The sequence below is a fragment of the Artemia sp. Qi Xiang Cuo genome, chromosome 18, assembly GCF_049724085.1.
Source record: "Artemia sp. Qi Xiang Cuo chromosome 18, ASM4972408v1, whole genome shotgun sequence".
NCBI classification, from domain to species: Eukaryota; Metazoa; Arthropoda; class Branchiopoda; order Anostraca; family Artemiidae; genus Artemia; species Artemia sp. Qi Xiang Cuo.
In genome coordinates, this window is record NC_142811.1 from 19,932,824 (window position 1) to 20,004,912 (window position 72,089).

At 33.8% G+C, this 72,089-nt stretch overlaps 1 protein-coding gene across 1 annotated transcript; it reads right to left on the bottom strand.

Moving 5' to 3' along the window:
• Positions 1 to 225: 225 nt before the first annotated feature.
• LOC148941301 (glycogenin-1-like) lies at positions 226 to 58,951 on the bottom strand. The gene is made up of 7 exons (XM_089104639.1): positions 58,775 to 58,951; positions 52,747 to 52,921; positions 48,571 to 48,733; positions 33,757 to 33,883; positions 31,089 to 31,242; positions 12,453 to 12,872; positions 226 to 2,689 (listed from the first exon to the last, which is right to left on the bottom strand). Exons 1-7 carry the CDS (start codon positions 58,912 to 58,914, stop codon positions 2,465 to 2,467), a joined length of 1,404 nt encoding a protein of 467 aa, XP_088960765.1. The 5' UTR covers positions 58,915 to 58,951; the 3' UTR covers positions 226 to 2,464.
• Positions 58,952 to 72,089: the final 13,138 nt, after the last annotated feature.

A 72,089-nucleotide genomic window follows, 5' to 3' on the forward strand; every position in this document is an offset into this window, starting at 1 on the left:
AAAAAAAAAAAAAAAAAAAAAAAAAAAAAAAAAAAAAAAAAAGCTATGCCATCTGGCATTTCTTTGCATATTTTTTTCCAATTTAATAATAAGAGTAATTAATTTAATTGGTGTAGCTGGTAAAATCAATGTAGCAACAAGTGTTTTATCTCAGTTCCTGACATAAAAATAATTCCAAAGCATGAAAAAATGCTCAGAGATGCCAAACGCTAGGTAGCGTTAGTGTTTTTCTTTTACTGACACTAGTGCCAGTTTCCACTCTTATAAGCTACCCATACTCCTTGGGCTAGCCTAAATTTCAAAGGCATTTGATAATCTAATAGAAAGTTCTACTGGGCAAGTGGTAAGAGCTTGCCGCCTTCACACGCGTTTAAATCACTAAACGTTTTCAAATTTTATTTCGTTTCCAAACTTCGGTTTATATTGTTCATACTGTTTCATAAATGTTCATTGTGTTTTCAAATTCAAAGCACAACAGCTTTTGATTCTTCTTCAAGATTAAAGTAATCTTGGTAAAGCTTACTACATTTTGGAATAAATAAATAAATGGAGATTAAAGTAAACTTTAAAGGCATTCAAGAATTAATGGAAAGCTCTATTCAATCTCGAAAAGCTCCCAGAGCTATCTAGCATATCACGGGAAAACAAGATGATAATAAAAGGCCATAGTATCACCATCACGTTGGTATAACGACGCTTATATTGTTAAAGTGGTGCATCAGAACAAGTATTTTCAGCACGTAATAATTTACAGAATACACCAGGCATTTTTTTTCTTTTTTATTAATTCAAATAGCTAAAATATACTGCAGCCAGCAATGTTTATTTTTATAGTATGATATATAGAGTTTCCTACGATCTCTTAATCCCTTTCAAAACACCTAAGTGCTGGTAAATATTCAGGCAGTCACAGATGGCAGCAACGTGTTCTACAATACTGATATATTCTTAACAATCAATATTCTTCCAACCTTAGAAACTTCTCACGGCACATCCGCGGTTGTATTTTTAAATAGAGGGAGAGAGCTAGAAACGCAAACAAATACAACAGTAATATAATACCTAATTGTGTTGTTAGACTTAAAATTTTCATACAAGATTGTTTTAGGTGAAACAGCTTATTGTTTAGGTAAAACAGGAAAAGGTTGAGAAATGAAAAAAAGCAAAATTAATAGTATCTAGGATCTTTATGCAAAGTATTTAACGGTTATCCGTTAAATAACCGTTAAAATATTGAACGGTTATCATTTAGTGTGTCAGTTACAAACATGGCAAAAAAACAACACAAGATTGTCGACACAACAACTTCGTAACCATAACTTCAATTACAGCTGAGTTGCCAGACCTTAATTTCCGGCGTACATTTCTCTTTTTTTCCGTCAAATGATTCTTGTCTTCTTAATAACAATGCATTATTTTTGTTTGTAAGAGTTAACTCCTATGTTTCATAAATTTTAATTTCTTTGATTATCAATTATATTAAAATAACAAACTTATATTTTAGTAGTTCACACGTAATTGATCCAATCAATCGACATTTTATTGATTTACCACCCTTAAGAGTATTTCTAAAACTGAATATCACAAAAAATTTTCCTCTTTTCTGGAAGAAAAACATGTACCTTCCTCTTCTTCTCAGAATAAAACCTGGCAATTCAAAAATTAAAGCAACAATGAAGCAAAAACCGAAGTCAGTAAGCAGCAATACAATACAATAAAAGGTACGTTCACAACTGGCAAGAATCTATCCGTACTTCGCACACGTTTTTCAAAAATGGAGATTAGGAAAAATGGTAGTTATGCCGTCACTATTGTAAAACAGAAGCTAAATGTTTAATTCTGATTAATATCAATAATTACAAGAATTCGACAAAAATCCTAGTTCTTTGACTAAAATCACAACGAACAAAACAACCAGAACTAGGAATTCTTAAGGGGAAATGACCTCTAAGGACCTCCACCAAGCTGTCCTCAGTGTTCAAAACAAAACAGACAAAAACTAAGCTTTTGAAGTGAATATTGACAAAGCAGAATACACATTGAAACAAACAAACAAAAAACCAAGCCGGAATAATCGGAAGACTATTCAAAAATTAGATTATTTAATTTTTTTGGCATTTTTTTTTTGTCAGATTCTTCTGCTTTATTTATGTTCAACTCAAAAGTTTTTTTTTGCACTGGAAACGGCTTGGCGGAGGTCCTTGCCGAAATATCTGCTTATTTTAGCTTCGTTTTTTTTTTTAACTGGCTGGAAATCCCTCTTGTTTTCTTGGTTATTTTTTAATTATATATATTTTTTTTTTATATATTTTCTCGTTTTTTGTCAAACGTCAAAAATGAGCTTGGTAGTATTTGGAAGTCACTTTCAGAGTAAAACTCACAATTGTAGCGCCCAAAGATTTTTCTTCTTTTTTTACTTTCCACTTTTGAAATACGTGTGCGATTTATAGACAACAGATTAAAGCTATTCTGCAGAATCCAAAGGGGCTTCAACTTCAGGAGTTTCTGGGGTCACTTCTTTCTCACCTAACTGAGACAACGTTTTGTTGATTTTTGCCAAAATACGCTCAAAATTAAACTCGTTGGTTTCATATGAAGGGACAGCTTCTGGTTGCTCCTCGGCCCCTGTGGGCGGAGATTCAAGCTCGGTAGGTACAGGGAGCTGCGAGAGGCAGCCAGCTAATCCTTTCTGCAAAATAGACCGAATATGTTAGCGCACAGAAATTTAGTTTTTCTTTTGAATAAAGATCATAGAATATCAGATTCTACAGCTAACCCTTTCAGCAATACAGACTGAATATAGTAGAGTAAATAAATTTAATTGTTCTGTAAAATATGATCAGTGGACGATTCATGTCCGATTTTGTTATGCTAATTACAATTCTGTTCTCAATATATTTCTACCCTTCTTATATCTTTTTTTAAAAACGAATTTTGTGTACTTTACTATTTTATACTGGGACTTTTGACATATACAATTACTTTTATACTATAAGTCATACTATTTACTATGACTATTATGCATTTTATACTATTTTAGATCATTTCTAAAGAAGAACTAAAAAAATATAAAGTGAAGGAAATTCAAAATTTGACACGGCTGACAATTATAATTTGGTCGGTCCTAAGCAGAAAGGGTTTAAAGCATAACCATTATTTCTAAAACTTAATATTCAGGGTCTGATAATTAATTCCAATTAATTTTTATAATTTTATATCCAGCACTTAAGAATTTTATTAAAAAAAAAAGTTTCTTATTGACGAGGCCCCTTAGATATTACTTAAGGAGATAAAATCTAAGGATAAAATTTAAGACAAAACTTAAGGGGAAAGAAACCTTTGTTTTATCTTAAGAAATTTCCCTCAAAAGTTTCTTATTGAGGAGGCCCCTTGGATATTACCTAAGGAGAAAGAAACTTCAGTTTTATCTTAAGAAATTTACCACAAAAGTGTCTAATTGAGGAGGCCCCTTAGATATTACTTAAGGAGCTAAAAGTTTCTCCCATCACCTTAACTTCAAATGGGGTTGTGCAAGTATATCCTTTCAGAATCGAAACAATATCATTCTTTTGTTAAGTTTTAAAGCAAAATAACTCCCCGCCATTCCTTCCTTAAGGCCATAAACAGAACAGTATTCATATATTGATATTACAAGATCGTTATCTTCCTATTACTGTCGGACTAGCAAACAACTCTAGCTCCTGAACTATTGTTGAAAAAATTTTAATAGAAGAACTATATACAAATTTAAATAACAATAATCTTGTCATTTAAAAAGACAATAATCTTGTCTTTAAACTAACAATAATCTTGTTAGTTTAAAATAAATCTTCTCCCTTTCAGAATGTTTCTTGTTGGATTCAAATAAACTTAAAACTTCAATTGAAATCCAAATTTTGACGAATTAAAATTATATTCTTCAGAATTTGTCTCAATCTAGTGGGTTATTACTGTCTAGCGAGTAGTATTTTTGATTCCAAATAATTTATGTCTTTAGCGCCAAAGTTTCTTCTCTTGTTACCCTTGCTCTTTTCTATAAATCAGTGGCATCAACTAGAGGGCGGGGCATCCCCCCATTAGATCTTGAAAATCCTTTTTTGGTATGTTCATTGGAAATGCATTTTTTGGTATTTTCCAAAACACATCATAAATTGAAAAAACCCTATATATGATTCATACCCCCCCCCCCGAAGTTTCGTGAACCGAACCCTACATAATATGTTTTGATTTTGGATGGTAAAGCTAAGCGCTAAAATAAGTCGATTTAATCTTCATTATCAGTTACATCATTATCGCTTCTGCTAATTGAAAAACTGATTTTATGGCTCAATTTTGTACATCTTGAACCCAGAAGACTTTTATAATACAAATAGTTTTTTTTTATAAATCTATAAATTAAGTCAACACCAATTCCTAAAATGTGCTGGTGTCAGAAAAAATAAACTCTAATTTAATCACTTAAACTACAAATTGCTATCGTGCGACCAAATAAATAAAACTTAAAACAGATGAAATTTTAATTTGTGCGCTGTGGGATAGGGAAATCTGAACAGAACATAAAAATATTTCTTCTAAAAATGTACACGGTGATGCTTATAATTTCGCACATAAACATTGGTATATTTAGCACCAAATGTATATTTCTACATTTAGTGCTAAAACTAAAAATTGCGATTTTTTTCTTCATTCTTCTAATTGCGACTACAAAATGGAGTTTTGTCAGCCATCTATATGCATATTTATATGTTTTAATAATACTGCACTAAAACAAACAAAATGAGTAGATTTTTAGCTGTTTCCAACATTTTAAGATGAACTTAGATTTTTATCTGCTCAACGATACATGCATTTATTTTCAGTTCATATTTGGCAACAAGATGTTACAGTTAGGTTTTACTGTGGTTGTATCATTTGAAGCTGTGTTTTGCTCTTTATGCTTTTTATAAATTTTGTGTGTTGCTATGGCCCACGGGCTTTTGCAATAAAATCGTATCTTCTCTATTCTTATATAATTTTAACCATTCAAATATTGTGATCACAAATTTAGATCACAGGATCACAAATTTAAAAACTTAAACTACAAATTACTATCGTGCGACCAAATAAATCAAACTTAAAACGGATGAAATTTTAATTTGTGCGCTGTGGGATAGGGAAATCTGAACAGAACATAAAAATACTTCTTCTACAAATGTACACGGCGATGCTTATAATTTGGCACACAAATATTGGTATATTTGGCACTAAATGTATATTTATAATCGCAAGTCTAAAACTTAGTACCACGGAAGGTGAAGGCCAACAAGATGTAATGGTGAAGTCAAAATGATTTTAAATATGTGTCAATTCTAATTATTACTTCCATGTTATCTTTTATTATCCTTCGATAAGCTGTATGTAGAGTGGGTAATATTGTGAGTAATATTGTGAGTCCTGACGATGGGTCAGGACTGATAACTGTGTTGGGAAGTGATCTTTTTTTTTGCAACAGCTAAAATCGACTATTGTATAAATGCTTCATTTGTGCTACATTGGTGTCTTGGTAAATATTTACCATATCGAGTTACCAATAAAGTTAATATACCACTTTATGCATTTTTTTATGTTCTTTACAAATATAATAATCATTTTTGTCGGAAATGAATTTTACCCCCACCCCTATTTATACAATTCAGGGTATATCTTTGCACATTAGGGGGGGGGAGGAGTGGGGGGTGGGGTGGGGGTAATGTTTTATTTCTGATGTAAATGAGAGGTAAGTTTAAACTTTTCCCCCACCCTTCTAATGTGGAAATATATACCATAAATTGGTATATATAGGGGTGGGGGCTAAAATTCCTTTCCAACAAAAATGATTATTATATTCGTAAAGAGCATAAAAAAAGCATCGAGTGGTGTATTCACTTTATTCCTAACTCAATAATATGATTTGGTAAATATTTACCGGTGTCTTTTTTTTCTACGTGCCGGGTTTTACACTACGTGCGGCACTTACACTGATCACTATTGTTGAACAGAAAGTTGTCGGTAATTTAATTTACTTTTTTGTTCTTTTATCATTCTATTTTTATTTTGACAATGGTTGATTTGAGCGAGGATAGGCTGAGGGAACTTGAGAGACTGATTAGTGATTTTTCTTTAGTTTTGGGGGAAATTCTTAATTAACGTGATTGGGTGCAAATGCAATAGACAATGTGAATTCAGAGTACTTTCACTATGTGAAAGGAGTTGCATGACTGAAAGTGTAAGAAAGAATATAGTAAGAAAGAGTGTAAAGTAAGTATAGTAAGTATAGTATAGTAAGTAAGCAAGTATAGTATAGTAAGTATAGTAAGTAAGTATAGTAAGTAAGTATAGTAAGTATAGTATAGTATAGTAAGTAAGTAAGTATAGTATAGTAAGAAAGAATATAGTAAGAAAAGAGTGTATAGTAAGAAAAAGTGTAAGAAGGAGTTGCATGACTGAAAGTGTAAGAAAGAATTGAAAATATTTAAACGAGTTTTCTAGCATTAAATAGCAGGTTTCAGTTTTGAACCTGAGCCCTATTTTAGTTGAATGATTGTTCAGCACTTTGAAATATTTCTGGTTAACGGTTACATATGTCATGCAGTGGCAACGTGGTGAATTGACAGTATATTTTCAAATATGTTATGGCATGAAAATCCGCCCGATATTGCACTATACCAAAAAATCACTTTCGAATCTAAGGTGTTGGAAATCCTTGGCCCTTCTTTAAAAATTTTGGTACTGGTTATACATATGCCAGGAAATGTTGATGTTTTTATTACTTTGATAGATGATTTACTTGAGATATTTCGAAATCACGTGAGATGTTTTATTAGTGAGGATTCTAACAATGATTTATAAAAAATGCATGATATTGGATCCTAGAGCTAAGATTGTTTTTCAATATTATGGCGAGTAATGGTTTTTCCTTCTTCTATTATAAGTAAGAGAGTTATCTAATCTTAAGCACCCCTCACTGACGATGTTTTTTTGAAACGGCGAATATTTTTGCATATTATGGCGAGCCCTGGTTTTTCCTCCCACTATTATAAGTACGAGAGTTATCTAATCCTAAGCGCCCCTTACTGACAACTAAAGCACCCCTTACTGACAAAGTTTTTAAAAACGGCGAATATTTTTGCATATTATGGTGAGCACTGTTTTCTTCCTCTCACTATTATAAGTACGAGAGTTATCTAATCCTAAGCACCCCTTACTGACAACTAAAGCACCCCTTACTAAGAAAGCTTTTAAAAACGGCGAATATTTTTGCATATTATGGTGAGCACTGTTTTCTTCCTTCCACTATTATAAGTACGAAAGTTATCTAATCCTAAGCACCCCTTACTGAGAAAGTTTTTAAAAACTGCGAATATTTTACATATTATGGCGAGCAATGGTTTTTTCTTTCACATATTATAAACGAGAGCTATTTAATCTTAAGCACCCCTTACTGACAACGTGTATACAAACGTCAAATATCACTCTCCTAAAGTTAATATAAATAATGTGTTTGACATGTTTGGGATGATGTTTACAGCAGATGATCTGGCAGCAGATTTGACCACAAAGTGACCAAAGAATCCGAAAGGCACATGTAAATGCAGATTGCCCAAGTTGATTTAGAAGAAAGCTTTCTGGGTAACAATTCAATGTCCTGGAGAATGTGCATATAAATAACACATTTTCAATAGATTAAGTGTCTATTAATAATAAGGAATCAGGGATGAGTTAGAGTAGGCCAAATAAGCCATGGATTTCAAATCTTTTTTTAAGATCCATGGAAAGACGTCAGGTATTTTTTACAGATCCTCCACGGACAAAGAGCGTCATGAAGACTATAACCGGACATTGAATTCACTTCTTGGTAAAAAGACGAAGTAGAATTTCAAGCAGAAATTTAAAGAAGTGCAAGGAGGTCCTGCAAAACATGGAAAATCATGGAGTCTTTGACTAATCCTGGTACATGAATAATGATTCCCGATATTGAACCATCTCATTCATTTAGTGCTAAGGAAATATGTTTGTATTTGACGGGAGGGGAGTGGAAGGGTTCCGCCATGTACTGACGAGTTATCAAGTAATGGTACCTTGGAGGATTTTTCCGGATGATTCTTTGTTGTTATTTTCCGATGATCTTGTTATTTTCTTGTTAGTTTTCGGTGATGTTTTCTTGTTATTGCGCCTTGTATTGAATTATCAAAACCTGTGAACAAAAGAACAATACTACAGCAGGGTCAGATTTTTCGGCTCATATCATGCATCATATCTAGTAAATTCTCGTGTTGGATTAACTTGTGCCTGCAAAATATTATATATTCAGAATGTTTGAAATTGGATTTAGTTGTTCCTCATTTTAAAACAGTTGACAAGAATGATCTGACGGGTTACCATTTGTCGCTATTAATCATAAATGACTTTAACCATTATGTTCTTTCATCGAAGCTTCGCCTTGTAATTTGATCTTTTCTTGGGAATAAATCTCAGTGCGGTAATACAGGGAAAGTTAAAATCTGAATTCGAACGTAGAGCGTGGAGTTCCACAAGGATCAGTTCTAGGAATACAATTATCTCTCTTCTCTGTCTCTGTATATATATGGCTTGAATAGCTCGTGAGTAAAACATTCTGGGAGCTAAAACATTATGCTGAACGATCTAAGATGGTTCTCCATAGTTTTTCAGATGAAACACGATTACTCTTGCCATAGCATCGCAAAAAAAATCCTAAGTTTATTCTCACAGTGGGAATACAGTACATTGAACGATGGATGCATGTAAATAGGCTGGCACTTAATCGTGGTAACAGGAAGTTTGTTTTGAATAGAATAATGGCCAACTGCTCCCCACGGACAAGGATAATTCAGCTTGAAAGTGGCAACTTCATAGAACTCACTGTGTGAAGCACCTCAGTGTTTTAGTTGTCAAGTTTCCGAGACCAGACCTTCTTTTTCTTTAAAAGCTTTAAGAATGCTTTATTTTTCGCTGGTTCATTTATATTTGCTCCTGGTTCGTTCACAGAGCTAATTTTAATAAACCTTTGGTGCTTCTTAAGGTTCTCCAGAGCAAAGCAACAAGACTGTTAAGCATGGTCTCCACCCCGAGTGATTTATCACTATTTCTTGTGATTTGATATTGCTTTTAAAAAAAACACTATATCAACCAAAGAATCACTAAAATCCATCCTAATTATAACACAGATAGTGCTACTCTTACGAGGATCTCAACCCCAGTAACCACAAGGTCTTTGCATTGTTCAAAATACAGGACCACAAGTTTAGAATAAACCGTCGCCTGATTTGAAAGAAACAAAGGAAATAAATGATGTTTGTCGAAAGTCAAGAACGTATTGCATGAATTAATAAAGGTCACGTAATAGAATAGGTCACAGAATGTGAACGAATGAAAATCGGGTCAGGTGGCTCTCAGTAGTTTCCGGTTGATTTGAGTTTTTAGCGTTTTTAGTTTTTATAGCGTAACTGGAAATATACATGTGTGAACTAGCATAATGATTATTGTCTGAACAAAGACCAAGATTGAAAGCTTGTATGAAAGTAGTAAAGTTTCCAGGTTTTATAGTTGATGCCTTTTCTTGTTCCCTCTTCTCTTACTTTAGGGCTTGGATCGGGTAACGGAAGACAATGGAGAGGAATTTGTAACGTCTTGAGGAGTTGTTGTTTGTGAAAGTGCAATAAACACAAAATATTAGTATGTTTGTTCTGTCTTTTTTTGGGTATCCAGCATGCAATTATGCACAGGATATTGTTTTGTATTCAAATATAATGTCAATTTTATAACTAAATTTGATAAAATCAACAATTAAATTCAATAGCTTTATGTTCGCGACAAATGGCTTTGCATCCTTATATTCAGGGAGTTTTTTTTTTCAATATAAAGGATTTTCTAAAATTGGATGTTCTAAAAAAGGATGTTCTAAAATTTTGCTATTAATTTATGTATGCTATCATATTCATTGTTTCTAAAACTGATCAAAAGAGAAGTTTCCCAAACAGCGTTTCTTTTTTTTTTATATAACTGTAAGTGATGATGTTGATGAAAAACAACCCAAGATATATCATAGGAACTATTGCACTAAAAGTCCAAACTTACAAAGCAAAAGAAAAATAAGTTAAATTGTTAGTACGTTTTTTCCGTAATGTAGTTATTTTTAGTATTTATTAATCTTTTAGCTTTTGAAACACATTCAATGCCAAAAGGGTGAAAGCATAATTTATAAAAGATTTTCTTAAACGCTAATTCAGAAATTCTATAATTTTACTGAGGGATTTAGAACTGTGAGGCAGAAAAATGATAAAAAACAAGAAAAACAAAGATAAAAAAGATCCAAAAAACAAAACAAAACCAAGCGAAAATTAGTAAAAGACCGAAACATAGGCAAAAAAAAATAAATACTAAATTGAGTTAATTTACGTTTTAGTAAAACTTAGTGCAAATAAACTAAATGTTAGTTTTTGTTAACCATGCGTAGGGCCTATCTACCAAGACTGAACATTGTGTCAGCTGAACTGAAATAGATAGGAGTATAAAAAGATATAATACAAAGTATCCCTAAAAGGTACCCCCCCCCCCCTTTCCCTCATCTATCCAATTTTGACCACTCAGTAACTGACAATTTAAGCGGGAAAGGATAATATCATTTTCCCCAACTATTGAAAGAGCCTTGTGTGGGAAGTCCCCTATGGTTCACAATACTAGTAGCAAGAAGTAGCAAATTTATCCCTGAAATGAATTAAATGTTCTTAAAATCGGGACTCGCAAGCAGTAATACTATATTTTGGAATAAAAAATAACATGAATGTAGTGACTTGTATTAAATTATTACTAGCAAACAATATATTTAACTGACAAGTAACTGGTTAGAAGCATTTTTTATAAAAATTTAATACGATTTAAGAGGAAATTTAAAAAAAAGAAGACAGTTTAATTCTCATAAAAAGTAAAAGCTCGACAACAGCAATAATAACAACGTTGTAAGATTCAAATCAAATTTTACAAAAACAATATTGCCGACAACCACATCGGCAATTTTCTTCGTACAAGTTTTTTCTGTGACTCCCAGTTTTTAGGGAAATTTACTAATAATATAACGAAAACGTAAAAACATTATCAATTAGAAAATTAAAAAAAAGTTGAGAAAACAAAGGAGCAAGGTTGGATATTTTTATTACAAAAATTAATTACATATAATTAATTTATAGCAACTGTGGAAATAAAATGATGCCTGCAAAATATAAGACCATTCAAAAGTTGAATTTTAAAAGGACGGTAAAACTGGGACTACGAAAGAATTTATAGTTTTTCAGTAAAATCAAGATTTTCATGTAACATAATAAACCTAAAAAAAAATTTATTTTTTACTACAAAAAAAGAGAGAAAGAAAAGAACACATGGCCTAAAATTGGTCATATTTTTATACATAATTAATTTAAATTTTATATATAATTAATTAGTATTTTGTAATTTAAATTATACATATTAATTTATAATTACATTTTTACAATCATTATGATTATATATAACTACACAATTTTTAGGGTCATTACATTAAGAGCTTGTGCGCTTTAAGAATTTTCAACCTTGTGATTGAAAACATGCACTTCAAGTTGACATCCAATTTTACTAGGCACTGCAAATAGCCCCTTTAAACCACACATCTAAAGTAGAACACTACAATTGTTGGCTAATTTCAAGTGAAATAGGACGAAACAAAATAAACAATTAGACAGCCAACAGTTAAACACATTGAGTCGTTGGGTGTGGAAAAGAGAAAAATTTATCGAATCTTATATCCCATATTTGAACTCCATTTACCTGTCTAAAATCATAAACTCACTATTTGATTTTTTTGAGTCGTTGGCTGTAGAAAAAAAAAAATAAAAAAATTCGAATCTTATATCCCATACTCGAACTCCATTTAGCTGTCTAAAATCATAAACGCACTATGATCTTTTTTTTTCAATATTTTGACTTGATAGACTATAAAATTGCTGACGGTTACATCGATTGATGACGACCAGTGAACCGGTCAATGTCCCTGTTCAATAAGAATGGATTACAAACTCAATGTCTGCCACCATTTTCCGCATATTCTGGGAACTTCATACTATTATAGCTCAAAACCCTGTTTTTTTTGTATATAATGCTAATCGATTTGGATACATCAAATATAATATAACAATACCAACACGGGGAGCAAACAATCTAATTTAAAAATTAAAGCTTCATCTGGGTAAATTTAGCCTTGACCATATTTACCGAGAGATTTATTTTCGGACCAATCATTCTTTCCACCAAGAAAAAACAACACTAAAACAATTCACACATTCGCCTATCTAAGTTACCACCAAAAGCATTATCTCACCAAAAGCCATAACCATATAGTTACTCAAAGCCAAGGCAGAAAAAAAGAAGAGAAAAGAAATGCCTACATCCTCAAACTCGTCTCCTTCTTCGTGAGCTTTCACCTCCTGGGCCTCAAAAATTACTTCGTGCATCTCAGGTACTGGATTTTCTACTTCGGTAAATGCACCGGGTAAAGTTTCAGGGATAACTTCGATTATATTTTCCTGAACTACTTCAGGTTGAGTATTATCAACTTGTAATACGAGAGTATTTTCTAGGGGTAATGTTACAGCCGGGGTATCTTGAGTCAACTCATGTAGTTTTTCAAACTGAGGCAGTGATTCAAGTGTGCGAGGTTGCTCCAAAATCACATAGTTTGTCATGTCAGTTATTGCGCTTGGTCGATCTAAGCTAGGATGATGGATATCAGGTAGAGGTCGCGGGGTTTGAGAAAGGGTATAAAGTGGCGTAAGACGAAGCCAATGGCGATTGCATATTACTTCTTCCTATAGTAAGCAAAGAGGAAAGTGATGGAAAAAAGAAGAGAAACGTGCAAAGTCTTCAGTTTCTAGAGCACCTAGAGAACCTTGCCCACCAGCATAATTTAGCTAGGTGGTAAAATAATTTTAATTTTGGATATATTAGCTCGCCTGCAGTTATGTCTGCAATTTAAATATAACACTCTACAGAACAAATCAAATAATTGAATAAATAAAGTAAAAACTACATTAAATTGTCCATGGCTCAGCCTCACGTGATATACATTTCGCCATTTTAGGATTCACTATCTAAAACTAAGCAGCTGAAGGTTCGTTCGGGAACTTGTCACTATTTGAGGTTCTGTTAAGTTTCCCGCTGTTTTGCAGCAATAGTTTTATTTTGCATAAATATTCTGTTCCCAACCTTTTAGATGAAGTGAGTTGTGTGAGGTTTAATGCATTTAATAATCACGAGTGCTGCTTGGGTTAATTTTATATTTTGCATTTTTTCTATTGTTAAGAAGTTAATTTTTCTTTATGTTATTTTTTCATGTCCTTCTTTCCTTTTCCTTAATCCACTTTTTTTATATGTTAGTAAACGGACGAGAAAAGACTTATTGTAAACTACTGAAAAAAATTCAGATATTTTTAGTTCATTAAAAAAACAACTAAAAAATTAATTCGATCACTACATATCAAAAGCCGTATCCAAGGAGGGGGTTAGAATTGAAACAGCGCTGAATTTTGTCACTTGCCATGGTGAGATCTTGTGTTTTAATTGGGAAAAAGAAGACACATATGTGCTTCTTTTGCAGAACTGTGTGTGTTTCCTTGTTGTTCAAGAAGGGGGCTGTGGAACTCCGGTCAAGGGTCTTCAACAGTGACAATTTCAATGAAACACTTTATTTCAATTTGGCGTCATTTTAAGAGGTTTCAGGGTTTTTCTCGACATTCACGACATTTTTCTTTCTTATGTTTTGTCATTCATTTCTCTTTTACTGCATGTGTTCTAACAAAAAGCAAAAAGTATCTAAAATCTATTTCAAATGAGAAGAAAGGGAGTTAGTTGTAGAAAGGTTATTTTTAAAGCAATTATTTAGCAGACAAAGCTTATGTATTTGTATGTTTCATATTTCAAGGAAAGGGCGACCCAAACCCTCCAAGCCTCCTATTGGCAGAATTAAAATTATTATTATTATTATTAAAATTTGCAAATTTTAATAATAATTTAATAATTGTATTACATAATTATTATTTTAATTAAAATTTAAATTATTATTATTATAAAAATTTGCAAATTTTAATAATAATTTAATAATTATATTATATACTAATAATAAAGATTAATATTAAAATTTTGAATGAATATTGAACCTTCACAGTGATTGTTTGAAACAACAGAATGATATTATAATCTTAGTATTTGTAAAACATTCCTATTTTTTACGCAAAACAAACTTTTAGCGCTTAGACTTACTTTTTTATTTTTCTTTCTTGTGTTTTGTCATTCATTTCTGTTTTACTGCATATGTTCTAACAAAAAGCAGGAAGTTATATGAAATTAGGACTTTTTTCAAAGACCCTGACTAAAATAAAATTTCAGAGATCATTTCGGCTATTTAACCAATAGCCGTTCTCAACAAAACAGAAGAAAGACAAAAGGTAAATGAAAATGAAACCAATAAAAGACCTGGCTCACGACAAAAACCTCCTTGGTCAAAAACAAACAAAAATCGAAAATTATAAACCAGAATTGAAATAACCTCATCTATTAGCAAATTATAGTTAAATGGCTGAGTTCCGTGAAGTGATGAAACCAAGTTTCTTTTTATTTTGTTTTAGCATTTATTCTATTTCACTGAAGTTTGTTTAAGTTTATCGTTAAGTTATTAGCTTAAGTATAATTCACTTTTTATTAGTTTTTATCAGTTTGGTTGTTATAACGTTTCTTCTATTTCGGTGAAGACTGCTATAAGTCATATAGCCAAAATATTTGCTTAAGCTTTATGTTAAGTATTTAATTTATTTTACTTACTTAAAATTTTTATTAATTTGATTGTTTTAACCTTTCTTCTATTTCGCTGAGGATAGCTGCAAGTCATATAGCCAAAATATTTGCTTAAGTTTTATGTTAAGTATTTAATTTATTTTACTCACTTAAAATTTTTATTAATTTGATTGTTTTAACCTTTCTTCTATTTCACTGAGGATAGCTGCAAGTCATATAGCCAAAATATTTGCTTAAGTTTTATGTTAAGTATTTAATTTATTTTACTCACTTAAAATTTTTATTAATTTGATTGTTTTAACCTTTCTTCTATTTCGCTGAGGATAGCTGCAAGTCATATAGCCAAAATATTTGCTTAAGTTTTATGTTAAGTATTTAATTTATATTACTCACTTAAAATTTTTATTAATTTGATTGTTTTAACCTTTCTTCTATTTCGCTGAGGATAGCTGCAAGTCATATAGCCAAAATATTTGCTTAAGTTTTATGTTAAGTATTTAATTTATATTACTCACTTAAAATTTTTATTAATTTGATTGTTTTAACCTTTCTTCTATTTCGCTGAGGATAGCTGCAAGTCATATAGCCAAAATATTTGCTTAAGTTTTATGTTAAGTATTTAATTTATATTACTCACTTAAAATTTTTATTAATTTGATTGTTTTAACCTTTCTTCTATTTCGCTGAGGATAGCTGCAAGTCATATAGCCAAAATATTTGCTTAAGTTTTATGTTAAGTATTTAATTTATATTACTCACTTAAAATTTTTATTAATTTGATTGTTTTAACCTTTCTTCTATTTCGCTGAGGATAGCTGCAAGTCATATAGACAAAATATTTGCTTAAGTTTTATGTTAAGTATTTAATTTATTTTACTCACTTAAAATTTTTATTAATTTGATTGTTTTAACCTTTCTTCTATTTCGCTGAGGATAGCTGCAAGTCATATAGCCAAAATATTTGCTTAAGTTTTATGTTAAGTATTTAATTTATTTTACTCACTTAACATTTTTATTAATTTGATTGTTTTAACCTTTCTTCTATTTCGCTGAGGATAGCTGCAAGTCATATAGCCAAAATATTTGCTTAAGTTTTATGTTAAGTATTTAATTTATATTACTCACTTAAAATTTTTATTAATTTGATTGTTTTAACCTTTCTTCTATTTCGCTGAGGATAGCTGCAAGTCACAAAGCCAAAATATTTGCTTAAGTTTTATGTTAAGTATTTAATTTATTTTACTCACTTAAAATTTTTATTAATTTGATTGTTTTAACCTTTCTTCTATTTCGCTGAGGATAGCTGCAAGTCATATAGCCAAAATATTTGCTTAAGTTTTATATTAAGTATTTCATTTATTTTACTCACTTAAATTTTTTATTAATTTGATTGTTTTAACCTTTCTTCTATTTCGCTGAGGATAGCTGCAAGTCATATAGCCAAAATATTTGCTTAAGTTTTATGTTAAGTATTTAATTTATTTTACTCACTTAAATTTTTTTTCGCTGAGGATAGCTGCAAGTCATATAGCCAAAATATTTGCTTAAGTTTTATGTTAAGTATTTAATTTATTTTACTCACTTAAAATTGTTATTAATTTGATTGTTTTAACCTTTCTTCTATTTCGCTGAGGATAGCTGCAAGTCATGTAGCCAAAATATTTGCTTAAGTTTTATGTTAAGTATTTCATTTATTTTACTCACTTAAATTTTTATTAATTTGATTGTTTTAACCTTTCTTCTATTTCGCTGAGGATAGCTGCAAGTCATATAGCCAAAATATTTGCTTAAGTTTTATGTTAAGTATTTAATTTATTTTAATCATTTAAAATTTTTATTAATTTGATTGTTTTAACCTTTCTTCTATTTCGCTGAGGATAGCTGCAAGTCATATAGCCAAATATTTGCTTAAGTTTTATGTTAAGTATTAGTCCAGGACTTATAGCTCAAAAAAGTGTCGAACCCGGACAAAATTGCAATATAAACGAAAATGGTACCAAAATGATCAGAAAAAAATTCTGTAAAACATACTAAAAGTCCCCATAAATCCGAGTGGGGCAAGTACCCGAAAAACAGGGGAAAAGGGGGAAATGCGGAGGAAAATGGGAAAAATGCCGAACATGCCCAGAAAATAGTTGAAAGTGAGTTTTCTGAGGTTTTCACAGACGCTGATTACGAAATTGACATCCAAAATTCAGTATAGAAAAAGAGTACTACGGTAAACGGGGGAACAGGGGAAAGAGTGGAGAAAAGAGAAGAATACAGGGTAGGGGTAGAAAGCGGTTTGAAAGATATTTTCTGGGGTGTTCCTAGCTTGGGATTACGAAATTGAGAACTAAAATGATATAAAAAAAATTGATTAACATAAAACGGGGAAATGGGGGGGGGGAGAGAGGGTAAAAAGGGAAAGATACAGAGTAGGGGTAGAAAGCATGTGGAAATGTTTACAAATGTTAATACAGCAGATCTATAGAGGTTCGGCTACCCCATAGGTTCGGAAAAGGCAAAAAAAAACTCGAGAAAGAAATACGGAAAGATACTGAAATTATTTTATTCCGTATTCCTCGCCGTTATCAACACGTGCGTGGGTTCGTCAACATAATCCTGTTCTAATTCGACATTCAGTAAAAGAAGCAAGGTAGACTAGTCAACGCGGAGTTCCAGTGCCGACGACAAAACCTATCCTGACGGAATGACATCTAGCTTCAGAGAAACATATGGACAATGTCTATGCCAGTACTCGCTTCAGTGAATGATCGAATGCAGAAACTGACGGGCCTAGAGTACAGTTCTAGTGAACAGCACGTTACTGCAACCACAGTACGAATAAAGAGAGATACTAAGGATCTACTGACGTTTCTTGAATTCCTTCTAGAGAACTGTCCTTTCACTAGTTCCACAGAGCTTAGAAGTATAGGTTCCGGGCTGATTGCCTAAAAAGGCGTCAATGCAGAGGATGCTAAAGCTGTAGGTGAGCTGATCCGCCAGCGCATGGATGGCCAATCCGTCGAAAGTTTTTCATTCAGGAAGAAAGACAAAGTCGTTACACTGGCATCCGATGGGAACATAAGGATAGATGGCGAGATTTTGCATATCGACCCTGCACTGCTTTTTCAACGTCTTTCGACTGCTGCCCATACATCTGAAAATGACATGGTAGAAACTTTACGTTACGAACTGTGCAGTTATCCGCCCGCTTTGTTTGAGAATTCTGGCACAATGCGTCAACCAGACAAACATGCACTAGCGAAATCAATATGGTAAGAAGCAAAAATAGACTCGATTCACCTCCTTCCAACGCCAAATCATGTCACTGTAGTTGACGGAGGTTGGCTGCTTCGGCAAGTTCCTATATAGATTGGTGATGATTATGATTCCATCTGTGAAAGCTGTGTTAGTTTCGTTACTCGACGCTGTACCTCCCCTATTGGTGTCTTTGATTGATCCAGCGCTGGTACAACAACGAAAGATGCTACCCACAACCGACGGTTTAAGGGAAGCCAGCATCAAGTGATCAATTTCAGTTTAGGGATGAAGCTCCAGAAAAAGAAGAAAGAGTTTTTGAGCAACTCTCAGAACAAACAGCGAATTATAAGCTACATCAGGGAAAAACTCAGAGCCAAAGGATTTGAAGTCGTCCATGCGAAGGACGATGCTGACTATCTAATCGTGAAGACTGCTGTAACGAAAACAGAAAACTCTGAAACAATAGTTCTTGGCAACGACACTGACCTTCTGATTCTACTCTTGTATCACCTCCCGCCTAATGCAAAAACACTTTACTTCGAATCGTCAACGAACGCAAAAGAAGCGATAACACGGTTCTGGTGCCTCAACGAAGTTGAAAAAAAAAATGGGAGAAGTATCCAGGCTACTTCTGGTAGGGCACGCATTCTTGCGATGTGACACGACCTCACGAGTTTTCGGACTTGGAAAGCAAGCTGTGCTACCTCTTTTGAAGAAGAGCGAAGTGTTCAGAAAAAAATGCGAAGTGTTTCTGGATGAATCATCGTCTAAAGATGAAATTGTGAAAGCGGGTGAATATCTTCTCCTCAGCTCGTATAAAGCACGACCAAACGAAGATCTCACTAAGCTGCGACATCGAATTTTCTTGGAAAAAGTTTCTTTGTCAAATACTATGGGGTCTGTTAAGCCTGAAAGGCCTCTGCCAGCCAAAACTGCAGCTTCATTTCACTCGCAGTGACTGTACCTCCAGATATCCTTCTGGAAAGGGGAACCAGCTGACCTAGACCCGGCTGATTGGGGTTGGCTCCTAAGAGACCATAAATACTCGCCTGTGATGACCGATTTGTTACCAGCACCTCAGACTCTTTTGAGTGTCGTGAGACACAACTGTAAGACAGGCTGCGAGAACTCGCGATGCAGCTGCAAGAAAAATGGATTAGCGTGTACGTTCGCGTGCGGAGAATGTCAGGGTATCAACTGTTTGAACAGGGACAACGAGATTGTCGAAGACGAGGAGCTCGACTAGTGACATCAATGCTGTGTTTTTCAGGTCAACTCTACTGCCTTAAAAAGTGCAGATTTTACCTATAGTTACTGAAGTTCTATTTTTAGTTTTTTATTCAACGATATTGCCTTCGAAAGTACAAATTTTACCTATAATACCTGAAGTTTTATACTGTGATCACTGCCAAGCGGTTGTTTTCTTTATGTTTAGTAATTCAAATGGTTGTAAGAAATGTCTGTGATTCAAGAAAGTAAAAGTTTGATACTTAAGCGAGTTATTTTGTCCATAGGCCTACTTATTAGCCATTAGCAGCTGGCTCAGGAGTCAGGCTTCCCTTCCCCTTTTCCGTTATTTCCTTCATTTTAGGTGTCAGTTTCGTGATCAGCAGATAGGAACACCCCAGAAAACACATTTCAAACTGATTTCTACCCCTGACTTCAATTGTCCCTTTTCTTCCCCTCTTTCCCCCTTTTCCCCCGTTATGGTGGGGCTCATGTTCTTTATTTCATTTTAGATGTCAGTTTCGTGATCAGCAGATAGAAAGACCCCAGAAAACATATTTGAAAGTGCTTTCTACCCCTACCCTGTATTTTTAAATTTTTTCCCCTCTTCCCCCTGTTCCCCCCGTTTTCCGTATTATTTTTATTCTATACTGAATTTTAGATGTCAGTTTCGTGATCAGCGTATGGGAAAGCCCCAGAAAACTCACTTTGAACTATTTTCTGGGCATGTTCAGCATTTTTCCCAATTTCCCCCGCATGTCCCCCTTTTCCCTTGTTTTTCGGGTACTCGCCCCACTCGGATTTATGGGGACTTTTAGTATGTTGTACAGAATTTTTTTCTGATCATTTTGGTACCATTTCCGTTTATATTGCAGTTTTGTCCGGGTCAAACCCTAAAAGTCCTGGACTATATTTAATTTATTTTACTCACTTTAAATTTTTATTAATTTGATTGTTTTAACCTTTCGTCTATTTCACTGAGGATAGCTGCAAGTCATATAGCCAAAATATTTGCTCAAGTTTTATGTTAAGTATTTAATTTATTTTACTCACTTAAAATTTTTTTTAATTTGATTGTTTTAACCTTTCTTCTATTTCGCTGAGGATAGCTGCAAGTCATATAGCCAAAATATTTGCTTAAGTTTTATGTTAAGTATTTAATTTATTTTACTCACTTAAAATTTTTATTAATTTGATTGTTTTAACCTTTCTTCTATTTCGCTGAGGATAGCTGCAAGTCATATAGCCAAAATATTTGCTTAAGTTTTATGTTAAGTATTTCATTTATTTTACTCACTTAAATTTTTTTTAAATTTGATTGTTTTAACCTTTCTTCTATTTCGCTGAGGATACCTGCAAGTCATATAGCCAAAATATTTGCTTAAGTTTTATGTTAAGTATTTAATTTATATTACTCACTTAAAATTTTTATTAATTTGATTGTTTTAACCTTTCTTCTATTTCGCTGAGGATAGCTGCAAGTCATATAGCCAAAATATTTGCTTAAGTTTTATGTTAAGTATTTAATTTATATTACTCACTTAAAATTTTTATTAATTTGATTGTTTTAACCTTTCTTCTATTTCACTGAGGATAGCTGCAAGTCATATAGCCAAAATATTTGCTTAAGTTTTATGTTAAGTAATTAATTTATTTTACTCACTTAAAATTTTTATTAATTTGATTGTTTTAACCTTTCTTCTATTTCGCTAAGGATAGCTGCAAGTCATATAGCCAAAATCTTTGCTTAAGTTTTATGTTAAGTATTTAATTTATTTTACTCACTTAAAATTTTTATTAATTTGATTGTTTTAACCTTTCATCTATTTCGCTGAGGATAGCTGCAAGTCATATAGCCAAAATACTTGCTTAAGTTTTATGTTAAGTATTTAATTTATTTTACTCACTTAAAATTTTTATTAATTTGATTGTTTTAACCTTTCTTCTATTTCGCTGAGGATAGCTGCAAGTCATATAGCCAAAATACTTGCTTAAGTTTTATGTTAAGTATTTAATTTATTTTACTCACTTAAAATTTTTATTAATTTGATTGTTTTAACCTTTCTTCTATTTCGCTGAGGATAGCTGCAAGTCATATAGCCAAAATATTTGCTTAAGTTTTATGTTAAGTATTTAATTTATATTACTCACTTAAAATTTTTATTAATTTGATTGTTTTAACCTTTCTTCTATTTCGCTGAGTATAGCTGCAAGTCATATAGCCAAAATATATGCTTAAGTTTTATGTTAAAAATTCAATTTATTTTACTCACTTAAAATCTTTATTAATTTGATTGTTTTAACCTTTCTTCTATTTCGCTGAGGATAGCTGCAAGTCATATAGCCAAAATATTTGCTTAAGTTTTATGTTAAGTATTTAATTTATTTTACTCACTAAAATTTTTTATTAATTTGATTGTTTTAACCTTTCTTCTATTTCGCTGAGGATAGCTGCAAGTCATATAGCCAAAATATTTGCTTAAGTTTTATGTTAAGTATTTAATTTATTTTACTCACTTAAAATTTTTATTAATTTGATAGTTTTAACCTTTCTTCTATTTCGCTGAGGATAGCTGCAAGTCATATAGCCAAAATATTTACTTAAGTTTTATGTTAAGTATTTAATTTATTTTACTCACTTAAAATTTTTATTAATTTGATTGTTTTAACCTTTCTTCTATTTCGCTGAGGATAGCTGCAAGTCATATAGCCAAAATATTTGCTTATGTTTTATGTTAAGTATTTAATTTATTTTACTCACTTAAAATTTTTATTAATTTGATTGTTTTAACCTTTCTTCTATTTCGCTGAGGATGGTTCCAAGTCATATACCCGAAATGTCCGCTTAACTTTGTTTAAGTTTTTAGTTTAAGTTTTATTCACTTAAGTTTTATTAGTTTGTTTGTTTTATTAGCCTTTCTCCTATTTTACTGAAAACTTCTATCAGTCATATAGCCGAAATATTCGCTCAAGATTGTTCAAATTTTTAGTTTTAATTTATTCGCTTAAGCTTTTATTACTTTGTTTGTTTTAACCTTTCTTCTATTTCGCTGAGGATAGCTGCAAGTCATATAGCCGAAATATTTGCCCAAGTGTTGCGTCAAGTATTTAGTTTATTTTATTAACTTAAGTTTCTATTAGTTTCTTTGTTTTAACCTTTCCTCTATGTCGCTGAGGATGGCTGCAATGCAATACAGTCGAAATATTCGCTTATGTTTGTTCAAATTTTTAGTTTAAGTTTTATTCGCTTAAGTTTTTATTAATTTGTTTGTTTTAATCTTTCTTCTATTTCCCTGAGGACAGTAATAATTCATATAGCCGAAATATTTGTCATAGTGTTTCATTAAGTATTTAGTTTATTTTATTAACTGAAGTTTTAATTAGTTTCTTTGTTGTAACCTTTCCTCTATTTCGCTGAGGATGGTTGCAAGGCATATAGCCGAAATATTCGCTTAAGTTTGTTGAAGTTTATCGTCAAGTTTTATTCGCATAAGTTTTTATTAGCTTGTTTGTTTTAACCTTTCTCCCATTTCGCTGAGGGCGGCTATAAGTCATATACCAAAAAAATTGCTTAAGTTTTCCATTGAATATTTAATTTGTTTTATTCACTTAAATTTTTATTAGTTTGTTTGTTTCAACATTTCCTCTATTTCTCTGAGGACGGCTATAAAGACATATAGCCGAAATATTATTTTAAGTTTTTAGTTTAAGTTTTATTCGCTTAAGTTTTTGTCAATTTGTTTGCTTTAGCCGTTCTTCTATTTTTCTGAGGACGGCTATCAGTCATATAGTCGAAATATTCACTTAAGTTTATTTTGACTACTGTCTCTCTGTTTCTTATTTGAATAACTTTTTAGATAATAAATTCAATACAACTCAAGAAACTGAAGACAGAAAACATAAATTAAAGCAGTAAAACATAAAAAAATAAAAATGAAGAAGCTATTGATAACTATAAATAGAAGCTATAAATAACTCCTGAAAAGGGTGTACCAAAAATACCATAATCAAACCTGAGTCCTTATCAACCATATGCAAATTTTCCTGCATAGGTAAATTTACAGTAAGCTTGCAAGAAAAAAGAATATTAAAAAACTCGTAGCTCATCAACTACAAGGATTTAGGGACAGTATTTAACAAACAAAATATAAGCTAAAGTTCAGAATGAGAAGAAAGTAAAACACGGAAATAAGAATTAAGTGAGAAGAAATATAAAATAATGCTTCTTATCTAGGCGCAATTGTATCAAATTTAAGGACAAACATGCAAAAAGCCTTTCTGGTAATAAAATTAACATTAGTAACATTTGATCAAACAGTAAAAACAATTAATAATATTGATATTCTATTGTAGTAAAATAGAGAGTACTTTGGTAGCTGGATCCTGACAAGTAAACTTAAATCATTTGAAGGGCCCTCAAGCTTAATTCTTTTTTTTTGAAAAAAACTATTTAAAAAAAGGTCACAATAAATTTTAATAATACTTTTTATGTGTAGCGATGATTTTCAACTGTCTTTCGATTAAGTATTGACTTCATGATAAAAGTATTTCAGCCATCTAGTGGCCATTTTCGGCCTTTGTAGCCATCTAGTAGAAATTTTAACTGGCCTAGAACCGTTAGAATACAACCTGGCCACGTCTTTCCTTATTTTCAGTCACTGTTCGACTCAATTGTATTATTAGCTGTTGATAATATTCAGCATAGGTGTTATACCAAATTGGATAGAATATAGAACAACTCATCATTCTCAGATCATCGAGTGAAAAGCATGCTCTAAAAACCACCTAGTACAGTTGTGGCCATTTTTTATTCATTGGCACAAAAAAAAAACTGAGCCATTTTTAAACAGGATGGTAAGGTAAAGGATGCAACATTAGACTATAAAAGTCCAAACAGGCGGTGCAGATCACCGTTTTATAGCCCTTTATCCAGGAACTGCAACGGGGGGCCAGCCATCCTGTGCTTAGACACACCCTTCTTGTTTACCTTCCCCAGATTTCTCTAGGTTCCCATTTCGAGCTGGTCCGACTCTGGCTGAGCTTACAGAGTCACGCCACTGACCCCCGTTCCGAACCAAATAACTAATGAAACCAGGACTCGAATACTTAATCCAACACATATTTATAGAATTTAGTCATCATTCAGTCTCAAATTAGTTGCAGTTTTTGTCAGATGAGCGTCGCTTTTTCACTGGTGACTTGCTCAATTTCAGTGCTGCTAGCTTCTTCTCGTTTTAACAAAACATAGTATTTGTTGTTTGCTTGTTTTAGACAATAGTAACCAGACCGGGCGTATTCCACCAGCCTACTCAGGTCACTGCACAACTTGCTACGGAAACAAGTCCTTATAGACTGTTTGTTGGGCTTATCTTTAACAGCTAGACTGTTTGTTGGGCTTAACTTTAAATTATGAATCTATTGATTGGCATTGTAAAGTTTGAAGAAACTCATGAAAAAAAATAACATTAGTAAAACGCCTGTCTTTGCTCGTAAAAAACTTAATTTAATTTGTCATATTACTTTTATAGTTCTACATGTTTTTATGCCTCAGTCATCACTAGCCTTGCACATTAAAAAAAAAACATCTTTGTTTTAGTTTTTATTTGAAGAAAACTAGGTTTACAGCTACACTTACACTGACACATACCCAAATGAAGTTAGCTAGATGACTCGCACATAGGATTTTAAGTCTAGCGTGCTAACCCCTCAGCAAGGACGTTTCACATGGCTTTCGGCTTTTAACAAGTTTATTACATTGTATCTATTTTTCACCCCCTTCTGGCCCATCAAATACACGCAATAGCCTATGAGAGAAGAATACAGATTTCGATGTTTTTTTTTGCTCTAATAGTAATCACTTGAGAATTCCTATTGCCTTTAAATGTTCACAAAGATCCATATCGTAAATTTCTAATATTTCTGAAAATTTTTATAGCGTATAAATCTTCATTGATAAACACTTCAAGCTTCTCAAATAGGCCTACTGCATAAATCCCTTTCTTCTCCATGATAATAGCCCTGTCCCTTCTTTTTCTCTTTGCTCTTACATTAATTCATCTATTTTTTTCTACTTTACTCCCTTTTGTTTTCTTATTAGAGAATTATCTTATTCTTTTTTTATCTTTTATTTTTATTTTACTCTTTACTTTTTTATTATTACGTTTTTTGGACTCCTAAACTAAAAGACAAGACTTTGTGAATGTTTGTACATAAACTTTAGTTAACATTCAAGGAAACACGGGTTGTCCTGTCTGTCGAAACCACTGTAGATAGATATATAAGCCTACATTAGAAACATTCCTTATCTCAACTAGACCCCGGCGCCGCGCCGGCGGATCGACCGACTCCCGCCGACGAGAGACCCGGTCGACCGCCCCCGAAGTGTCACAACGCCACCCCCACGCCGCAGGCGCGCCACTCCCGGCACAGGCGGCGGCTTTCGGTCGACTTTAAATTAATTTTGCGGCAATTCTTTATTGCGTCAACCGCAAGGCCGGAGCTTTCCCTTCTCTTGTGATTTAGTATTTTGATTTTTCTGATTTGAATTAAAGCAGGGCTTGCACTGTCCCCGAATTTTCGGTCATTTCCCCCAAAATCTATGCGTCACCCCGAAAAAGAAATGTGGTTCCCCGAATCGCCGAAAATCATGCAATCACTGTGCCACCCCTAGCGATTTATTACTATTACTAGCGAAATATTACTTTGCATACCATAATTTTTCACTACTCTCTTGTTCGTTAATTTTCGTTTCTTTTGTTACTTTGCATAAAAACCAGTCTGATGCAATTGCAAATATTGCAATATATACAGTTCTTCATATGTTGACAAAAAAGTATCGTCTTTATAATAATTTCGAATGCAGTTTCCCAATCGCTATTTCTTACATCATTCGTAGTCAAGAATTTTATTTTCAAGTTGAATAGAATTATAGAACGCATTCACTACTATACAGCTCCAGCCTTCAGTTGGATTTTGAAACAGATACAGAAACAGATTGTTTCTTCAGCTGAAGTGTAAGTTTACAGAATTTTTTCTTCTTTTGCTGTTTTTAGATAAGATTTTCTTAATGTTTAATACTCAATTGTTGAACGCCTGATAGGAAATAAAATCTTTTTTCTGAAACATTTTTACCCCCCCCCCCCCCCGAAAAAAAACCTTCTATTGAGACAAAATTTAGCTATAGACTAAGCTATTTACAAGGTTGGGGAATTAAAGATTGAAACGGAAGTTATCCCAAAAATATTATTCATAAATAAATTGTAAATTATTGCCTATTGGGGGGGGGGGGATAGGGGGCTATCATTTCTAAATTATAACACCTCATTTTTTTTCATTGAAAGCAGGGATGCCAAAAAGATAATTATTTTTTTCATTTCAAAGTGGAAACGAAAGAAAGTGATATTAAATTCCCTGGAAAATTATTTGAATATTTTGAAAATCTCAGGGCCCCCAAAAAGGATTGGTTCACTGTCTTGGGTATTTTGCAATTTCTCATAGGCAACTGGCCTAATTTGGATTTTGTGTGTGCTCCCTTTTAATTAGATTCTTTGGATCTTATTGAATGCCACGACGAAACTATGACTCAGTTTTCCAATAATTTGAGGTATATCTGAATAATTTCGAAATTTTTGTTGTTGTCTTTGTACCCCTTTACTCATACCCTCAATTTTTTTTCAAGGAACGCTAAGCTGTTTGACGGTATTTTGCGTGTTTGTTTGAACCATGTAGTGACCTAGTTAATTATTAAGTAAATTATTTTTCTAATGTAAAGCTGAAACGGTATCCTATCAAGGTGGTATCCTGAGGGGAGGGGGGTAGGGAGGTATTACATTTAAATGATAATAGCTGGAATTTTTATTTAAAGCAGGGATGCCAAAAAGTTAATTTTTTTAATTTAAAGCAGAGACGGCATCCTAGCATGGTGGTATCCAGAGGGGGGAGGAGGGTAGTGAGCTATCATATTTAAATGATAATACCTTGATTTTTTTTTTGAAAGCAGGGGTGCCAATAAGCTAATTATTTTTTTTTTAAGCAGAGACAGTATCCTATCAAGATGGTATCCAGAGGGGGGGGGGCAAAGAAAGTTATTATATTTAAGTCATAGTACCTTGATTTTTTTATTATTGAAAGCAGGGATGCCAAAAAGTTGAAAAGTTGACACAAATTAACAAGATTGTCGTGTTATATTGGATACAGCACTTACATAGTTTTATCGTCCAAAGGGAAAGAGACATATGCATCCAACCCGTTTTTTTTTCTTATTGATGAAACGGGTTTACTTCGAAAACATTTATTCATAAGCACCAGGCAGATTAACACTAAAACGAATTGGTTTGACGAAAGCGAAATCGAAATCCCCACCTAACCTTGCGCTCGAGTGACAATGGCGCCCTTGGTCCAGTGCCCAAGTTACACTAAAAGGCCAGGTCATAATAAAAGCTTTCAATTTGGAGGTTCAAGGAAGACTTTTTGACAGTATTATGACCTCAGGGTACAAGATGTTGCAACGTTCTTACATATCTACAGTGGTTTAAAAAATTCGATCACCCCACTACCAAAAATATGCACAAATATAACAAATGTAACATTTGGAATATTATAACACTTTTTTCAAAGCTTTGAAGAAAAGCAAAAAGGCTAAATACCCCTAACTACGCTTGAAAGCTATTTTAAAAAGAAACTCTTTGGACATTTCCATGGATATGACCATAGCAGAAGCTTTGAGCCTGGGTGGGGATGAAAAAGGAGTCTTTGAGTATTTTGACCACAGTTGACTTATTGTTGCGACTTTCTTAAATTTGGTAATTTTTGTGAGCATTTGGAAATCAAAGCTTAAACTCAATGACTGATACTAAGTGTCCTAAAATTTTGCTTGGATTAAAAGTGACGAACTAGGAAGAAAATTTCAACATCTTCCTTGAGCTACTTCAGTCTGTATATTGCTGCATTTAATTACATTTAAAACGGAAGAGCTTTTCATTTTTTACCTAAGAAAATAGCTGGCACTTCATTTTTCTTCATACCGAATAAACCATTAAGTTTTTTTTTTTTTTCATTGTAATTGAAGTGTTATCATGTGAAGTGGTCATCATGTATTTTTCAATTTGATAAATTTACTCCTTTTAGATGTAGTTTATAATTTGACTATGACCTTTTAGATGTAGTTTATAATTTGACTATGATCAGATATTTATGAGTTTATAATTTGGAATGAATTCCCAAAAGAAAAAATGAATATTATCCAAAAGAGCAGCCAAAAGCAATAAAAAAGCAGCAGTTCAGACTTAGCCTACATGACATATATTCTATAAATAAGCCAAAAAAAACTTTAAAATGAATTTTTTTATTACTACTACTAACAACTCACCGCAGCACCAAGCCTCCTGAGGCTAACACAGCTACGCACACTCCTCCTCCATCCCAATCTATTTAAAGCCTCCCTTTTTACACCTTCCCACCAAGTTCCCATTTCTTTTTTATTTTTCTTTATGACATCCTACCACCCCAGGCGAGGATAATGAAGTATTCGTTTATTATTCGACGGTTTGCCAAAAAGACCTGTCTTCGACAATCTGCCCTGCTTTATCCGCACAACATGCCTTAGCCACCTCTTCTTTTCGTTCATTATAGCCCAAGAGAGCGGTATTGAACAACATTTTTGGTATAGTCTACTATTTGAAATGGGGTCAATCAGCTGGGTACCCAGAACAATCTGTAGGCAGTTCCTCTGGAAAATATCTAGCAAATCTTCATCCGCTTTTCGGAGCGCCCATGCTTAAGAGCAATATTTGACCACTGTCATCAATGTAGCTTCTAATATTTTAATCTTGGTTTGCAGACTTATCTTCCTATTCTTCCAAACTTTTTTTAACTGTGAAGAAACACCCTGAGCCTTTGCTATTCTACTTTTAACATCTTCACTGCTCCCACCATCTTTACTAATAATACTACCAAGGTAAGTGGAGCTGCCCACCTGATCAATCTTTTCATTACGCAACGTCACCCCTTCATCTACACTTATTTCTAGGCTTATTGACTTTGTCTTCTTAACATTAATTTTCAAACGTATTCTAGCATCCTTAACTTGCAAAACCTCTTAAACCTCATTCATTTTATTCAAACTTTCATCTAGGATGCTTAAATCATCAGCATAATCCAAGTCCAGGAGACTTTTTCCTCCCCATTTGATTCCGTGGTCTCCCATTGCCTTTCCTGTGCTCCCAAAGTCCATCAAAATAATCCATATAAAGGGGGATAGAACACAACCCTGCTTAACTCCTGATTTAATACAAATTGTTATTAAAGACCAGTTTTTAATACAAGAAGGCTTTTTAAGAATCCAAAAGCGCAAAAAACGATCAAAATCAAAGTCGCCCATTTCAACTGTTTTAAAGGTGACAAAACAGACATAGGCAAAGGGTATTATGAAAAAATTAAGCTTCTAAGTTCAAAGTTACATTCAAAGTTTTTACCCAGATAACTGACGAATTTTGTGATACGGTATTTGAAGTTTTGTATGCAGTAATGCTCGATGAAAAAAAAAACTAATTTTTATAATTATATATGTTAAGAATACATAGCTAATAGATACTTCAACTACTCGTATTATGCAAGGGTTCTGAAATGCAACAGCCATTTCGTTTCTACTAGATTTCTACTTCTCTTGATGAATAACGAAGAAGACCAGTTTCCAGCCAGCGACTTATGAATTTATGAACTCATGAATAGGCTCGAATCTGTTGTAAATTTAAGCTGTGATTTGAGAAAGACTGATGAAAACATTAATATTTGCGGTCAACATTAATCGCGCCGGCGGCGCGCCGCCGACATATTACCGGAGGTGCGACGGCGGCGCGCTGTTTTGGCTCCGCCGCCACCGGTCTTTCCTCATCGGCGTGGCGCCAGGGTCTAATTTCAACCATTATACAAAGCCAGACCGAGATGCAAGTGCTCCGGAGAACGTAAAAACACAAGCGAAATTAGATTTTTTCACGGGTAGACAAGTCAGATTTCTCTTGAACGAGAAACTTGGCATCCCCTTTGTAACACTAAATTATAAAGAATATTATTTTAAATTAATTTATTCCAAAACATACATAAAAATCAGTAATGAGTAGTGTAATGTTATTATTATTTTTTTTTTTAGAAATTACAAGTAGGTTGCAAAGTCTCTAGTTGGTTTCAAAGGCATTTTGAGAATGTTTCCGCTAAAATACGCGTTCCAGGGTAATATACACTGGGCCACTGATAGCAGATTAAATGAGAGAGCTGCTTGTACGTACGAGAATATAAGCAGAGCTTTTATACACACCAAGACTGTAGTAGCTAAATATTACTGAGTCGTGATTCTACTGTATATAATTTATATACAGTGGTCGAAACGCAGGAATTTTCACATTAATTGACAACTCAAACGCGACAAAATTAGACAACTAGGAAATATTAGACAAGTTAGACAGTACAGATGATCGGCGGTTTTTCTTACCGTTTATTAGTGATTCATTACTTAAGACTATAGCAAATTCCTTAAGCCTACTTTCGTACGTTTATTTGCGAATCTGTAGGCCGCATTAGAATACTTGTCTGTAATTGTAATACATCAACAACACAGAAAAAGTCGTTACTTGTCAAAGAAACTCGATTGCATGTCACAAGAACGTGCCATCTTTTTTTGGAAACGTGCCAGTATGACCCGACAATAAAATAGTATATATAGTTTCTTCAGTAATTTGACACATGGAAAGAAATCACAAAGAACATACCATGTCTTCACTAAGCTGGGGCTGGACATAACGGAAAAACAGAGTCCACCAAAGCTGCAGGTGCTCAGACTGATGCTGACCTGCAATGCTAAAATTTTGCTGCCATGGTTTTGGAGATCCAATAAAATGAACTATCTTCACATTACCGCCAAACCTGAAAAGTTTATTAAAAAAATAATCAAAGAACATGTTTGGATAACAAAAGAGATGGCACTACAGTCAGCCGCTAGGGTTTCCAACCACTTCCCTCGGGCAGTGCCCAGTCCTTCGGCCTTCACATGGCGCAATCGTGATGTTATTCTAAGTCAAATCTTTCTCCGTGACTGTTTCTTTATCTAGATTTATACGGTGTACAGGTTTTCCCATAGCCCCGTAGAACTGTCTGGACAATTTACTCCGTAAAATTGTCGACAATTATCCAGCAGCGAAAATTCATGAAAATGCAGGAGGGGGGGGGGGGGATTTTTCGACTTTCTTCAATGAAGATACCAAAAAACAGCATTGAACAAACATACCTAAAACAGGGAGAGGGCACTTGCCCCCCCCCCAATTGGCGCCACTGCAATTATCAACAGATTGTTCCCACTGTTTACTCCGTAAAATTGTCGCGTTTCAAGGTTGACTAGTTAATTTTTCAGTACAAAACGAACGAACGAAAAGACCCCTTTTTTTTATCTGTCCAAAAGAGGCGCCTTCACCTAAATATTCCACTTCACGGGCATTTTCCCTCTCCTTCCATTCGCCATCGTCAGCATCTCGCGCCATTTCTGACCTAGCATGGAGCAATCATGAACGTCATTCCAAGTCGAGTTTTCTTCCTTTTTTCAGTGATGTTGTGGGGACTACCATTAAATAACAAAATTTTCTCTTCTAACTTGATTACTATAGTTTTATTTGGTACAAACAAACGAACAAACAGATAAACGGACGCCAGATTATACATATATATAACTAGCAACATATATATATATATATATATATATATATATATATATATATATATATATATAACCTCGTACAGATACTTAAAGAAGATACGCCCTCCATCCCTCACACGTCCCTACCCTAAGAGATTCTTTGTCTTATTTTTTAAATGAGAACACTTTTTTTCGACGTAACACCTTAATAGGGTATTCTTTTCTTCGACCACACTGCCATTCTGTGACGAACAAATAAATTTTCAAATGGGGATAAATCCATTTATTTGAACAGGTACAAAAGTCCAGATATTTCGATCTTTGTCAATGAACCACTCTCTCTGAAAATAATCCAGTGAATAACCAGGAAGTTCATTAGTTTGTGAATGACCCGAAATTTTTTTTATTTTCTTTGTATAACAATGCTAGTTTCAATTATATTATTTTAGTAATACTACTGATGACGGTCGCTGTATGTGATCGAAATATCTGGACTTTAGTACCTGTTTTTTCACTGTCTAAATAAATGGATTTATCCTTATTTGAAAATGTATTTGTTAGAACACTCTCTCGACCTTCTCAGTATGTCAAAATCCATTCTGGAATAAAGTCAAATTAAGTCATATCAAATAAAACAATACATCAAATACCTCAACATAAAAATTATCAAAATAAAGTCAAAATCCAGATTGAACAAAGTAGGTTTAAGTTAGTTTGGGAAAATTTTGGCATGTAAAGTGGGCTAATTGACTTTAAGCTGCTAGACCTACTAGTGACATAATTCTGTTTTCTATACCCATCCCTATCTTTTACAATACCTGATTAGACAAGAATCACCGAATCACAAGAATCACCGAGTATGAATGCCCACTGTGTGCTGGTGCTCCAAAAACATTGTTGGCACCACTGCAAAAGATCAAAATGATGGTAATAGGGCAGGTTTAGTCGTCCCCACGAGTCTCTCCAGTTTGTTAGTGAACGGTTTGATGTAGCGTCGATGGCTGTTTCAAGTACTTAAATTCACCTCCTTCTCTAGAGCTTTCTCGTACTGTGCCACCAACTGTCCAACCGACATGACAGAGACAAAGCCACACAGCTTGGTCCAATCATCTTGAGGCTGGCAAGCCGAGAACACAGTTGATGAAGAACAGCTTCATTCGACGTTGCACCTCGATCCGGAATGATCATCCTGGAGAAGGTACCCCCTAAAAGTTCCCCTGTTGAATCTTTCAAAAGAAGAATTAACAGTAAGCTAAAACCTATATAAAAGACTAGCAGCAATCAGATATTTAATTATACCTGGCGCCGCGAAACCAAGAGATTAGGGTATGTTAAAAAAAGAAACAAAAACTCGCCAAACGCGAGATGGCACCAGTGATTTTCTTTTCAACGATAGTACTAGTTTTTGTTCTTATAATTTTTCCTATACTCTATGAATCCTTAAAAAAACTATATCTTTATAAATTCACCCATAAAAAAAAAAATTATAAAAAAATAAATAGTCTAGAGCACCCAGTACTTATCCATACAGCACAGAGAACAGCTGCTTATTTTTCCAATAAATTTTGATTTATGGACGTGTTTTACAGTAAACAATCCAATTATGACTTGAAGAAAATTTCAGAGAAAAAAAAATGAAATAAGCGTTTTATTTTTACTATTTGTTGTGTATCTATGTTTATTTTGTTTCGTGTTAATTGTATTTTTTATTTTGGGTTTATTTTGTGCACCTCTTCCTATTTTTTACTTACTCTTTATAAGCAGGACGATAGAAATACGAAGCAGATGAAGCCATATTATAAATGAAAGACAAGTGTTTGCTTATATCACTATACTGCCAATTTGAGAAATAGGAATTCAATAGTCCTTGATCACCACCTGAAAAGGAATGAAAAGTGTAAATATAGGCTGGGTTAGGGACGTACACAAGGAAAGGGCGATCAGACACCCCCCACTGAAAAAATCATATATTATCCCAAAATTCTGAGCACGTTCTACTTACATTATCCCTAAAATGTCTTTTTTATGATTGTCCCCCCCACCCCACCCCCAAAAAAAATTCTACATGCATGGGAAGGGTTGCCAACAAACCCAAAAAGATGTTCTAAAGCTAGCAAAAAAAGGCCAACTAGCTGTCTGGTCTTTAGAACAGAACTCTGTTTTTTAGGAGTCTAAACTTAAACCACAGAGAATTATCGAATAAAGCGAAGATTCTTTTCTATAAAACAATAGATAATAATATGCTTTAATTACGAGTGATTGGCTATTTTGATGTTACATTCCCTTATAGCCAAAAATGTTACTAGTGGGAGCAAAATCTGAAAGAGATGTGTAATCAATTAGCGTTAACATGGGCTCTGGGAAATTCTTCCATCGCCACTGCTACAAATTATTCAAAACATGCTTCACTCAGGTACAAAAGACAATATGGTTTTTGTACACGAATATTTACATGGTGCTATATTATGGTCAAGTGTATTTTTAAACATTGTAAACTTCAAGTTACACAAGAACATTATTACTTCAAGAACATTATTTGCACTTTACTGAAAATATATAAATGTTTTTACTTTCATAACTTTAATAAATCAAATAATATTAACATTTTGATTACTAAATATCAGTATATGTATATTAAACTGACAATGCACATTCCTTTGTATTTTTTTCAGTAATGTGCAAATTATGTTCTGAACTTGGGAAGGCATAGGGGTTTTGAGCACAACTTATGCTAATTTCTGCTCGTTTTGAGTTTGACACGGTCATTTATTGTAATTTCTGTTCGTTTTGGGTTTCATTTATTTATCGATGCTTATTTGTGGTAGTTTCACGCTTACTAGATAATTTGATTTTATTTTTGCTAATTTTTTGTTTAATGAAGTTCTTTACTTTTCTTTGAAAAACTTATTTTGTGGAAAAAGTTAATTAATTTCTGTTCGTTATATATTGACATAGTTTTTTCAGGGAAAAACAAAATAACACTTTTCATTTTTTTTCAAAAATTTATAGTTTGGCCTGCTATTTATATGCTGGAGAAAAATTTTCAGCAATTTTTAACAACATATACCCTTTTAAAAATCTGGACACAAATAGTAGTGTTTAATTTAGTTTCATAACTCCTCTAGTTGACCAGAAATGGAAAACTTGATACCATTCGCAAAAAAAATATGTTTACTTTTTATTGATAGCTTGGATACACTTACGCTAGTTTGATTTGGTTAAATTTTAAGAGCAGAAGTAGCCCCAAAAGTATGAACATAATACCCTACGTCGTTCTTGGGATACAGCTGAGATGCCTTATTGGGAATTAGTATTAACACAGTGCATTTTGATTTAATCTTAAGGCAACATTTAGTTTTAAAACATAATGGGCAAATGGGAGGGTGGGCATGGGAGGGGGATTAGTTTCCCTCCAATCAATTTCGACTATTAAACAGGGCATCATCCCTTTTTATTTTCAATCGAATGAGCCCTTTTCGAAGTTCCTACGACAACTCCTTCGATACGAAGTGCCCTGGTCTAAACAACAACAACAACAAAAAATAATACATTATATCCACATCGTCCACATCGATCTTTACTATAAAAATGTCAAGCCTTCCAATCGCTTTCGACTATTAAAAAGAGCACTAGCCCTTTCAATTTCCAATGAAAGCCCTTTTGAAGTTTCTACGACAAAACTTTCTATAAAAGCCTTATATGCCCCGAGGGTATGACTTAAACCTTTGCCATGAGGGTTGTTGGGGGGGGGGGGGGGTTGTCATCCGCAAACACACAATTTCCAGAAATTTCAACTACGTTAAACAAAGTGGCTATCTCAAAATTTTAATTGGATGTATTTGGGGAAATGGTGGGCGTGAGAGGGGCCTTAGTTGCTCTCCAATCACTTTCAACTATTAAAAAAAGCACTAGCCCTTTCAAATTCCAATCAAATGAGCCCTTTTGAAGTTTCCACAACAACGCTTTCAATGAAAACCTTAAATACTCCTAGGGCACAACTTACAACCCTTGCCCTGAGGGCTGGGGGGTTGTCATCCTCAAAGACCTAATTTCCAGAACTTTCAACTACGCTGAAGAAAATTGTTATCTCAAAATTTTGATTGGATGTGTTTGGGGAAATTGTGGGCGTGAGAGGGGGGGGGGTTAGTTGCCTTCCAATCACTTCCGAATATTAAAAAGAGCACTAGCCCTTTCAATTTCCAATCGAATTAGCCCTTTTTGAAGTTTATACGACAACGCTTTCTATAAAAACCTTATGTGCCCCCAGAGCATAACTTACCCTTGCCCCGAGGGCTCTGAGGGGGGATATCATCCTCAAAGATCTAATTTCTAAAACTTTTAACAACGTTGAAAAAAGGCTATCTAAAAATTTTGATTGGATGTGTTTGGGGAAAATGTGGGCGTGAGAGGGGGGGTTAGTTGCCCTTCAATCACTCTCGACTATTACAAAGAGCACTAGCCCTTTGAATTTTAAATCGAATGAGCCATTTTTCAATTTTCCACGACAAAGCTGTCAATAAAAACCTTATATGCCCCCAGGGCATAACTTACAACCCTTACCCTGAGGGCTGTGGGGGACTGTTATCCTCTTAGATATATTTCTGGACCTTTCAACTACTTAGAACAAAATGGCTATCTCAAAATTTTGATTAAATGCGCTTGGATAAATCGTGAGCGTGGAAGGGGTGTTAGTTGCCTTCCAATCAGTTTCGACTATTAAAAAGGGCACTAGCCATTTCCATGTTCAACCAGATGAGCCCTTTTTGAAGTTTCTACGACAACACTTTCTATGAAAACCTTATTTGCCCCCAGGGTAAAGCTTAAAATCTTTGCCCTGAGGGCTCTTGGGGGGTTGTCATCTTCAAAGACCTAGTTTCCAGAACTTTCAACTACGTTGAACAAAATGGCCATATCAAAATTTTGATTGGATATATTTGGGGAAAAGGTGACCGTGAGAGGGGGATTTGTTGCCCTCCAATCACTTTCGACTATTAAAAAGGGCACTAGCCCTTTTTTCCAATCGAACGAGCCTTTTTTGAAGTTTCTGCGACGCTTTCTATAAAAACCTTGCATGCCCCCAGGACATAACTTACAATACTTATCCTGAGGGTTGTGGGGGAGTGTCCTCCTCAAAAACATAATTTCTATCTGGAAATCAACTACGCTGAACAAAATGCCTAGCTCAAAATTTTGATTGGATGTGTTTGGGGAAATAGTAGGTGTGGAAGGGGTGTTAGCTGCCGTCCAATCATTTTCGACCATTAAAAAAGGGCACTAGCCATTCCAATTTCCAATCGAATGAGCCCTTTTCGAAGTTTCTACGACAACTCCTTCGATACTAAGTGCCCTGGTATGGATAAAAAAAAATATTAGTAATAATACATAGTACCAACATCGTTCTTTTCTTAGGCACCGCGATAGCACTGCCTATGAAAAAGGGCAATTTCAATTTCCAATCAAATGAGCCCTTTTTGAAATTTCTACAACAACTTTCTATATAAACCTTATATGCCCCCGGGGCATAACTTACAACCCTTGCACTGAGGGCTGTGAGGGGGTTATCATCCTAAAATACCAAATTTCCAGAACTTTTAACTACGTTGAACAAAATGGATATCTCAAAATTTTGATTGGATGTGTTCGGGAGAATGGTGGGCGTGAGAGAAGCGTTAGTCGCTATCCAATCACTTTCAACTATTAAAAAAGCACTAACCCTTTCAATTTCGAATTGAATAAGCCCTTTTGAAGTTTCTACAACAACGTGTTCAATAAAAACTTAATATGCCCCCAGAACATAACTTACAACCCTTGCCCTGAGGGCTGTGGGGGGGAGGGGTTATCATCCTCAAAGACATAATTTCCAAAACTTTTAACTACGTTGAATAAAATGGCTATCTAAAAATGTTGATTGGATGTGTTTGGGGAAATGGTGGGCTTGAGAGGGGTGTTAGTTGCCCTCAAATCAATTTCGACTATTACAAAGAGCACTAGACCTTTGAATTTCAAATAGAATGAGCCCTTTTTCAAGTTTGTACGACAAATAATCGAATAAAGACCTTATATGCCCCAAGGGCATAATTTGTAACTCTTGCCCTGAAGACTTTGGGGGGAGATTCCTGCTCAAAGGTATAATTTCCTGAATTTTGAACCGCGTGGAACAAAATGGCTATCTCAGAATCTTTATTGGATGTGTTTGGGGAAATGGTGGGCGTGGAAGGGATGTTAGTTGCCTTCCGACTATTGTTTTCGGGAAAATGGTGGGCGTGAGAGGGCGTTAGTCGCTATCCAATCACTTTCGACTATTAAAAAGGGCACTAGGCATTTCAATTTCCAATCGACTGAGCCCTTTTTGAAATTTCTACGACAACACGCTCTATAAAAACCTCATATGCCCTCAGGGCATAACTTAAAATCCTTGCCCTGAGGGCTGTGGGGGTGTCATCCTTAAAGACCTAATTTCCAGAACTTAAAACTACGTTGAATAAAATGACTATCTCAAAATTTTGATTGGATGTGTTTGGGGAAACGGTGGGCGTGAGACGGGGGTTAGTTGCCCTCCAATCACTTTCGACTATTGAAAAAGACACTAGCCCTTTGAATTTCCAATCGAATGAGCCCTTTTTGAAGTTTCTACAACAACGCCTTCTATAAAAAAAACTTATATGCTCTACTTGCCCTGAGGGCTGTGGGGGAGTGCCCTCCTCAAAAACATTATTTCTATCTGGAAACCAACCACGCTGAACAAAATGGCTATCTCAAAATTTTGACTGGATGTGTTTCGGGAAATGGTGGGCGTGAAAGGGGTGTTAGTCACCTTACAATCACTTTTGACTATCAAAAAGGGCACAAGCCACTTCAATTTCCAATTGAATGAGCCCTTTTCAAAGTTTTTACGACAACTTCTTCGATACAAAGTGCCCTGCTCTAAAGGAAAAAAATAATAAATATACATTGTGCCAACATCGTTCTTATATGCCCCCAGGGCATAACTAAAACCCTTGCCCTTAGGGTTGTGGGGGAGTGTCCTCCTCAAAAATATATTTTCTTTCTTGAAATCAACTCCGCTTAACAAAATGGATATCTAAAAATTTTGATAGTATGTGTTCGGGGGATTGATGGGTGTGGGAGGGTGGGCTAGTTGCCCTCCTACCACTTTCGACTATTAAACAGAGCACTAGACAACTCCTTCGACGCGAAGTGCCCTGGTATAAAGAAAAAAATAATAATACATTGTGCCAACATCGTTCTTTACTTAGACAGCGCTTGTGCGCTGCCTATGATAGTATTGAATAGCGGTAGTATTAATAGCAGCAGTAGTATCAAAGTATTGCCTTTTGGTCAGTTGAACATCCATCTCATCAAGTCCTGGAAGTTTCAACTTTATATTCTTAGCCATTGCTATGATATTGCTGATATGTCCTTTTGATAACCTATAACCTTAGCCCTACAAGTAGTTGCAATCAATAACATATACTATGTGTAAACAATGACGAATTGCCTAACTTACAGCCCTTGTCCTGAGGACTGTGGGGAGGTTGACATCCCCAATACTAGATTTTTTTTTAACAACACTGAACAAAATAACTCTCTTAAAATTTCGATCGCATATGTTTTGGGGGATGATAGCCTTGGGGGGGGGGGGTTGACATCCCTCAAATCACTTTTGACTCTTAAAAATGCCACTAAAACTTCCGACTTGCAATCAAATGAGCTCCATTCGATCCAAAATTTGGTGGCCGGCGTTTACCCCCCACCCCCGCAGAAAATACACCCTCGCGGAAAATACCCCCCCCCCCCCAAAAAATACCCCCAGCGGAAAATAAGGCTTTCCAAATTTGAGAATTTTAATTGAGTTTTTCTTTTTTTAATTTCCGTAGGGGGATGGAATTTTGGTACTTGTGTATTATGCACCACTCACTCAAGTTTTCGTTGTGTAAAATTCAAGAACAAGCCTGTTTTTTTGTTAGTTTCTTCGTTTCTTTAGAAATAAATTTACGCTATAGATTTGCACATTAGAGGGGGTAAGCATAACGGGTCTGCATGCAAAATGTGTTTGGTACAGTTATTCTGCATATTAGATAGATTGACAAATAAGTGTATTTTAAAGCCAAATATACGGCCATAAACACAGTAAAATAACATAATTGAATATAGTGAATGGGGGGGGGGGGTGTTTAACCCCCGAAAAATGCCCCCCCCCCCATGGAAAAGAAAGCTTTCCAAATTCTAAAATTTTATTTGACTTTTATTTTTGTAATTTATGTAGGGGAAAGGAGTTTTGTTACTTGTGTGTTATGGGTTCAAATATTACGCTAAAGTTCAAATTTTCTTTGAATCACAAATCTCTCTATCACAAAGACTGTTTAATTAGACTAGATAGGTCTTTCGAAATTGCTAAAAAAAATCAGTGTAAAGAGGGAGTTATTGACTAGGGAACAAACCCCCTCCTATACGTAATAATTTATGTTCGTTATAAGTTTTAATGTTACTCCTTACTTTCAGTTAAAAAACTTGTTTTTTATTTATTTTCTAATCATTTTTTAAATAATGCTAGGAAATCCAGCGCCCCCTTCATAAAAATGTCCCTTCCCCCAAGGAAAGATCCTCCCACGTAAAGTTTGTTCAAAGTAAAACATCAAAATTAAGATTAAGAAAATCAAATAAAAAATTTAATTCAATATTTTTAATTTAATTTTGAATGCCAAAAGCCAGTATATTTGACACCTTTAAACTTCATAACTGTAAAAAAATTAATTTTTTTTTAAAGTGACAACTAAATAAATACCATCACTCCTGGAAAAAAATTGATAACAAAACACAAAAAACGTATCCATTCAGGGGGAAAACACTGAAATATAGCATTCCGTCCAGGGGAAACATTTCTGACTGTAGTTGCTTCATACATCAGCTCATTAGTATTACTGGAATGCAATCAAAAGTTGACAGCATATGTTTATCTAAATTGCCCTTTATTAAGTTTTTTCTTGTGTTTTTATAATTATACGAACTTTCTTATGTACTATTAACTGTACTAATTACTAATAAGCAAATACATATTTAAGATCACCATAAAAAGCTGATTCTTTGACTGAATGATATCAATAGTTAGGCTCTTATACTTTTGTTATTGACAAGGATCGTTATTTACTTACCATTCATTACTATGAAGAATTTTTTTTTTTGCTCCAACCTAATCATATAGAAAATTTTTTTGTAGAAAACTTGTTAGGGGTCACTCAGTTACAAATTAGAACTTATATTTTTCATTATTATGGGTAAAAATTTATTGGCAGGCAGCCAACAATGGGGCAACAAACATTTTTTCCATGGTTTTTCCCTATTCTGTTTTTTTCTTTGGTTTCCTTACAATTACTATATAGTCCAAAATTTCCAGGTGGGGGCCATGACCTTCCCCCTGCCCCCCTTGCCGATGCCTATGGCCTTGTTAAGCCGAAGATGAGTAGAAATAAATTTAAATAATTTTTCAAGCGTAAAACTACCACAAATCACCATTAATAAATCAAATGAACCCAAAACGAACAGAAATAACAATAACTAACCTATTCAAACTCAAAATAGCAACAATTAGCATGAGTAGGACTGATAGCCCCCACACCTCCTCAAGACCAGAAAGTAATTTGCACTTTACTGAAAACAAAATACATTTTAAAGTTTTCGCTTTTTTTACTTCAACAAATAAAGAAGAATTAAGGCTATAAGGAATAGATATCAAAATATGTATATCAAACTGACAATACACGTTTTTTTTTTTTTGTTTTTTTTTAATTAAAGTGCAAATTATTTTATGGTATGAAGAAAATTTGGGTCTTGTCAGCCATACTCCTTTTATTTTTTGCTCGTTTTGAGCTTGACTATGCTATATATTACAATTTCTGCTAGTTTTGGGTTTCATTTATTTTTTAATGGTGATTTGTGGTAGTTTTACACTTGGAAGATAAGAAAAACAAAGTCGTAGAATATGACAACGCTTTTGTCCATAAAAACTTAAACAATTTAGAATGTGTTGGTTCTCAAAGCAAACTATCTTTTCGAAGGATAGCCAAACCTTCTTAAACTTTTTAGTACCAAATGATTTAGCTTAATATTGATGATTGTTTGCTCAAGTTATTTTTCTTCTTCAATTTTTTTTTTTTAATTTGGCATCCGCACCTGCCAAAATTGCAGAAAATTATATGAAAACCCTTTTAAACACAGATTGATTTGTGTTTTTTTTTTCTAAGTTTTTAAGACACTTCTGGTGTGTAAATTCCTTTTTTTCCGTTCCTTAGCACTTTTCAACAAAACTATAAAAAAAAACACAAATAAAAGTTTCTAATTTAGGAACCTTACTTTCCACAGGGGGGGGGGAAAGGGTATTTTCCAAGGAGGGGGTATTTTCTTTGGGGGTTAATTTCCGAACGAGGGGGGTATTTTTCGTGGGAGAGGGCATTTTCGGGGGGAAAAACACCCCCCCCCATTCACTATTTTCATTTATGTTATTTTACTGTGTTCATGGCCGTATATTTGGCTTTAAAATACACTTATTTGTCTATCTATCTAATATGCAGAATAATTGTACCAAACACATTTTGCATGCAGACCCGTTTTGCTTACCCCCCTCTCCCTAATGTGCAAATCTATAGCGCAAATTTATTTCTAAAGTAACGAAGAAACTAACAAAAAAAACGGTGTGTTCTCGAATTTTACACAGCGTAAACTTGAGTGAGTGGCGCCTAATACAGAAGTACCAAAATTCCATCCCCTACGGAAATTAAAAAAATAAAACTCAAATACAATTCTCAAATTTGTAAAGCCGTATTTTCCACGGGGTATTTTCTTTCTTTTTTTTTGGGGGGGGGGGGGTATTTTCCGGGGGGGGGAGTATTCAAGTAGAACCCCAAAATTTATACAACTACCCAACCCAGAAAAACCTTATATGCCCTGGACATAACTTATAACCCTTGCCCATGGGCTCTGGGGGATTGTGTCCGCCATAAAGATATGGCGGATGATTTTTGTTATATGATTTTTGGACTATTGGTAACAAAATGCTTATCTCACAATTTCAATTGAATGTGTTTTGGGAAAAGAGGATGTCAGGGAGGGGGGCTAGTTGCTCTCCATCATGTTTGACCTTTAAAAGGGAACTAGAACTATACATTAAAAATAAGATGAGCCTCTTGTACTCCTTCGATACGATACCCTGGTCTAAAAAAAAAAAAAAAAAAAAAAAAAAAAAAAAATTATGTATTATTTACATAATGTAACAAAATGGAGCATTGGTAACACAATGACTATCTCACAATTTCAAATGAATTCGTTTCGAGAAAATAGGAGTTCACGGAGGGGGGCTAGTTGCCCTCCATAATGTTTGACTCTTAAAAGTGAACTAGAACTATACATTTCAAATCAAATAAGCCTCTACTAAAGTTCAAACGATCATCCCTTTCATAAGAACCATATATGCCCCTGGGGTATAACTTACAACCCTTACCTCCAGACTCTGGGGATTCTGTCAACCTCAAAGGCCTTATTATATAATCTTTGGACTATTTTTGAACAAAAGGCTATTTTAAAATTTCTATCGGATGCATTTACGGAAAATATGACTTAGGGGGGGGGGGTTCCTAGCCTCTGATCACTTTGACTCATAAAAAGGGCAATAGAACATCTGATTTCCAATCAAACGAGCCCATTCCGGAGTTTTTACGACGACCCTTTCCATAAAAAACCTTACTTGCCCTCGGGGCATAACTTACAACCCTCGCGCTGATGGCTGTGGGGGGTTGTCATCCTCTAACACATAATTTCCAGACCTTTCAACTACGCTGAACGAAATGGCTATCTCAAAATTTTAATTAGATGTGTTTTGGGAATTGATGGGCATGAGAGGGGGGGGGGGCTTGTTGCCCTCCAATCACTTTTGACCCCTTTCAATTTCCAATCGAATGAGCCTTTTTCAAAGTTTCTAAGACAACAAATGACCATCTCAAAATTTCTATGAGATACATTTCGGGAAAATACGAGGCGTGTGTGTGTGTGGGGGGGGGGGGGGTACCCACCCTCCAATCACTTCCAATCTTAAAAAGGTCACTAGAACTCCTAATTACCGATCTCCCTCTGAGCCCCCTCCTAAGTTTATACGATCAACCTTTCTATATAAACCTTACATGACCCAAGGGCATAACTTACAACCCTTGCCCTGAGTTCTGTGGGGGGGATGGTGTCATCCTCGAAGACATAATTTCCGGACCTTTCAATTGCTTTGAACAAAATGGTCATCTCAAAATTTTGATTGGATGTGTTTGGGGAAATGGTGGCCGTGGGAGGGGGGTTAGTTGCCCTCCAATCACATTCGGCAATCATAAAGCGCACTAGCCCTTTCAACTACTTTTAACAAAAGGGCTATCTCAGAAATTTTCATTGGATGTGTCTGGGGAAATGATGGGCGTGGGAGAGGGGTTAGTTACCCTCCAATCACTTCTGACTATTAAAAAGGGCACTAGTCCTTTCAATTTTCAATTCGAAACACATTCATAAGTAACTGAATAATGGATGCTTCGTTAACGTATGCATATACGTATAAGCTTTTGTAGACAACTCTGTATATCCTACATATTGTATAAGGCAATCGCGTAAAAAAACATCAAAAAAAATCTAACATTAAATAGCGACGAAGACCACACTGCCTTTCCATCACAAACATCAAAAACAAGAAGAACAATACGGAATTCTTTTCGTAGGACAGTGGAATAAATTTTTTGGAATGAATATTTCGGCCCTATGTCCAAGGAGCGTCCTCAGCGAAACATAAATATATAAAAGAAGAAAGAATCACAACAACATACGACCAATAAAACTAAAAAAATTTAAAACAGTCTTAAGTCTGAGTCTGATTTATTAGTCTTAAGTCTGATTTCAATTCCTTCTCGAACTACCTGCTTTATGCCTAGATCATTGCTAATAAGGACGGATTCTTCAAAAGTATTTTGTGGCTAAGATTTTCAAATAAATGGCTGCTTAAAGCAGAATCAAAAAAACATTAGCATTATTAGAATTTAGAGCTTTGGTGATATCATCATTATGCTGTTGTAGGTGTTTCTCTAAATTCTGGTGAGTTCTACCTACATAGTATTTGCCAAAGTCACATGTTATTTGATAGAACCCTCTTTGGCGAGCAGCTGGGGTTTTATCTTTACTAGAATTTAGGAAATTTATGATTTTTAAATTATTGGTAAACACTATATACAGATCATTTTGTGTCCAGAATTTTTAAAGATTAGTAGTGATTTTTGGAATGTATGGGAGGTAAATTATATTTGAGGGCTTACCGGGATTCTCCCATGGTAAACTACCATTGATTTTACGGGAGTACCTTTTCAGTCTATGGTTATTTGTATTATTAATAAATAAAATAGGATTCCCATTTCCAAAAATAATGTCCCTGATCTCCCTCTGAGCCCCCTCCTAAGTTTATACGATCAACCTTTCTATATAAACCTTACATGACCCAAGGGCATAACTTACAACCCTTGCCCTGAGTTCTGTGGGGGGGATGTTTAGTTCTGCTGTAATGTAGGAATCAGAACAAATGTTTAAGGCACGATCGACGAGAGAGATTACGACAGCTCTTTTAACTTGTGGGGAGGGGTTTGATTTAAAATGTAAATATCCATTGTTTTGTGTTGGTTTTCTGTAAATAGTAAAATTGAGTTTATCTAAGATACGAATAATTAACACATCTAGGAATGATATTTTATTTGCAATTTCAATTTCTAAGGTAAACTGTAAATTTCTATCATATGTACTAAGGTGATCTAAAAACCACTAAGCTCATTTTCCCCATAATTCCAAAGTGAAATTACGTCATCCATGTAATGTCCCCAAAAGATGTGTTTCAAGAGATAGGAATTTAATGCCCAATTTTCAATATGGATTTAACGCCCATTTTTTATATAAATATTCTCCAGTAACCCGGAGAGGGGTGCGCCCATCAGTAAACCATTAATTCGCTGGTAAAAAGAGTTACAGAATTGGAAATGCATTGAATACTTGTTACAGAGTTTAACCAAGGTCATTAAGACCTCGCAATCTATTCCTGCTGCTGAAGCTTCTATCAAATGATAATTTTCGTTTGTTTTATTTTCTAATATAATTGCTCAGATACTGCTACATCAATATTTGTATACATAGAAACAATGTCAAATCTACTTATAACTGTATTCTCTGAGATACTTACGTTTTTGAGTTTTTCGACTTAATCTACCGAATTACATACGTATGATTTTTGAGAATAAAGCAAAGGTTTGAAGGCTGTACATGACCATTTTCAAATATTGGAGGCGGGGGATTTCGTACAAGCTACGATGGGCCTTAAGGGAATGCCTTGCTTACATAATTTTGGTAGACCATAAAATTTTGGACAAAAGCTACCACAAGGGAAAAATTTATAACATAATTGTGGGGTAATTTTACCATTTTGTTTTAGATTTATTAAATTCATTTATAATTTTGTTAGCAAACTGATCAGTATGATCTTGGGTTACAGTTGTATATATAGTTTTGTCATTTAGATGTAAATAAATTTCTGTGTCGTAATCTGTCGTATCAATGACAACCAAAGAATTGCTTTTATCTGCATTAGTTATAATAATGGACGGGCCTTTGCAGAGATTAGATAGAATTTTTAGGTCATACAAATTATCTAGTTTTATATTGGCGGGAGAATTAACCTTTTTTTCGGTTGTTGTGAAGGCTCTAACTTCATCTGGGTTGGAAATAGATGTATAATATTTGTGCAAAGAAGACTCTAGAGAGGCAATTAAATCTGCCACAGGAACTTATTTTGGAAGAAAAGAGAATTTTGAACCTTTTTCGAGAGTTTGAATTTCCAATGGTTCAAGCGTTCTAGAGGAGAGATTAACAACAGCCAGTCCAGGAGTGAATCTTGGGAGTGTAAGTAGGGCTATTCATCGGAGATTCATATCGTAGGTTTTCCAATTTTTTAATAATTCGTTCCCTTGACAAGCGGAAATCATGACTAAACAAATTCTCTTTCCAATCTAGCAGCCTGGCTAAAATCAACAAAGCACAGATTTTCAAAAAAGAATTTTTCTAAAGATTTTCTTTCAGAGGAATTAGTGTATCTTTTTTCTTTTTTGTCTTTAATAATATGTATTAATATTTTTAATTATAATGTGTGAGCAAATTGCTCTTCTTTCCGGGTATTTGAGTGTAATCTGAATCTTAAAGACTTGGGAATAAGATTTTCAAATTTGCAAGATTGCAAGAATTTATGTTGGTTAATAATATTAGCGTGTTTGTTTGCCTAAGCCAATAAAATAAAAGATATCATTGGTCAACTGCTCCCCATAAGCGAGAAGAAAATAGCAACGAAGACCACACTGCCTTTCCATCACAAACATCCAAAACAAGAAGAACAATAAGGATTCTTTTCGTAAGACCGTGGAATATTTTTTTTTTAATGAACATGTCGGCCCTATGCCCAAGGGCCGTCCTCAGCAAAACATATATGTGTATAAAAGAAGAAAGACTGACAGAAACATACCACCATCAAAACTAAATAAATTTAAAACAAGCCCATCATCCTTACTCCAGCAAAGTTCGACCAGGCCAGGTAAATAAAGTGTGGTGAAGCAAGGTGAGTCATTGAAATAAAAGAAGAATAACTAAAAACAGGTTCTTATTGCTAATCTTGCCTTTTTGGCAGCTAACCTCAAAGGGCTCTATATGTGACTGGTTCTGTGTTAATGTCTACTGGTTTTTAAAAATATTTTGTGAGATCGTTTTTAATTAGATTTGTGTGTAGAGCATTTATTGAATATTCCCTCAAGTCCCTATTTAAGGAAATATTATTATTAGTCTTAAGTCTGATTTCAATTCCTTCTCGAATTACCTGCTTTATGCCTAGGTCATTGCTGATAAGGGCGGATTGTTCAAAAAACATTTTGTGGCTAGGATTTTCAAATACATAGCTGCCTAAAGCAGAATCAAAAGAAACATTAGCAATATTAGAATTTAGAGCTTTAGTAATATCATTTTTATCCTGTTGTAGACGTTTCTCTAAATTCTGGTGAGTTCTACCTACATAGTATTTGCCACAGTCGCATGGTATTTCATAGACCCCTCTTTGGCGAGTAACTAGGATTTTATCTTTACCAGAATTTAGGAAATTTTTGAAATTATTGGTAAATACTAAATACACATTATTTTATGTGCAGACTTTTTTAAGATTCGTAGTGATTTTTGGGATGTATGGGAGGTAAATTATATTTGAAGGCTTATCGGGATTCTCACATCGGGAGGGCTTATCTCAGATGCGAACTTTAAAATTATTTCCTTTAAACTTTTACTTTTAAAGTTGAATTTATTAACTTTAGACACTGCAGATATTCAGAGTACTAATTTTTAAACTAATCCGTCGAGAAAACTTTTAGAAACTTTGGAAAGCCCTTCATACCCTTGAACCCCTCCCCCCTCTCCACCAATGCAATATATATTATATTATTGTAGTATATGTTGCACCTTAAAGGTGGAAAACATACCATCAAAACTGCCCCTAGTTGTGGCAAACCTGATGAGATCATTGTAGGTATTCTCACTGGGTTTGAAGACAAAGACGCCTGAATTGAAACAATCTGGCCATCCAGGATCCGATACTGCAGACAATTCGTCTTTGTCAAACAGCTCATCACAATTTTGGACAACCTACAACAAAATTGGATTATTAAAACCATTATTATCATTAAAATTAATTACCATTAAAATTAATTTCAATTTAGAATAAACTAATTAATATAAAATAATTAAAGATAATTTATTATGAATTCTTATTACTAAGATTATTATTAAAAAGAAAATCTGTTGCCCAGATAAGCATATATCACTTGCTTTTCTTGACATAGCAAAATTGCCATTTTCTGCAAAAGATACAGCCATTTTTGGGCAAAAATCGTGTGCATCGTGAAAATTAGCTACGTAAAAACTTTTTAGAGTAAAACTGATATTTCCAAAAACTCATTCTAATAGCATTTCCTCGAGGAAACTACAAAATTGCCTATTTTTGTCAATGGTAAAATTGCAATTTGTTTCAAAAGAACAGTCATTTTCTTGCAAAAACAGGCAGTGCTAAAAAGCAGCTATGCGAAAAATTCTTAAAGGAAAACGGATGTCTCACAAAACTCAATTCAATGCCATTTTCTTTGAAATAATAATAATAAAAAAAAAAATAAAGTGTACAAAGATAAAAAAGTTTTGGTCTGATGCATATTGAACAGTTTTATGGGTTTGTTATAGCACATGGCGTTCTAGATAAGAGAAAACAAGAGTCAAAATATCGGCAGACAGCTAGCTTTTTGTGAGCCTATTTGAATTGACCCATGTTAAATTACAGTAATTATAGTATTTTCGCAAATAAGATATATTATAGTAATTATTCCGAGGTTTCAAGGTTGTTCTAATCATCAGACTTTTCACGGTGGCTAACAGTAAATAAAGATAAATCGTCCTTGTTACCCATAACAAATTGATAAAATCCACTTTAAAAATTCGTTCCTTTAAACATTTGCTTTAAAATTTAAATTTATTGCAATTACTGTTTAAAAATACAAACGAAAGGAATCTAACATCTTATACCATGAGCTTAGGCGATTTGCAACTACCCTGAAAACGAGGCTTGTCACACCCCTGACCCCTCTCTCGTAACCACCATCTTTCGTAAAGTTCATCTCATTATTTGTACTTTACTAAAAACTTTCAACGACTTGACAAACTCCCCGTTGGTATTAACAATTGTTTTATCGATAAAAAAAAAATAAAATAATAATAATTTTACCATGTTTTCACAAAAGAGCAAAAGTAAGGTTTTAAAAGGGGGAATTTTTTCGAGAATCAATCATTTTTTTTCGTTTATGAGAGCTAAATAGTTTCCGAAATAATGTTACAGCCCATTTGTGCAACGCTATAATAACAATAATGATAATAAAATTACCACTAACGAGGGATTCTTTCGAAACTATACAGGTAGTTTTATCATTTGGATTAAAGGACTCAGAAGCTTAACGTTTTTTTTTTTAAACTAATGTTAAGGTATCACGGCCATGTTTCATTTTCAAAAAGGAAAAATAGATCAATCTCCTTGGGAAAATAAATTCTGTCATTTTTTTTTTATTTTTTTTAAATTCATTCATCTTTGAAGCACCTTGTTGTACCATCTCTTGTAACGTTCATCTTGTTGTTTTTACTTCTCTAAAAATTTACAAGATTATAACAATTGCCAAATTGGTGATAGCATTAGTTTCACAAGAGCAAAATAAGGTTACAAAAGGAGCAGTTTTTTCAAGATTTTACAATTTTTCTTTTATAACAGTTGAGAGACTCCCAAAATGGTGTTTCATCCTATTTTACTGACACTATTAAAAACAAGAAAAGCCTAATGAGTGAATCTGGTGAAACTATACAAGTGATTATATCATTTAGACTATAGGACTCTGAAGCTAAATGTTATTTTTTAAAATAACGTTAAGGTATCAAGCCCATGTTTGATTTTGAAAAAGAAAAATAGATAAATTTTCCTTGGGGACTACCATTGCTTCTGCACATCAGATTAGGTGCAATAAAGTAGTTTTCAAGGTCATTTCAAGAGATGACAGATGTTTTAAATTCTAGTTAGAAAGGCTTCTAGGTTGTTGAAGCAAGAGTTGAAGAGGGAGGAAGCCAAGCTCAATGAAGCAATCATTGTTGGCCCATTTATCAGCAAGTTTATGAAGTATGGGAAGTTTGAGAAAAGGAGTTTGGATTATGAAATTGCAAAAAAAAAAAAAAAAAGAAAAACAATATACATTAAAGTTACTCCTGAAAGCTATATGTTATATTACCCCGTAGGTATGTATTATGAATTTTGACCTCGTTTTTGTATATTCATATTAATGTCTAAATGTTTTTATAATTTGAAATATGTTTAACATGTACAGTATACACAACACTTTGTCATTAAGAGATGTTTTCAAAGATAAAACAAAAAAATCCAATAAATTCAAAAACACACAGAATTTTGATCAAATATGTAGGCTATATGTTTTTATTCTTAAATATAGGATTCAATACATATCTCCTGTGAAAAAACACCTAGGAGTGAACAATACTTTTTGGCATGCAATGCAATCCTTTACAGGAACAACACTTCTTTTTTTGCTTCTTGACTGGTGCTGCTGTAACATAGAAAGCTAGAGGTGGTCACAAATTCGAATTGTACATTGAGCTCATATTATGCCATTATAGAACCACCCTACCTAATGTACCTATCCAATAACTAAATAAAATAAAAATACTGAAACTGGGTAGACCTTTAAACTATCTAAAATTATTAAAACATTAAATATGTATATAAATGAATAATTCTGGTAGCTTCAAAAAAAATTACAGCCAAAATCAGGATTTCATCCTGAATCCAAAAACGAGATTTGTTTCTGTTGCAAATTCAATTTTAACCCAACCCATCCTTTCTAACCTTAGCCAAATATAAAGCCCATATTATATATACCCCTTACATTTACTGATTCTCAATTTTGTCATCATCGATTCAATTTACAGGTAAACTGGCTTTAACATGATTGACACTATCACAGGCATATAAGCTTTATCTAAAATAAGAGAACAGGGTATCGTCTTTGAGGGTCCATAATGGGTTTAAAATTGATTTGCAACAGAAACGAATGTTACATTTGGATTCAGGATGAAATTCTGACTCCAGAGGCTAGTTTGTTTCTTAGCTATCTGAATTTTTAATTCATGTAGGTATTTACCACAAAATCTTTTATACAAATAGTAAGGGCCATCTCGTGACTCTTTGGGGCTTTGACAGAGACACGAGGCCCCGGTTAGAATACTAAAATTTGGAAACAATAAAAAAAGCATGTTTAATCCATAAAAAAAAATGTCACTCCTGTTAAATTAAAAAATTACTTTTTTTTATCATACAAGTAAAGAACCCTACTCAAGGGCACAGCCAGGATTTTTGTTCAGGGGGGGGGGCAGGGGTTAAACAAAAAAATCCACTCCTTGCAATAGAGAATGTATCCACTAGGCGTAAATCAAAAGGTTTTCCTGTCTGAAGTATCTTTAAGGGGTGTTTTGTTTTTAAGCCAACTTTAATAATATGGAGTAAAATTTAAGTCAGAACCAAGAAAATATAAGATGGACAGAAAGTCCTCTGAGGTCTAATTTACAATGCTGAAATGTTAAGAAGAGTTTAAAGGTTTAAAGATATTTTTTTTTCAATTTAAAAATAATCTCCAGCCACATATTTTTTCTCAATTACCTTTTCTTAATTATAAGAGAAGCAAATATTTATTCTTTAATTTTATTGTTGTCAAGAGTAACCATGCTTAATCATGCCCAGGCCAGCTTTATTCATGCATGGATTGTTTCTTTTTCTTGGAAATAGAAACCTTGTATTCCTTTCTATAAAAGAAAACACTACATTCCAAAAGAAAAGTTAGGCAATTGAACACAAATTTGCAAAACTATTTAAAACTAAATTAAAAAAAAAGACTTGTTGAGCTGAGAGAAAAAGAAAATTCTAAACAGTGATAGAGCATGCAAAAATTTACCAAAAAAGGGAGTTGATAAGGCATTAAATTGCAAATCAAAATGACTACAAAACAAATCATTCTATGAAGGCTTGAAAGCACAAATAATTCCTAATTAAAATGAAAAAATACCAGAGTGTCAGCATCTAAGAACACAGCTGTCTTAAATTGTGTAAGCTTCCAAGCATGGATCTTTGTAAAGGTGATACCAAGTTCTGGTCTAGCAAGGAGGGCTAAGTGTGCAGAGTCTTGGGAGTCAAGGACATCAACAAGCTCCACAACATCAAATACCTCTTGCAACCTCCGTCTAAAATAGGAAAAAAAAATGTTAAGTTAAATAATAAACTAAGAAAAGAAAATTCAATAATATAAGAATATATTTGTACTGAGGTAAGAGAAATGGTTATTAAATAGACACAATGGGACAGGAAAAAAAGGAATCAGAATATCGGGAATTAATCTATTAAATAGTTGACTAGTCCAACTAAAAAAATTGGGAAAAAATGTCTAAAATAGGAAATAAAATGCTAAGTTAAATAATAAACTAAGGAATGGAAATTCAATAATATTGAACTATTCTGATACTTGAGTAAGAGAAATGGTTATTAGATAGCATAATGGGACAGGAAAAAAGGAACCAGAACATTGGAAATTAATTTATATACATTTGACTAGCTCAACTAAAAAAATCATTTTAAAAGTCATACAGAGTAGAACATAAAAAACTTATATATCCAATGTGAAGGTTCAACAATTGTAAAAATGTTCCTAAATCAACTGCTCTCTATAAAGGGATTTTCAACCTCGCACCTTAACTTGTGTTTCCTTAATTGACAGGTTTGAATGATTCTATGAACATCAGTTCTAACTGAAAAAACAAACTGCTCAGGTATTGAAATGTTTCTTATAACCCAAGTAAAAAAAGAAAATCATAGATCACTTATTATCTATCAGGGCAAACTCAAGCAATGAAGAATGGTGAAAGAGTATTCCCATTAGCTAATTTTTTTAGTGGTGTATCCCAAGGAAGCAGCTTGGGCCTATTATTTTTTTACTTCTTTTTATCAATGACTTACCCCCTTTTATCCAGTATTCCATTATTAAGATGTTTACAAATGACATAAACTTACCAGCAAAACTGCACTTACCAGCAATAAGTATTGGCCATATACATCTTATACCAAATGATAATGATTCCCATGTTCACAGTGTGATTGGAACTCTTTATTTGTGAATTCATTCAAGTGTGTTTTTCTCCATTATGGTCAAATTTATGAGGCTGATTATTATTAATATATTTCCAATGTTGCACTTTCAGACTTATTCTGAGCACAGAAGCATCAATTTGCAAAAATATAGGGAGGGAATTATAAAGATAGCTACCATGAAAACTGCATTTGGCCAGATATAGCCCTAGGCTATAGCCTATACAAAACTTCACTGATTCTATTGGTTTGGATTATTTACTTCCTTATTTTTTAGCAACAGCTGATTCATACTGTAAAATAATGCCAAATTGAAAAAAAAAAAATTTAAAAAAAAACAAAAAAATGATGCCAACTTGAAAAATCAAGGGCTGTATTTGGCCCTATTATGAGAGGGGGGAGGGAGAGAAACAATTGTCACAGTGGCGACCATTATATTTGGAAACAGGGCTGAAGAGGCAACTTAATGGCACTACTTTTATTATAGTGTTTAGATCAGAAGAGCACATGCACAAGAGACCTGCTGTAGATTCTTCCAAACCTTTCTAGGGCATAATTTTGCCTCTGAAACTATTCCTAAAAATGTAATAACCTGATAAAGCTACAATCTGTTTTCTAAAATAGCAAACATCCCATACCCTAGATTTTTACTCATTTATTCATGTTTTGGTAAGTTCCCATAGTAAGCCAGGAATCAGATACAAAAATTTGGAGAGAGCATTGAATTGCAAATCAAATGGTGCGTCAATGTTCATTCCAAATCTGATAATTGCTGCTGTTGAAAATTATCCCAGACTCCCCCCAGATAAAGCTGAAATAGCCAACCCCCCCCCCCACACACAGTTTACTGATTTTGTGGCTCTCCTTGTTCCTCATTGCCAGTTGGTCCATAATGCTAAATAAAGCTAATTTAAAATAATAAAAAGCTAACATTTAATATAGCGTATGACAATCTTGACCCCCTTAGGTGGCTGGGATTTAATTGTAGCATTACAAATTAATATATTTGGAAAGAACATTGACTGGAAAATGTAATAGTAGCCTGTATTTGTTTTTTTTTCTTATCTGATTTCTGCACTATAATAAACAGTAGAATTCTAGATGAGAGGCTTTTGACCTTTTGTAATCTTGCATGGGCACCCATAAGGGGGGACACCCCCCCCCCCTGGCTGAATGATGCTGCCTTATTTTCATATATTTGTTCTGAGATTTCTATTATATAGCATTAAAAGTGCCAATTAGACAAGGTTTGCCCCCCCCCCCCTGGAATTCAGCTTATGGGCACCCATGTAATCCTGTTAAGTAGTTGGGCCAGGGGAATGAAACTTCTAGGAATAAATTGTGCCTTGATGTTTTCAAGCCTCCATCTTTGCTGTTTCCTAAGTTCCCAGGCTTAGAGAACTGAAAAGAAAATAGGTCTATAGCCTAAATGTCTTATAGATATGGGTAGCCAAGTTGATTCAATTTATAGATACAGGGTTGGAACAACTGAGATGCTTGAGAGATAGATAGGACATATATAATTTGGGTTGTACATTTGCTCATTGGATGGGGGGGGGGTGTAAGTATAACAGGACTGTATGTAAAAAGTAACCAACCCAAAACACCAACTAAATAATTAATTTAAATATAGCTACAATGTAGTTTTCACTGAGCCAAAGCTCGTAATTCTCTCCAAGATCAGACATCAACAAACCAGTTATTGTCTGATATTGCAAGCAAAGTTAGGTAAATATTTACCAAATCATCTTATTGAGTTACAACTAAAGTGAATATACCACTCAATGCCTTTTTTATGTTCTTTTCAAATATAACAATAATTTTTGTCAGAAATGAATTTTAATCCCCACCCTTATAGTCTATATAAGCTACCAATTCAGGGTATATAGTTGCATATTAGGGGGTGGTAATTTTATTTCTGATCTAAATGAGAGGTAAGTTTAAAATTTCCCCCTACTCCCCTAATGTGCAAATAATGTGCACTATTAGTCAACTAGTTGGAAAATGAAAGTCTTGCTGGAGAGAAGTTATTAGTCAACTAGTTGGCAAATTTATGTTTTTTTTTTAAATTTAGGAAATGTATTTACATATCTTTAAAACCTTATAAATTAGGTTTGAGCAAAGTTGTGAAGAAGAAAAATTTATGTTGTACTTCATATAAGCAGAAGATCTATTTTGCAAGGTTACACTTTTATAACACATAGATTTTTAAAGGTCATCAAAGGTCAGGACCCTCCAGAGGGAGAAAGAGTGGAGGTAGGTACTTCAAAATACCTTCCTGGAACATACTTTAGCCCATAGACCTATCCCTGAAAGTTTTATTTTCCTAACCTAACCCCTTTCCAAGATAGTCAAAAGAAGCTAAAGTAGAATTTTACCAGAACATACACAATTTATGTCCATTAAATACAAGATAGAAATGAACAAAACTTCATATATGCATCCGTTTTCTTTAACACACAGGAGGAATAACCCTCCAAGCTTTGAGAAATTCAATCTCACTTTTGGGACCAGGTATTATAAGACTAATTATCCTTTGAATTAATAAAACAATCCCTGGCTTCAAAGCCCATTATATAACTCAAAATATATCTCCCATTAAGAGGGAGACAGGGAGAGAGACAGAAGTTGTAACACAATACTAACAATAGTGATAATTAAATTTGAAGAAAAACCTATATTATTAACATATTTTATGCTATTCAGAATAAATTCTAAACTAATTTTTTCTAATAGTCAAAGAGTGGATATCTGACCTGTCAAGTGTGCAAATTTCTAAAACTTAGAAATCAGAAGTTAAAATAATAGCTTGGCAATACCTTCCTAGATCATGTGGTCAATATTTATCAAATCATATTTTTGAGTTTCAAATAAAGTGAATACACCATTCAATGCCTTTTTTATGCTGATTAGAAATATAACAATCATTTATATCAGAAATGAATTTTACCCCCCCCCCCCCCTATATATGCCAATTAAGGGTATATATTTCTACATTTGGGGGGGGGGAAAATTCTATTTCTGATGTAAATGGGAGGTAAGTTTAAACTTTACCCCCCCCCTAATGTAGAAATATATAGGGTAAGACACCCAGTAGTTGGACACTTTAATCACTTTGAAAACTTTTTGACATTTAAACTACTCTAATTACTGTATTATACCACCTAGAAACTTAATTTTTGTATCAAAAAATTTCTGAAGAATTTCTGAACAAGAAGGTTACTAATTTAAATAGTTTCACTTGTACAGCGCCTCCTATTTTTGAATTTACTAACAAGTGACAATTCTGCCTAAACTCCGACATACAAATGGCTCATTGTAAATTGGTTATTAAAATAGTATAAAAGATTCTGTCCAAGAATAGGCAGGTGGCCGACTACTGGGTGTCTTACCCTACCCTGAAGTGGCATATATAGGGAGGGGGGCTGAAATTCATTTCCAATAAAAATTATTATTATATTTGTAATCAGCATAAAAAAAGGCATTAAATGGTGTATTCACTTTATTCCTAACTCAATAATATGATTTGGTAATTATTGACCAATCATGGTTTTGCCTGGATTCATTAGGCTAGGCCTAGCCTACTGAAAGTTTCATTTTTCTGACCAAACTCCTTTTCAAGATAGGCTAGCCAACAGTAGGCTAGCTTGTCCAGAATCTTACCCTAAGTTTTGAATACATAGTTCTAATCAAGGTTATGTCCAGGGGGTAGGGGTGTTGGTAAGGTTCTACCAAATCATATTATTGAGTTAGGAATAAAGTGAATACACCATTTGATGCCTTTTTTATGATTATTATAAATATAACTATAATTTATAACAGAAATTATCTTCAGCCCCCCCCCCCTATATATGCCAATTAAGGTTATTTAGTTTTACATTAGGAGGGTAGGGGTAAATTTTAAACTAACCTCCTCTTTACATCAGAAACAAAATTTGCACCCCCCCCCCCTAATGTAGAAATATATACCCTGAATTGGCATATATAGGGGGGGGGGCTGAAATTCATTTCTGATAGAAATGATTATTATATTCATAATCAGCATAAAAAAGGCATTGAGTGGTATATTCACTTGGTAAAATTCTACTTTAGCTACTTTTGGCTATCTTGGTAAGGGGTTAGGTTAAGAAAATGTAAGTTTCAGGGATGGGTCTACAGGCTAAAGTATGTCCTGAGAAGATATTTTGAAGTATCTTCCTCCACTCTTTCTCCCTCTAGAGGGTCCTGACCTTTGATGACCTTTAAAAATATGTGTGTTATAAAAGTGAAACCTTGCAAAATAGATCTTCTGCTTAAATAAAGTAAAACAAAATTGTTTTCAAAATTGCTGCACAACTTTGCTCAATCCCAATTTATAAGGTTTTAAAGATATGCAAATACATTTCCTAAATTTTGGAAATAACTATTTATATGTCTTAAAATTCTGCTCAAATAATTGAAATTGCATTTTCAGAGCTAAAGCCAGAGAAGAAGAAACTGATAACTGAATATTAAGGTAAAATGTTGTTTTGTCAAAATTTCAATGGGTATAGACCTGTCATGTAGGCAAATTTTATGACCCTTTAGAGAAAGAAGGGATGTAAGTATGCATTTCAAAATTCCTTCCTAGGACATACTTGAGCTTGTAAACCCATTCCTTAAAATTTCATTTTCCTAACATAACCCCATTATTATATAGCCAAAAGTAGATCAAGTAGAATTTTACCTAAAAAAGGCATCAAATAGTGCATTCACTTTATTCCTAACTCAATAATATGATTTGGTAGATATTTACCAGGGTGTTTGCAAGGTTTGAACCCCCCCCCCCAAAACAAAAATAAATAAAAAAATTAAAGTGACCCTAAGAGGATATCAACAGAAGGAAACATAGTTTTTCTGACTATTTGTTAGTTTGTTGCATGCATTGTACTTCTGTTAACAGTACACACAAAATTGATGATCTGCCATTGGCCTACCTCATAAGTTGAGATACATCTGGAGTTATAAGAATAGCAAGTTGCCCTCGCGTGGCAACCCGTTTTAAAGAATTTGCTAGGACTAGAGCCCCAACACAGTAGGTTTCATTTGTAGCTAAGGTTACCCATCCTTCAGCCATTCTAACTTTACAATTGAATTCAGTTAAATAGGTTAGGAATCTTTTGAACTTGTTCAATGGGCTTTATTTTCTATAGTAAGCGTTTAATGGTGATGCGGACTAACATGTACAAGGAATAATAATTTAAAATTCTATAGGTTTTGCAAGAAAAACTTAAAATAAAGTCAGATTTTAATTTTTAGTGTTATTGTCAGAACTAGTGTATATGGTAATATTTATGTATTATAACGAAATGCTTACCTTTGGATCTTTTATTTGTTACACGGGCGATATTTTGACTGAACGATATTTATGGTATCGGAATTTTACTTTCGATACGTCGATATTTGAGGTAAGGTTATGGCACTGATACGCTTTTGGTTTTGCAAAAACTAAATAACGAAAATTGCAATTGAAAAGCATTTTGCATGTTTTTTTTAAATGTAAATAATATAAAATGAAATAATGAGAAAAAACTAGCTCCAATCATACAAATGGATACCACAAAAACTCAAATTTGAAACTACTTGGGTTCAGGACAAAGATATTCAAAAATAGCCACATCGCTTATCCCCATTACTTATTCTAGTGTTTCACGACACGTAAATGACGTCAAAAGCTAAAAGGATTATTACTTGAAACGGTTTGGATTATTTGTCAGAAGAGTTACATCCGCTAAATCCAGAAAAAGAAGGATAAGCGAAATTTAAATGACAGCATAAGTAAACAAAAGTTTAATTCTTTGCAAAAGAAGAAAAAAAATATTCAAAGTTATACGCAGGGAGCAAGGGGGGGAGTAAATGTGAAATGTGGTCGGATAAGTCAAACACTTGTTAACCCTGTAAAATGCAGGATCACTGAGGATAGGTAACGTTATATAAAAAAAAACAATCCTTATAAAAATCAAAAAAATATGTGAAATCAGAGGCAACGCTATAGCGTTGCCTATAGTAAAAGTCATACGGCTCCAATGTTTTATATTATTAATCAAAAAATCTTTTTCAACGGAATAAGTTTAAAAAAAAAAAATAAAGAACTCCATTAAACCAAACTGAACAAAAACAGAATCAAATAATCTACCAAGAATACAACTACCACAAATCAATATCAATAAATAAATGAAACCCAAAATAAGCAGAAGTTAAAATAAATAAGAGTCAAACTCAAAACGAGCAGAAATTAATATTCAATTCAATCATTTATTACCCTAAACTACAAGAGAACAAGTAGTACAAGTGGAGTATAAACATACGAATAAAAAAGAAAAAAAATTAAGAAAAACCAAAACAACTTCAACACTAGCAATTAATTTCTACTAAGAAAAAACTGTAAAAGACCATGGCCAGGGCCAATATTACAAAATGCATCTGCAGAAAGTTTTTGTGTAGGTCACCGAGCTTTTGAGGTACATCCGTAACATAGAAATTTTTAACTAGATACCGATTTCTAGTCCATGGCGACAGAGAAAGAAGAAATTTGCAAAATTTGAAATATGTAACTATAATCTTTTTCAAGTCCTTTAGCTTAAGAACAGATTGAACACCCGAAAAATAAAGTACAGAATGATCAGAAAAAGTCGAGAATAAACGCCCAAGAGCTCTTCTGTTATATAATCCACTGTTTGCTATAATTTTTGAATAAATGAACTGAATTTTTCTTACTGCATCAGTAACAATCTGTTTACAGAAAAGAGCTAGAGAATTAGAAACAGTAATACCAAGTCACCAAAAGGTGGCGAAAATTCATTACATTCCAGAGGAGTAGACGAAGAAAGATTATAAGAAAAAAGTTCAAGTGCTTTGAAGCACTTTAACAGTTGTTTCTGGAGAAGATTTCAGGCGGAGGTAAGAATTAGAATACCAAAACCGTAGAAGGTAAATAACCGAAAAATTAACACCAGAAGAAGCCAAAGAAAAGAAAAGCGGGTTATCAACAACAGAATCAAAGCCTTTGAAAGATCAAGTGTACAGGGATATACGATTTTACCCTTAGAAGAAATAAAAAGTAGAATAGAAGAAAGGACACGATGAGCATGTTGGTACACTACACCAGATCTGAAAGCAAGTTGATTTTCACCAAAGAAAGAAATATTTTGAGTTAGACTAGGGCAAAGAATATACTCGAAGACCTTGCTAATATTGCAAGAAACAGAAATTAGACGGTAATAAGAGCAATCTGTTGGCGGTTTACCTCTTTTTAAAATTGAAGTCACGCTGCCACACAAAAATCTTTCCGGGATGACAGAAGACGCCAAGCACATTTGAAACAAAAGCGCAAGATGTGACACAAGTTCAGGACATTCGGGAGTTAGATGCTTTTTAGAAATACCATCAGCATCTATAGATTTCGACTTAAGATGATTCAAAGCATTCAAAACTTCACAACGCGATATAGGCAGAACAAAGCACTGACTTAGAAATCCAGGGACAATTTCAAAAAACGCTTCGCCAAACTTTCTATTAACAGAATAATTCAAAACGGAGAATATCTTCAGAATATAATTTGTACTTTCAGAGGCAACGCTATAGCGTTGCCTATAGTAAAGGCCGTACGGCTCCATTGTTTTATTATTTATTTATTTATTATTTTTTTCCCAGAGGCACTTCATATGGAAGGGGTCGTCGTAAGAACTTCAAAGGGGCTCATTCGATTGGAAATCGAAAGTTTTAGTGCCCTTTTTAATAGTCGAAAATGATTGGAGGGCAACTAGTCACCACCCCCCCCCCCCCCGCACCCATCATTCCCCCAAATACATCCAATCAAAATTTTGATAGCCATTTTGTTCAGCGTAGTTGATTTCCAGATAGAAAATATATTTTTGAGGAGGACACTCCCCCACAACCCTCAAGGCAAGGGTTTTAAGTTATGCCCTGGGGGCATATAAGGTTTTTATAGAAGGCGTTCTCGTAGAAACTTCAAAACAGGCTCATTCGATTGGAAATTCAAAGGACTAGTGCCCTTTTTAATAGTCGAAAGTAATTTGAGGGCAACTAACCCCCCTCTCACGCCCATCTTTTCCCCAAATCCAAAATAGTCAAAAATTTTGAGACAACCATTTTATTAAACGTAGTTTTAACTTCTGGAGATTAGGTCTTTGAGGATGACAACTCCCCCGCAGCACTCAGGGCAAGGGTTGTAATTTAAGGATTCTCTAAATCCTTCATATTATTTCTTATGGAAGGGATGCTCGTATGAACTTTAGAGAGGGCTTATTTGACTGGAAATTGAAAGTTCTCGTTCACTTTTTAAGAGTCAAAAGAGATTGGAGGGCAACTAGCCCCCCCCCCCCTCCCTCCTCCACGCCCTAAATACATCAGTTAAAAATTTTAAGATAGACATTTTGTTAAAGTAGTTCAAGGTTCTGATAACAAAAAACTCCTGTGTCGACACAGCCCACCAGGGCCCGGGGGTAGGCGTTGTAAGTTATCCCTGGGGGCATATAGACAATCAAACAATCCTTAAATAAAAATTCAAGGCAAAAAAACATAAAATAGATTTCAATGTAAATTAATCAATAAGTTTAGGACTGATACTAGTTTTAATTAACACACATATTTTTGCTTGGTGGAATCTAGCGTGGGGGAATTATCAACAGGAACAGAAAATGTTCGCTGAGGGGGAGGAATTTCCCAGGGGTGGATTTTCCAAATGTGAATTATTCAGGGAGGGGACGACTAAACCCATTCTATAATATTCTAAATTTTACATCGTAAAGTAACGGGAATAAAGAATCAACGGAAATGTCAGAGATAGCGCTTCAGGTTCCTTTAAACGATTTTGTTCGTGTCTTTTAAAAAAAGACATTTTCAAATAAACAGATTATTTTCAGTTGTATTACTTTCTCTGTGGCTGCTCAATTATGCATGTGAGGGGGGAAACTTGCCCCCGTTACTGTCTACGCTAAGGTTTCAGTTTTTATCCCAAGGCTTAAAAATGAACGCACTGCGATAAAAGTATAACTCAAAATAACATATATAGAATAACATATGCACATAACACGGAACAATTAATCAAAATTGCATATTATGAGTTGAGGCTCACCCAAATGATGACCCAGGGATGATGACCATTCGACAATCTATGATGCCCATTCGAAAATGATGACCATTCGACAATCTATGAAATCAATCCTGCAACAACTGAAAATATAAAGTATTTTGAGTATTTTGACGTCTTCCACAACTCGAACGGTCCAACATTCTACAGCCCAATGAGTCTGTCTAATCTGCTATATCGGGAACGGAGGAGATAAGTGAAGTTCCGCCCCGTATTGGATGAGTCTCAAACCTCCCCCTCCCCCTCTACTACTGTCTACGCTAAAGTTTTCTTCTTTATGCCAAGTACGCCGCCCCACCCCAAAGACTTTAATAATGTAAAGTTTTGTATGGGAAGAACACATAGTAAATCTATTATAATTATCAAATTATAAGGTTAAAATACATGATCTGTGATAGATGCAAAATTGCTTTGGCACACAAATCCTATTAAGGTCATTTCCAAACGGTCGTGATCCCTTTGTGTCAGCAAGTGAAATGGTCTAAACCCCTTTATTGGAGCTATTTTTCAATCCAATCATTGTTGTCAATCGCTCTCCACAAGTTATGCAAGCCGTCTATTGCTCATATATAAGGTTTTTATCAAAGAGGTAATCGTATAGACTTTGAAAAAAGCCTCATTCGATTTAAATTAAAAGTTCTAGATCTGTTTTTTATAGTCAAGAATAATCGGACAGTAGGCAACCCCCCCATGCTATAAAAACTTGAAACTTTTTGCAATCAAAAACGAACAAAAATTAATTAAAAAAAACTTTCCGAACAACAAGTCTTTCAAAGAAAAGTAAAGGCCATTTTAAACTTAAGCTAAGGAGATACAAATACCTGTTAAAATTCAAACTCAAAACGACCAGAATTTACTATTAAAGAATAAATGAAACCAAAACGAACAGAAATTAAATAAACAATCACAGCAAAAACACACAACAAGTAATAATATAAATGAATAAATAGATCTTAAAGCGAGTAATGCTTAGATTGAATATGAAAATCAAGCTTAAAACGAAAAAAAAAATTGCTATTAAAGTATAAATGAAACTTAAAACGAACAGAAGTTAAATAAACAATCAATTCGAACAAACCTACAATGTGTATTAATGCAAATGAATAAATAAATCTAAAAACGAGTGAAACTTAAATTGAATATGCAAATCAATTTTGAATCGAATAAAAATAACTACAAACAAGAGTTTGGGTATCGCCACACAGCAGAAGCCTAAAACCTACTGCGTCATTGGCACTTTACAGAAAACGAATTATATTACAAATGTTTTCTTTTGTACTTAATATTGAAAATAAATATTAAAATTTCAGTCAGCAATTAATATCATTATTCGTCAAATATTCAGTTCTTTCCAAGATTGGTCAAAAAAGTTTCACTACGAACAAAATTTGGATACTGCCCCCTTCTTTAACTGTAAAAACCTAAAGCCTTCTGTGTCATTAGCGCTTTACTGAAAACGAATTACTCGTATATTACAAATTTATTCTTTTCCAGTTCTTACAGCATTGAAAATGAAAATAAAAATTACAGTGAAAAAAAAATCTTGAACTGATGGATCTTTCAACAATTAATATAATTATATATCTAATATTCAATTTTTTTTTATACTTTCCAATACTTTTCAAGACTCATATAGTTTTCAGTAAGGCGCCAATGACGCAGTAGGTTTTAGGCTTCTGCAGTGAGGCGATACCCAAACTCTTGTTTGTAGTTATTTTTATTCGATTCAAACTTGATTTGCATATTCAATTCAAGTTTCATTCGTTTTAAGATTTATTTACTCATTTACATTAATATATATTGTATGTTTGTTCGCATTGATTGTTTATTTAATTTCTGTTCGTTTTAAGTTTCATTCATACTTTAATAGCAAAATATTTTTTTCGTTTTAAGCTTGACTTTCATATTCAATCTAAGCATTACTCGCTTTAAGATCTATTTATTCATTTATATTATTACTTGTTGTATGTTTTTTGCTATGATTGTTTATTTAATTTCTGTTCATTTTGGGTTTCATTTATTCTTTAATAGTAATTTCTGGTCGTTTTGAGTTTTAATTTTAAGGGTCGGTCGAAAAAAGGATAAGCCGCTTTGTGGCATGTTTGAAACAGGTTTTTGTGTGGCATGGCCGCATAGAAACAAAAATGAATTCTTGTCGAAAAGGGGCATGTTTAAGAGCTGACGTCACAAGACTTGTTTTGTTTATTAAGCTAATACGAAGGTGATTACATGCAAATTATAAACAAAACAGAACTCTATTGAAATGTGGCACGTATAGGCATCATGTCAAAAAACTGGTTTTTGTTCTATAAGCTAATATGAAACCAATGGTAAAAGTTCATTTGCATTGAATAATTAAGGGTTTGCTGGAATTCAGTGGTAGAGTAAGTACTTTGAAATAAAGATGGCAGTGAGAGATAAACCCCTTTTTAAAAAATGGATGTCTTTTCAACTTAGGATTTATAAATACCTACTTCTAAGGTGTAGAATGTACAAAAATAAAAGTAGACATTTTATTTGTAAATATATTTGTTTCCTTTATGTATAAATTATATTTTTTGGAAGGAGATTGTATTAAACATTTAGTTAAAAATTTTTGATGGTTTTCGTTCAAATAAGAAATTTTGTTTATCACTGGTTTCATATCAAGTGGGACTCTTGTTAAAACTGATTTAAATGGCCATGTTCACTGGAAAAGGGTGATTCTAACCCTCTAAATAGCTCCCTCTGGAGCTATTGTTTTATCCTTATATCCTTTCACTCTATACCTTCAACTCTGTTTCTACTTAGCCTTTCGTGTCATTCCTATCTAGTATTCATTCATATAGAAAAAAAATTACAAGAAACGTTGAATCGATAAATACTTTATTTTAAATAAGAGATTATTTTATAAAATACATGGTTGTGTCTTCTTCCACTGTCAAATCCATAGACACTTTGAGTGTCTGTTTTGTCGTTGTCAAGTAAACTTCGAAAGGTTAAATTTTCGTTGTTTTTTTTTTCTTCTTTCTTTTTTGTTTAGCACTGAGGACAGCTTGAGGGAGGTCCTTGTAGAAATATTTGCTTGTTTCTTCGTCATCATGGTTTGCCACTGGCTGACAAAATCCTTGTTTTCTCACCTGTTTTGATTTTATTTTTCATTTTATTATTTTCTGATTAGAGAGCCTAAGTGTAGAAGTTTTAACTCCTATTTTCTATCTAAAATCTTGAATTTTGTACCTTTTCCTTGAAGAGATACGGTTTTATATGTTTCGTTTCCCATGCCCAATTGTAGCAAACCAAACCTAGAAGATTAGAAGAGGGCTTATTTGATCGTGAATCACAAATATTACTGACCTTTGAGAATAACCAAAGATTGGAGGGTAGCTAGCAATTATTCCACGCCTCTTTTTACCCATATAATGACATATCAAAATTTGGCATTATTAATTTGATTTAAACAGTAGAAAGGTCCAATAATTTATCTTTGGGGAGGAAATGATCCCTTATAGTCCAAGAAGAAGGAACTACAAGTTACGCAGTTTGCCCACCGTTCACATATAGTATTTCTCATTGCAGAATAGGAAAAAAATTATAATGGGAAGTGGTATTTTTTGGTGGGAAGGGGGTCCTTGAGTGGTATAAAGCCCTTCTGGGGGAATAATTTTTCATGGTAAGATTCAGGGAAATTTCTAAGCCAAATTTTACACAGAAAGCAGGAAAGGATTTCTTGTCAAAATTTGAAAAACAATCAGAAATTCCATTTATAAAACCAAGTTTTAAGCTTAAGAGAAACAAGAGCCATTTTAAATATGAGTGGAGCGGCTCCTTTCTCAACCCTTGCTCTTTAAGCTAGTCAGTTTTTGTTATCGTTCTATAACTCGTTCCTTTAGGAATGAGTCATAGAACACAAGGGCTGTTGAATTTGAAGTATTTTTAAATAGCTTGCTTTTCAAACAGTTTGTGGTAACGAACTGTAAGTAAGGAGCGACCCGGCTCAATGGTAACCGAAACTCTAAAAAAACGGAATTTGGTACAAATAGATACATCAAAAGAATCAGATTTTAATTCTGATTTCAAACATATAAATTTTATCAAGTTTAATATTACTCATCAAAAGTTACGCGCCTGAGAAAATTTGGCTGGTTTTCGAAAAAAGGGGGAAAGACCCCCCAAAAGTTATTAAACTTTATTGAAATTCACACCATCATATTTAGCGTATCAGAAAACCCTGCTGTAGAGGTTTCAAGCTCCTATCTACAAAAATGTGGAATTTTGCATTTTTTGCCAGAAGAAAGATCACGGTTGCGTGTTTATTTGTTTTTTTTCCCAGGGGTAATCGTATTGACCCAGTGGTCCTAGAATATCGTAAGAGGGCTCATTGGAATGGAAATTAAAAGTTCTAGTCCCCTTTTTAAGTGACCAAAAAAAATGGGAGGGCAGCTAGGCCCCCTCCCACGCTCATTTTTTTTCTCAAAGTCACCCAATTAAAATTTTGAGATAGCCATTTTGTCCAGCATAGTCGAAAATCTAATAAATATGTCTTTTACGATGACTTAATCCCCCACAGTTCCCAGGGGAAGGGCTGCAAGTTATGAACTTTGCCCATTGCTTACATATTGTATTGGTTATTGGGAAGTATACAGACATTTTCAGGAAGAATTTTTTTCTGGGCGGGGGGGCTGGAGGAGGGGCTATCTATTCTAATTAAACGGCCTTTGTGACTCAGGGGTTTGTGAATTAAAATATTTTTTACTTTTAACTTAAAGTGCGTGGTATTGACTAAGGGGAGAACCCCATCATATGCGTAATAAAAAAAAACAATAAAAAAAACAAGCGATACGGCTCAATGGTAAGCGAAACTTTTAAAAACGGAACTTTGATGTCAATAAATGTAGCAAAAGAATGGGCTTATAATGCTGATTCTAAATATATGAATTTTATTAAGTTTAGTATTACTCATCAAAGGCTACGAGCCTGAGAAAATTTAACTGATTTTTTAAAGAGGGGGGAAACATCCCCTAAAAGTGAAAAAAATGTAATGAAAATCACACCGTCAGATTCAGCGTATCAGAAAACCCTATAACATAGGTTTCAAGCTCATATCTGCAAAAATCTGCAACTGTGTATTTTTTGCCAGAAGAAAAATATACGAATATAGAAGTTCGTTACGTAAATTAATTTGTAAATTACGTCAGAAACAAATTTAGAGAGCCATTTAGCAAAAGAAAAGTAAATTTTTTATGCAAATTTTGCTTACTTATTCAATGCCGGCGAGCCAAAATAAAAGCTGCATTAACTAAAAAACGATCAGAAATTAAATAAAAAAAATAAGTTTTTCAAACTGAAAGTAAGGAGCGACATTAAAACTTAAAACGAACAGAAATTATTCCGTATATGAAAGGGGCTGTGCCCTCCTCAACGCCTCGCTCTTTACGCTAAAGTTTTTATTGTTTAAAAAAAAGAGTTGTGAGAAAGTCAAACTTTAGCGTGAAGAGCGAGGCGTTGAGGAGGGCACAGCCCCTTTCATATACGGAATAATTTCTGTTCGTTTTAAGTTTTAATGTCGCTCCTTACTTTCAGTTTAAAAAACTTGTTTTTTTTTATTTAATTAGAGTAAAGCGAGGATTGAGAATGCGACTGTAACGGAAAAACTTCTGATCATTTTAAGTTTAAACCTTGCTCTTTACTTTCAGTTGAAAAAAGTTGTCTTTTCATTTGTTGAAAAGACATTTGTTTCATTTTTTGACGAACAGAAATTAGTCCGTATATTAAAGGGGCTGTGCCCTCCTCAACGCCTCGCTATTTACGCTAAAGTTTGTTATTGTTTAAAAAAAATAGATTTGTGAGAAAGTCAAACTTTAGCATAAAAAGCGAGGCGTTGAGCAGGGCACAGCCCCTTTCATATACGGAATAATTTCTGTTCGTTTTAAGTTTTAACATCATTCCTTACTTTCAGTTAAAAAAAACTTGTTTTTTTTTATTTAATTTTTGAACGTTTTTGAATTAATGTAGGTTTTGATTTTGGCTCACCGTACATGAATAATAAAAAAAAATGTGCATATTAATTTTACTTTTTTTTATTAAATGGCTTTTTCAAAACTTGTTTGATTTTATTTACGAACGTTTTGATTAGTAATAAATATATGTAACTTACGAATTAAATTAAGTAAAGACATTCTGTATTCATTGATTTTTAATACGTATATTAGGGGGTTTGCCCCCCAGTCAATACCTTGCTCATTGAGCTAAAGTTCGAATTTTGTTCCAATTCTTTAAAAATGACTACTTAGTCACAAAGGCCGTTAATTACAATAAATAGCTCTTATGAAATTACTAAAAATTATTTGGCTTGAAGAGCGAGGTATTGACTAGGGGTTGAACCAAATCATATACGTAATATTTTCTGTCCGTTTTAAGTTTTGATGGTGATCCTTACTTTCAGTTAAAAAACTTGTCTTTTTTAAATATAATTTCTGATCTTTTTCTTTAATAATGCTTGGAAATGCGGCGCCCCCCACATAGCACTGTCCCTTCCCCAATGAAAACTTACTTCATGGAAAGATCCTCCCATATAACCCCCCCCCCCCCCCCCCCCTTCCCACCTACCAGAAAAAATCCCCCTGAAAACGTCTGTATACTTACCAATAACCAACACTATATATTAACATTTGATAAATTTCATAACCTTCATCCCTCTCCCCAGGGATTCCGGGGGATTAAGTCCTCCTAAAAGACATTGTTATCATATTTTTGACCATGCTGAACAAAATGGCTATCTCAAAATTTTGATCAGGTGACTTCGGGAAAAAATGAGCCTGGGAGGGGGCCTAGTTGCCCTCCATTTTTTGTCACTTAAGAGGTTACTAGAACTTTTAATTTCTGTTCCAATGAGCCCTCCCATGATATTCTAGGACCAATGGGTCGATACGATCACCCCTGGGAAAAAAATAAAATATAATAAAAATAAACACGCATCCGTGATTTTTCTTCCAGTAAAAAATGCAAAATTCCATATTTTTGTAGGTAGCTGCTTGAAACCTCTACAGTAGGGTTTCTGATAAGCTGAAGATGATGTTGTGATTTCTATTAAGCTTCTATAGCTGTTAGGGGGTCTTTTTCCCTTTTTTCAAAAATCAGCCAAATTTTCTCAGACGCTTAACTTTTGATGGGTAAAACTAAACTTGATGAAACTTATATACTTGAAATCAGAATTAAAATTTTATTCTTTTGATGTATCTATTGGTATCAAAAATCCGTTTTTTAGAGTTTCGGTTATAATTGAGCCGGGTCGCTCCTTAATTACAGTTTGTTACCACAAACTGTTTGATATATTTTTTGGGTTAAGAGATTTGGGTTACGAGAATAAAAGATTTGATTCTCATATGCCATATTCTATTCAAAGCACAAACTCTATAACTCGCAATTAGCTGACCCATATATACGATCGATATATCTTTGTGTCCTTGGCAAAAGCCAAAAAAAGAGACATTCAGGTTTTGTGATAAAAACCAGTTTTTTGACATGATGCCTATACATGCCACATTTCAATAGAGTTGTTTTTGGTTTAGAATCGGCATATCATCACCTTCGTATTAGCTTAAGAAACAAAACAAGTCTTGTGACGTCAGCTCTTAAACATGCCCCTTTTCGACAAGAATTCATTTTTGTTTCTATGCGGCCATGCCACACAAAAACCTGTTTCAAACATGCCACAAAGCGGCTGATCCTGTTTTCGACCGACCCTAATTTTAACAGGTATTTGTATCTCCTGAGCTTAAGTTTAAAATGGCCTTTACTTTTCTTTGAAAAACTTCTTTTTCGGAAAGTTTTTTTTTAGTTAATACTGAAAAACATTCAAATGAATTTACTAAAAAAAACATGCATTGTCAGTTCAATATACATATGCTGATATGTATTCCTTAAAATTTTAATTTTATTAAAATTTCAAAGATTTCTCAATCACAGATAATTACACATTGATCATTCTCAATTCACAGATACAAATTCACAGATTTCTTAAAGTTAGAAAAGTAAAAACATCTAAAATATTTTTTTCTTTCAGTAAAGTACAAATTATATTCTGGCTTTTAGAAAGCTTGGGGTTTAGAACCATACTCATATTAACTTCTGCTCGTTTTGTGTTTAACTCTTATTTAGTTTAATTTCTGTTTGTTTTGGGGTTCGTTTATTTATTGATTCTAATTTGTGGTAGTTGTATTCTTGGTAGATTATTTGATTCTATTTTTGCTCATTTCGGTTTAATGGAGTTCTTTACTTTTTAAAAAAAAACTTATTTTGTTGAAAAAGTGTTTTTTATTAATTTCTGTTCGTTTTCTATTGACATAGTCTTTTTCAGGGAGAAAGACTGAGTCTCTTTTAAAATTAAACAACCATCACTTCCATAAACACCTTAAATACCCCCGGACCTTGGTAGTATTATTAGTAAAGATGGTGGGAGCAGTGAAAATGATAGAAATAGAATAGCCAAGGCTCAGGGTGTTTTTTCAAAGTTAAAAAAAAAGTCTGGAAGAATAGGAAGATAAGTCTGCAAACCAAGATTAGAATATTAGAAGCTACAGTGATTACAGTGGCCAAATATGGCTCTGAAGCATGGACGCTCCGAAAAGCAGATGAAGATTCGCTATATGTTTTCCAGAGAAATTGCTTAAGGATTGTTCTGGGTACCCAGCTGACTGACCGTATTTCAAACAATAGGCTATACGAAAAATGTGGTTCAATACCGCTCTCTAGGGCTACAATGAAGGAAAGGCTGAAGTGGCTAGGACACGTTGTGCGGATGAAGGATGACAGATTACCGAAGATTGTTCTTTTCGGCCAACCATCTAGGGCTAAACAGAAAGCAGGTCGTCCCCGTCTGGGGTGGGAGGACGTCATAAAAAATGATTTAAAGGAAATGGGAACTTCGTGGGCGGGTGTTAAAAGGGAGGCTGTGAATAGATTGGGGTGGAGGAGGAGCGTGCGTAGGTGTGTTGGTCTCAGGCGGCTTGGTGCTGCGGTGAGTTGTTTAGTAGTAGTAGTAGTATAGCTTAGAACTTCGTGGGCGGGTGTTAAAAGGGAGGCTTTAAATAGATTGGGGTGGAGGAGGAGCGTGCGTAGGTGTGTTGGTCTCAGGCAGCTTGGTGCTGCGGTGAGTTGTT

Coding starts and splice junctions, on each gene's coding strand:
- LOC148941301 (XM_089104639.1), bottom strand. CDS start 58,914: ATGGCTGAAGGATGGGTAACCTTAGCTACAAATGAAACCTACTGTGTT. Junction 33,884..48,570: donor AACTAGGGGCAGTTTTGATG/GTATGTTTTCCA, acceptor ATTCCTTTTCAG/GTGGTGATCAAGGACTATTG. Junction 31,243..33,756: donor TATCGTCCTGCTTATAAAGA/GTAAGTAAAAAA, acceptor TAAACTTTTCAG/GTTTGGCGGTAATGTGAAGA.